We start from the raw sequence: 72,089 nt of genomic DNA on the forward strand, positions 1-72,089 counted from the left end.
AAAGGAGAACAGCAAACAGCATATTTCTGAACATGAAATGGAATGGTAGGAGATGAGGCTGGAGAAGAGACAAGGTATAAAGAGTATTATGTAGTTTGAAGTGTATTCAGTGGGCATTGTGGAGTAGGTTTGAAATGTTTTTAATCAGGGGGGGATTTGGTAAGATTTGCATTTTAGATAACTCACTAAAGGAGCAGTGTGGAAGATGATTTGGAAGAGAGGTAAGACCGAAGGCAATGAGCCCAATTAGAAAGTTGTTGAAATAGTTAAAAGAGAAGATGAGGGTTTAAACTAAGGCAAAATTGATGGCAGTGGAAGTATAAAGGAAATATGGATATGAGAAATATTTAGGTGATAGAATCAACAGGTTTATTAACTTAATTTGATGGGGTAGGGGGATAAAGAGTCTAAGGTGACTTTAACTTTCTGTTTTGGGAGACAAGGCAAAGGGTTTCACATGCTCTTTACTCACTATTGAATACAAAACAAGATCTAGATATTACCCACGATCCTTCCAACCTTCTTGAAGTGGAGCTAGCATTGCTTATTCAGGCTCTTGAAGAAAACCTCAGAGGAATTTTGCTTATGAGCAGAAATCTGAGCCCCTGGAAGAAGTAACTATGAACTGAATGTTCCAAGTGATAGATGACGTGTTTTATCCCCCTGCCCCGGTCCTTTTCCTTTATTTCCCATGGGCAGAAATCTGGATGACGTGAAGTTACAAATACCTTTTGCCTTATTCAGATTAAAAAAAAGACACAACCCTCCTTAATCTATGGACAGATTATGGATCTATGTCTATATTGATATCTATATCTGTGTATCTATCTAAGTATCTATCTATCTATCTATCTATCATCTATCTATCATCTATCTATCTATCATCCATCTATACTAGCAGAATTCCTAAACAAAGCCTGTTTAAACAAGGGATATAGAGATTCATTCATTTATTGAGGGCTTTCTATGTGGCAGAAACCACCCTAAGAACTCTGCGACACAGCAGTGAACAAAACAGACAAAAAGCCCTGTCCTCATGAAACTTCCATTCAAGCAATACAACTTACTCTTACTTGATATATATGTCTATTTTTCAGGAAAATATACAGTAGTCTTGACATAACTCATAAAATAGTCATATTCTACTCATTTCATTTGGTTCTGTGAAATGTGTGATGATAATAAGGTCTTCCTTTGCATATTTCTTTTTTTTTTAATCTTCCTTAACAAGAAAGAAGAACACATTAGTACACAAAGATGTTGAGTTTAGTTGTGGACAAAATAAATTTAAATTGTTTGGGGTCATCCAGATAAGGATGTTTAGTAGTCAGTTTAATCTACTGATCTACATATCAGGAGACAGGGCTGAACTAGAAACAGATTTGAAAGTCATCCATGTATAGTTAATAGAGTTTGGAGAGCAGAACAAAAGGAATAGGCCATGGACAGAACAATGGGAGAACATAAATATTGAAGAGGTAGGAAGAAAAAGAGGGATCTGTGAAAGCTACATAAATGTAAAATCTAAAGAGGAAGGAAGAGAGCAAGGAGAATGTGTGTCTGAAAGTCAAGTGAGCAGAGAATTTCAAGCAAATTGAAATAATCAACATTATTATATGTGGCAGTAAGATCCAATAAGAAAAGAGTTTAAAAGTGTCCATTAAAAAGAAAAATTTGTCAGTGAATGGCATTCTTAACAAATGAGATTTTAGTGGAGATGGGTAAGTAAAAATCCCTATTATGGTGATTGAAAGGTCAATGGGACAGAGGGGAGGGGGGTGGGGGAATGGGATAGACCGGTGATGGGTAGTAAGGAGGGCACGTATTGCATGGTGCACTGGGTGTTATACACAACTAATGAATCATCGAGCCTTACATCGGAAACTGGGGATGTACTGTATGGTGACTAACATAATATAATAAAAAATCATTTAAAAAAAAATAATAAAATAAAATAAAAAAAAAAAAAGAAAGGTCAATGGGAAATGAAAGAATAAAGGCCATAAATGTAGATAACCACTTTTGAGACCTCTGGGGGAAAAGGAAAGGTGATAACAGTCAACACTGCAAGGAAAGTAGAGGAGGAACTAGAGGAGGAAACTAGAGGAAACCCCAAGATAAAAGAAAGTATTTCTTTTAAGGATGGAAGAGACTTGTGTATGTTTATAGGCTGTGGGGAAGGAGTCAGTGGGGATGAGAGGTATAAAGTATTAAAGACAGAAAAGATAATAGATCATAATCTCTGAGAGGCTGTGTGAGACAAGGAACAGGAGCACAGATGAAAGATTTAGTTTTATACAATCTATGTGAGGGTGAAGGGATCAAAGTACAGTACAGGATCAGGTGCTGATTAAGAGTGAGAAGAACGCCTGATAGCTTCAATTTTTTTTTTAAAGGAAGGTAGGTGATGAAATAATCATTTAGGTGGTTTCGATGGGTGAGTGAAGAAGTCATAAATAATAGTGGAGAATGGTTAATATTTGGAGTAATAGTTGAGACTTGGAGAGAGATTGACCAAGAAAAAGTGAAAGGATTGTTAAATAGTCAGTTGAGAAACCAAATCTGTGTTAATAACATTGTGCATTAAAAGGCCAGAATAATAGGGATTGCATTGAATGTGTAGATTGCTATGGGTAGCATAGACGTTTTTACAATATTTGTTCTTCCAATCCATGAACACAGAATGTTCTCCATTTCTTTGTGTCTTCCTCAATTTCTTTCATAAATGTTTGGTAGTTTTAGAGTACAGATCCTTTACCTTCTTGGTTCGATTTATTCCTAGGTATGTTATGGTTTTTGGTACAATTGTAAATGGGATCTATTCCTTAATTTATCTTTCTCCAGTCACATTGTTAGTGTATAGAAATGCAACTGATTTCTGTGTATTGATTTTATATCGTGCCATGTTGCTGAATTGCTGTATGGGTTCTAGCAATTTTGAAATGGAGTCTTTTGTTTTTTCCACATAAAGTATCATGTCATCTGCAAAGAGTGAGAGTTTAACTTCTTTGCCTACTTGAATACCTTTTATTTGTTTTTGTTGTCTGATTGCTGAGGCTAGGACTTCTAGTACCATGTTGAACAAGAGTGGTAAGAGTGGGCATCACTGTGGTGTTCCTGACCTTAAGGGAAAACCTTTCCCCATTGAGAATGATATTCTCTGTGGGCTTTTCATAGATGGTTTTTATGATATTGAGGTATGTTGTCTCTATCCCTATACTGGAGAGTTTTAATCAAGAAAGGATGCTATTTTTGTCAAATGCATTTTCTGCATCAGTTGAGAGGATCATGTGGTTCTTGTCCTTTCTTTTATTAATGTGGTGTATCATGTTGATTGATTTGTGAATGTTGAAGCAACCTTCCATCCCAGGAATAAATCCCACTTGGTTGTGGTGAATAATCCTTTTATAGTACTGTTGGATCCTCTTGGCTAGTATCTTGGTGAGAATTTTGGCAACATGTTCATCAGGGATATTGGTCTGTAATTCTTTTTGATGAGGTCTTTGGTTTTGGGATCAAGGTAATGCTGGCTTCATAGAATGAGTTTGGAAGTTTTCCTTCCCTTTCTATTTTTTGAAGTAGCTTCAGAAGAATGGGTATTAGTACTTCTTTAATTGTTCAGTAGAATTGCCCTGTGAAGCCATCTGGCCCTGGACTCTTGTTTCTGGGAGATGTTTGATTTCTGCTTCAATTTTCTTGCTGGTTATGGGTCTGTTCATGTTTTCTCTTTCTTCCTGTTCCAGTTTTGGTAATTTATGAGTTTCAAGGAATTCATCCATTTCTTCCAGATTGCCTAATTTATTGACATATAGTTGCTTCTTAAAATTGTTTGTATTTCCTTGGTGTTGGTCATGATCTCTCTTCTTTCATTCATGATTTTATTCATTTGGGTCCTTTTTCTTTTCTTTTTGATAAGTATGGCTAGGGGTTTATCAATCTTGTTAATTATTTCAAATAAACCAGCTTCTACTTTCATTGATCTGTTCTACTGTTCTTTTGGTTTCTATTTCATTGATTTCTCCTCTAATCTTGATTATTTGTCTTCTCCTGCTTGGTTTAGGCTTTATTTCCTGTTCTTTCTCCAGCTTCTTTAGTTGTAAGGATAGCTTGTGTATTTGAGACTTTTCTAATTTTTTGAGGAAGACATGCATTGTTATGTACTTCCTTCTTCTGCTGCATCCCAAAGGTTTCGAACAGTTGTAGAGGGGAGGTGGGCGGGGGATGAGGTAACTGCATCATGGGCATTAAGAGCACATGATGTGATGAGGCCTGGGCCTTATATGCAATTAATGAATAAATGAACTCTACTTCTGAAGCTAATGATGTACTCTAAGTTAGCTAGTAGGTTTTCTTAAAAAAGTGCTGGAGTGATTTTCTTCAGCAGAGCCAGAGAACAAAGTGGGGAAGAAGTAGAGCATATAGACCCACAGAGTTCAAGTACCTGAAATTCCAGGAGCCATTTTGATTATGGACACCCTTTACATTATAGGTCAAGATGAAATCATCCAAGGAGCTTTCTCAGAAACTTTATCCAAAATCTATACACAATCCTCTATCTGCCCCCTCAAATACATCCCAAATACATCTGTCAACTTATGGTATTTCGTTTATGTTAATTATTTGTTATCTTGCCTTCTTGCAACCATTAGATTATAAGCTCTTTGGGGTTGGGGCTCTGTTTAATATTTGTGTTGGATCCCCAAACAAACCTTAGTATGTTGACTATTTTAGTTATTAGATATAGACATTTTCCAAACTCTGGCGTGGTATCTAGGGCATTTCACAATCTTTCACCAACCTACTTCTCTATACTCCATTGTGCCCTTATGCTTCTCAGCCCCTAAATAGATATAATATGTGTAAGTCCAGCTCTTCTACTTTCACTGAACATACCAGGGGCTTTCACATTTTCTGGACCTTTGAACAGATCTTTTTATTTGCTTGGAATGTTCTTTTCCCTTCTGGAAAACTCCTACTCATCTGTCAACACCCAGAGCAATGCCACCTCTTCTATGACTTTCTTATTTAAGAAAGACTTCCTTATGATCTACTAGGTGCCATCTAGTGTGTGAACAGAGTTCTGTTTTTGAAACAATTCACTGAATTGTAAAGGTAAATAAAGGTTACATAAAGAGAAAAACTATTTCTTCCTCTTCACTTAATGTGTCTCTTTGGGGGACATAGTGGGCATGGATCCTTTCTCTAATTCTCAGAATGCAGATCAATCTCTCCAGCAACTAGAAAGACATATTCTTCAGTTTTAGAATGTAGACATTTTTTCAAGGTCATGAGCCATATTCCCCTTTGAAATGTAAAGACACATCTACAGAGATAATGTGGGAGCCCATCTCCAGAGGTAACCATTTGACTTCCAGGAAGATTCAAGGTATCTTTGGGGAAATAAGAGATGTTTTGTTATTCTTTTGGAGGAAGTCAATTAACTAAACAGCCACTATGATTCTCAAGTGAACTTTGTATTTGCTTTACTCTATAAGTTGTGTGGAATCATAACCTGACTTTGCAGTTTCTTGAGGGTTACCTATATGTGTGCACTGTGTGGTCCTTACTCAATAATAAATATTTATTTCTTACCGTATTGATGTGGATAGGTCTCTCTTTGTTGACAGTTTTTACTTTGCTAACATAGTAGAGGCAGATACAATGACGCGTGCAAAGGAGCTCAGATTTTATATTGAAACCCAAGGAAAAATACTGAAGGTGTTTAAGTGCATCAATGACACAGTTCTGTATGTAGAAAAGGAAAAATTAAAGATGACTGGTAGGATTTTATGTATTTATTCCTCTGTTTCACTATAGAATGTAATGAGTTCGGTAAGTGAACAGAAAATACAGATTAAAACAAAAAAAAATACTGATTTAATGTCACTAAATACAGATTTTAGAAGCAAATTCTGTTAGAAGTCTGTCCCTGTGAGTTGTTGATGGTCCTTGGAAAAGGCTGAACACTAAGAAATTTTGTTTCTTTGAACTTGAAAGGAATGTCTGTATCTTATGTAAGGAAAGGTATGATATGTGTGAGAAGTCTATCCAAGCTTACTGCCGTATTCACAGTTGTAATACCTATTCCCTATATTGTGATCTTCCCTGCTGATTACAGTTTGTTGATTCTTTTCATCTGGTACTTCTATGATTAGTCTTAGAGTGATTCACTCTTTTTCACCTTTCCAATTGTTCTCTCTTTTTTTTAATTTAAATTCAATTAGAGAACATATAGTAGTACATCATTAGTTTCAGATGCAGTGTTCAATGATTCATCAGTTGCATCTAACACCCAGTGTTCATCACATCACATACTCTCCTTAATGCCCACCACCCAGTTACCCCATCCCCCTACCCACCTCCCCTTCTGCAACCCTCAGTTGGTTTCCCAGAGTCAAGAGTCTCTCATGGTTTGTCTGCTTCTCTGATTTCTTCCCATTCCCCTAGTTTTCCCTCCTTTCCCCTATGATCTTCTGCACTATTTCTTATATTCTACATATGAGTGTGGTAGGGATGCAAGCTTGTATAGCTACACTGGAAAACAGTATGGAGGTTCCTCAAGAAGTTAAAAAGAGAGCTACCCCACCACCTGGCAATTGCACTACTGGGTATTTACCCCCAAAGATACAGATGAAGTGAAACAAAGGGGCACCTGCACCCCAATGTTCATAGCAGCATTATCAACAATAGCCAAACTGTGGAAGGAGCTGAGATGTCCTTCAAAAGATGAATGGGTAAAGAAGATGTGATTTATATACACAATGGAATATTACTCAGCCATCAGAAAGGATGAATACCTACAATTTACATCGACATGGATGGAACTGAAGTGTATTATGTTAAGAGAGATAAGTCAATCAGAGAAAGACAATTATATGTTCTTCTCCTTTTTTGATATTTTCTGGCTGCCTGGTCCTCAAAATTTCATTTTAGTGTTATATTCCGTTTGAGCTCTTCATTAATGTTTTAATGTTAGTTCTAGGGCCTCTCAGACTCTACATATGGTAGAGTGATTTTTGCACTTCCTAAAATGTTTAAATCTTTTGTTAAATAAACATCTATTAGGGCCTATGATGTTTTTAAATATGTTCATGCATGGCATTAAGTTCAAAATTGGCGACATATTTTTTGTCATTATACATTACAGAAACTTGAAACCTAATTTCAAAAGATTGAGTAAAGAAGCCTCCAGAAAAAACATGCAATTTTTGTAGGCAATCACTATGTGCCAATTCTCAGTGTCATTATTTAAAAATTAGCATGTGTATTTTGGGAAGGATCACTGAACACTTAAATGTTCATTAATTGGAGGGTTTACATAGAATTCTTCCCCAGATGAATCTTGGGAAAATATATTGAAGAACTTTATAATCTAGATGTATCTCAAAAACTGCAGGGACTGGTCTGTGGCTAGATGCCCAAATGGGAGTGGAAAGGAAAGGGGCCAGAGCTAGAAAAATAGAGGCAAGATCTTAGGGAACCTTAAGTTCTAAGCTAGTGAGTTCATACTTTATCCTTTTTTATAAGCAAAAAAAAATCAACTTAAAAGTAGCTCTAATTTTTACTGAGTGCTTATTCTGGTGCCAGAGTAAGTTCTGTATGTTAAGTGCTTTACATGCGCTCTCTCATTTAATCCTCATAACTATTCTATACGTACTATAATATTCCCCATTTTACAGATGAGGAAACAGATTCAGAATGGTTAAGCATCCTGGCTCAATGAAGCAGCTAGTCAGTAGTGGGGCAGAAATTAAAAACTGGCTCTAACTCCAAAGCCCTTCCCTAAACCGGAGGGAAGTGAGAGATTTATGTTTACAAAGATCACTCTGATGAAGTATGAGAATGGATTGTAGCAAGACAAGTGTAAAGGCAGGGAGACCAGAGAGTATGCTGTTGCAGTAGTACAGAACTGTTAGGCCCTATTAAGGGGTTGCCCCTTAACTACCAGAATTATGCAGATGGATGACCTGGTCAGAGAAGTTTATTTAGAAAATTCCTCTGGAAGCCCTTGTTAAGAATGAATCGGTGAAGGCAAGACTAAAGAATAAATTGGGAGGTGGTTGGACTGTCCGAGATGCCTGTCGAGGGGTCGGGAGATTGTATCCTAAATCCTCCAGCCTCTTCCATTTGCAGCGCAAACTGCACCTCTCCCACTTCACCCCTGCCTTGACGCTGCTCCATCCAGGATCTAGGAAGTGGGCTTTTGCGCACTTTTGTAGGTCGTATCCTGAGCTCCTACAGAGGCGCCAGCGGTGGCGGCGGTCGCCGGCGGGGGTGGGGCGCATGCGCGCGGTTGCTAGGCAACGGCAGTCCAGGCGCCGCGGCTCCAACGGCGCTGGGGTTGTGTGTGTAGGCAGCGGCGCCAGAGGAGGAGGAGCACGAGGATGCAGCTGCGACCGCGGCCCCGAGAGGGAGCCGCCGGTGTGCTCTGTGGCCGCGGGGGCTGAGGGACGGGAATCAGGCCCGGGGGTCGGGTCGCTGAGGGGGCCGGGGGTGGCGGTCCCGCCCGAGCTCAGGCCTAGTACCCCAGGAAGGTACGGGCCGCTGGGCGAGGGCCTCCCCCCAAGTGCCTCCCCTCGCCCCTCCACGTCGATGGTGGTGAAGTTGGCGGCGCCAGGGAGCGCAAGGCACCAGATTGCCTCCTTTGCACCCAGCTCCTCCTGGGGCGCATCTCTGGCACCGGCTCACGGACACCTGCGCCGCCGTCTCCTCTCGCCCGCTGAGCCCACCCCTGGCGGCGGGCGGGGGAGGGGCTCCCCCTGCAGGGGCTGTGTCCAGCAGGGCGACGACGGGGACCGTAGGAGAGTAGGGGTGAGTAGTGGCACCGCACTCGCCTGGTGCTGGGGCTCCTTTCTGTCCTCCGGGGCCCCGGGAGGCGACCAACGCGCTGCTTTCTCCTGCAGAAGCTTCTAACGCCTCTCCTACATCTGCTCGCGGCTCTCTATGTCCTTCGAGGTAGTTTTCCTTCTAAAAACCACCACTCTCTGATCTCAACCCCGGCATCCAGGAATGAGGGGCTTAAGGCCTGGCTTTGCTTCTTAGATGCCATATGCTGATAATTCCACGTACAATCACGGAGCCTGGTCCCTGATTCCGGGACAGACTTTCCCATACCGTTCTCATCCCTTTTCTGTCGCCTTCGCTCTGGAACGGTTCAGTCTGACCATAAGCTTCTCAAGAGCCATTTCTCAGACTGTTGTCTCTCCATGCCTCAAAGGTTGAAGGGGCAGATGGCCTGGCCTCTTTTCAGTTTTCTTGATACTCGTGTGCTGAGAGCTTCTGAAAGTCGCGTGCCTGGCTTCTGACTCCTGACATGTAAGGGTTAGGAAGTCAGTACTTACATTAAGTAATAGTAATAAAACAAACTACTCCACTTGACTTCCAAAGAGGCATCAAACTTGAAGAGAAGTAGACAGTGACTGATAACAGGTGAAACAGGTTTTATGAACTAACTACTCTTCATCCAGAATGACATAACTTCTTTTTTAGTAGATATGATGAAACCTAAAATGTCCCTAATAAAAGCAAGGGTGTGTATGATCTATCTGTTCTTCCTGGGATATCCTGCAATTGAGAATAGTTGCTTCCAAAAAACATGGCCATGAGAGACCTGAAGTGATGTTTTGGACAGGATGATTAGATGAGGATCTAAAGTTGTAAGGTACTTTTTGAAAATTAGCAATATTATCTTTCAGTAGTGAAGTTGTTTCTTTAAAAGCAAATGGTTGAAAAAAATCACAGTTTGCAGTTGACCCTTTCCAAAAGTGGACTGAATTCAGATTAACGAATAATTTTGATTGTAAGGTACTTTCATGTACAATGAAAGATGAGTTCCTTCTTTTATTTGGCTCTCTTCCCTCCCTACTAGTTTTTAAGCTATTTCATGTTTCTTTTATTAGAAAAAGAGGAAAGAAGTAAAAACGTGCTGTATTAAAAAGGCTAAATTTAATTTTGAGTAAATGCTTTTAAGCTAAAGATTTTTAAAAAGGATATATATGCTATTTGTGATTAGATAACTTATCTAGTGAATCAGTCAAGACTTGATAGTTTTGGGTAAAATGCAGCTTTCATGTTGTTTGAGGTTCTCTTGGATATAGTTTAGAACATGGTTTAATTCTAGTATCACTGCAAAATAATCTCAGACCTCAGCGAGTATTTTATGTTGTTGGTGGTGGTCATCGTGTTGGTGGTAGTGGCGAACTGGCAAATTGACATGCTTCTGGTTGCTAGATTCCAAAGTTAGGAATGTTTTTGTTTTGGAGAAGCTCTTGATCAATTCAAGTCTGAACTATTTGAAATAAAATGTACCATGTGGATACTCCCTGTTCATCTTCACATACTTTTAGAACCAGGCAGTAATTTGGATCCCATTTAGAATTTGATTTTAGTGAATATGGTTATAAAGGTGCCACATACTCAAGAGCATTTACTTAGAGAGTCATAACCACATTTTTTAAGATAGTATTAATACAAATACAATAAAGCACTTGACCAGTGAACTCTGGAATGAATTTGGTGTTTTTTTAATTAATTGATTTTCAACAAGCTTTTATTGTCTAGCTTCACTGAGTGCCCATTACTATACTGGTTACTGTGGAAAATAGAAGAGAAACAGGCCCCAAGAATTAAATTGCTTATCCACTGGAGACATCATGGTCAATAATTAGAACATAAAGTAGTACAGAATAAGAGCTAAAATAATTATAGGGTAAAAGAAGAGCTTTGGAGCTGTTGTTTGTCTGAGAAGGCTTTATAGAGAAAGTCAGATTTGATTTGATTCTTTTTAGAATTACAGATTTTGTTGGAAGGTGGGGGAGTTCAGCATAGCATGAACTGAGACACTTGATTTTCTAATCTTTGTGAATATTACTCTCCTGGATAAACTTAAAGGGCACTGTCAGTAGTGGGCACAGTTTTTATGATAAATTATATCCTAAATCAATAAATTAATATCAAGTAATTTTTCACATGTTCATACTATAGAAGCCAGATCTAAAATAATCATTCTATTTCTTGGGGCAAGTGAAAATGTTTTTTGTTTTTTAATAATAATTTTTATTTTGTTATGTTAGTCACCATACAGTATATCCTTAGTTTTTGATGTAATGTTCCATGATTCATTATTTGCATGTAACACGTATAACACCCAGTGCACCATGCAATATGGGCCCTCCTTAATACCCATCACTGACCTATCCCAATCCCCTACCCCCTCCCTCTGAAGCCCTCAGTTTGTTTCCCAGAGTCCACAGTTGGAGCAGGGAGCCCAATGCGGGGCTCGATCCCAGGACTCTGGGATCACGCCCTGAGCCGAAGGCAGATGCTTAATGACTGAGCCACCCAGGCGCCCCAAAGTTCACATATTTTTATCACCTGTACACTTTCACTATCTCTTAAAACAGTTATAATCTAAGTATTTTGTACAGGACTGATCTGATTAGTACAACTTTAGATTATTAATATTCTCCAAAGACTATTTCTTTTCTTTTTTTTTTAAGATTTTATTTATTTATTTGACAGAGATGGAGACAGCCAGCGAGAGAGGGAACACAAGCAGGGGGAGTGGGAGAGGAAGAAGCAGGCTCATAGCGGAGGAGCCTGATGTGGGGCTCCATCCCATAACGCCGGGACCATGCCCTGAGCCGAAGGCAGACGCTTAATCGCTGTGCCACCCAGGCGCCCCATCCAAAGACTATTTCTTGATAAAGTAAATTAGGAAATTCTTTAAGCAACATTAATTTTGGTCCATTAAATATATGATAGCTTATTTTTTAGCATTGCTAATTAATACTGATATTTTTATTATTTTTTAAAAACAAAGGAAGGTATGCCAGAGTCCTATAAATTGATGTCTGTCAAAGTTCTAATATAATGCTATTAATAGTGCTTGTGTTAATAATTGTCAACTAACATCAGTGTTTAAACTGCAGTTACAAACCACTGTAAAACTTATTTTATTGCTTTTCTAACAACTTCTGCTGTGTTGAGAACTAGTAACATGACTCATAGTCTTCTTCGTTTTAGTCAACCATTGTAGGTTGATGTTTGTATATAGAAAAATAACAATAAGAAAATGTGCTATGATTGTGCTCCCCAACAGAAATGCAAAGAATTCTCAAAATGAATTCACAGATTTACTCTAAGGAACAATATACCCAAACTTGACATTTTTTGAGGCTTCTGTACACCATCGTATACTTTTCATTTTGTATCTTTGCTGCCAACAATAGTCTTCTCTGATTATAGTTATTACTAATAAATGTTAATTCACAGTGGCTGATGATTTTGACAAATATACTTGTTTTTAGCATTGTCTACTTAGGTTGTCAGCTATTAGCTAAATAAACAAATTATTAGTTAGAGAACAGAATAGTCCACATATACATAGTCAATGAATATTGGATCACTGGAAATTAACTAGTTAACAGATAGCAAAACATATTCAGAAGGTGTTGGGTTTAGTCTCCTTTGCTAAGCAAGTATTGCACATTTCTGTTCTTAGCTGATTATGCTCGTATCAATAGGGAACATCTTTGGAAAGACAACTGGTAAATTTAAATGATGGGGAAACCGCTGAGAAAATTAAGATTACTTTGTATGTCCAGTTCCGTGTACTCTGGTGATTTAAGGCAGGTAAACATCTTGCGTAAACTGCTAAATCTCAGTGGTGGCTGCATGTGAAATAGCTAAGGGATTGTCAGTTTCCCTTACTGTGTAATAGGAAACTGTCAATATTTTTACCATATTACTGAATCTGGAGGTAGAGCAGCATTATACTGAGTGCCAAAGATACATCCAAAAGTTACAATTTTCTTTAAATATGCAGTTTCAACAGTGTTATTATCATCTTAAGTATGATATTTATTATGTCATTGGGTTGAAAATTTTCCCAGATGAGCACATCCCTAGATTTTATTATGGAAGCTTATGGGAAAAATGGCTTTTACCCAATAGTTCTTTTTGGATTATATTTCCCTGGACCATAACCTTGTCCACAAAGTGGAAAATACTAACAACCACTTTAATGAAGGAAGAAAAGTGGAGAGTAGAATTCTTTCTTAAAGAATGGTACCTACAAACAAAATAAAACAAATCTTTCTCATGTAAGTTCTAAAGTAATATTCATAAAAACTGCCTTATACATAATTATTGTTCTCTTAATATCATATCTTATATTAAAATTGTTAACTGTCTTTAGACTGTTGGCACCCAAAAGTTCCCCTGTGGTCTGATTCATTCCTATTTTCCTGATGACAAATACACCTCAGGTATTTGATGGTATGAAATACAAGCTTTTTATAGCAGCTTTTAAAATGCAATAAAGGGGGGGTAAACAGAAGGGGGAATGAACCATGAGAGACTGTGGACTCTGGGAAACAAACTGAGGGCTTCAGAAGGGAGGGGGGTGGGGGATTGGGATAGGCTGGTGATGGGTATTAAGGAGGGCACATATTGTATGGTGCACTGGGTGTTATATGCAAATAATGAATCATGGAACATTACATTGAAAACTGGGGATGTACTGTACGGTGACTAACATAACAAAATAAAAATTATAAAAAAATAAAATGCAATAAATATTAAATGAAAACCTGAAGTTGAAAATTGACGTGATTCATAATGAGAAAAATGGGTGTTTTTAAACATTCTTGATTAAAACTCTTGCACACTAAGTATTAGTAACTCCATAACCTTTAAAATTATATAGATCATTATGTTCACTTTCTGTTACCTCATTTCCACTTTTCCTAACAAATGTGGGTATTGGTTTGTTCTCACTGGCACTTCTTTTTTTTTTTTTTAAGATTTTATTTATTTATTTGACAGAGATAGAGACAGCCAGCGAGAGAGGGAACACAAGCAGGGGGAGTGGGAGAGGAAGAAGCAGGGTCATAGCGGAAGAGCCTGATGTGGGGCTCGATTCCATAATGCCAGGATCATGCCCTGAGCTGAAGGCAGACGCTTAACCGCTGTGCCACCCAGGCGCCCCTCTCACTGGCACTTCTGAACTACTTCTGTGACCCCTGAGTGAATTTCACAAAATACATTTATATTTTTAAAAAGTTATTTAGGGAAGATTTTCTGTCATAGTCTAAAAAGCTGAATCCATATCAGATAAACTGCTTTTGAAACTGGGTGATTTGACTGGAAGCAATAAGGAGACAACTAATCCAAACTCTTTTAAAATGCTGTGTCTAACTTAGTAGACTTAGAATCTAGTAATTAAAAAATAATCAGTTTTTCTTTCAAATTGAAAACCAGTTGATATATGACGTGTGACGTAAGTAGTAAGTTTTATTCCACAGATCACACATAAGCCATTCTTACTACTTATTAGCTTCTCCTTGACCTTTGCTGGGCATTTGATTGTTCTTGTTGAGTTTAATTTCTAAACGTGCACACATATCCTTATATTCCTTTTCTCTTCTTTTGTACCTTCAAGGCTATCAGTATTGACTTGGTTGTTTTTGCTTATTATTAATAGATTTAATTATCATGGATTGTATTGATTTTGTTGCCAAGTTAGTTCAGATACCTATGATTCCACAGAAGAAGAAAAAAGTAGGGGTATAAGAAAAATGGGTGTTAGATTTTACATGTTTAAAATTTTTCTTAATGTGCAACAACATTAGTAGAATATGTATAAAGTGGTTGAAGTTGTGAATTTTAGAATATTTATGTACCGCAGTTTTTATTACTTCCTTGTACATGTAGTGACCAGAATGAGGCTAACAAAGTATTACTCTTAAGGATCTTGTTTTAATAAATATGTGAGAATGATATGTAGTTAGTATATCTGTGAATTATATGTAAAGAAATATTTCTAAGGTATTTAAAGATGATTGGGAGCATTATTTTTCTCTACTATCTTGTTTATACTATTAATTTGCTTAGCAAACTCTTTGTTCATAAATAATGCTAAGGTCAATTTAATCTCAGCCCCTGTCTGATTATCTCAAATTCTGAATCAGTGGGGTCCAAATGATAATACAACAAAGTTTCCTTAATTCAGGCTCCACTAGCTAAAATTTGTTATAGCCTGGATATACCAATTATGCTAAAAAATATATTCCGTAGAGTGCCAAACCCATGCTGGTGATGGATTGCACTCCACAGAAGAAGCAGCCAGAGCCATACCAGAGGTTAGGAAATGTCAGAGCTTATTTACTGGCTATGAAAGTGTCGTCAGGTGAACTGGGGAGACCCCAGGTCCTGAGGTCATCCCAAAGATGTCGCCAAAGGTACTTGGTCTCATCAAGAGAAAGAATCCAAGGGCAGACACAACCTAGGTGACAATCGACACTTGTGGGAAAGTTTATTAGAACAAAAATACACTCTCAAGATGTGAGAGTTGGCAAGAGAGGTGGGAGAGAGAGAGAGAGAGAGAGAGAGAGAGAGAGAGAACTGCAACCTGGGGTTTCGGTGTCTATCTTTTATTGACAGTTGTAAACTAGGGGTGGAATATTCATTACTTAGGAGGGGATTTCTTGGAAGCAGGGTTTTCAGCCGGTTTTTATTTGGTCAGGAGTGTAGGGTCTACTTTGTCGGCCATCTTGGGCCTGTCTTGTTTGATCCAGCTTCTTGTGGCTTAATTTTGGAGTGCTGCCAGAACAGTCCTCTGACTTTCCCCATAGCTGGCCATGGCTTCCTCTTTGCTAGCCTCCAGGCCTTCTGTTAGAACCTAACTAGCCTTCTCTAACAAAAGCACTGATAGTAAATTATAATAACTGCTAAGAGGAAAGAAGGTAGACACCACTAGGTTTTGTGTATTTTAAAATGTCTTCTAAGTACTGCATTGAGCATATGAGGATTAGATTATTAATTGAATTGGGCTATTAACAAGAAAAGGGATTTGAACATCAGTTAATAATGTAAGCAAAATTGGGACGATAGTTATGATGAACTGCTCTCAGATGATTTAAAAACTGTAAAAGCAATATTATTTGCACGTAAATTCTGCATTTAAATTCTTCTTATCATTTAGTCAGCATAAGAAAATGAAAGAAGTGTGCATTGAAAGTTACACTGAGTAGTCTTCTTTTATAAGATTTTTATTTATTTGACAGGGAGAGAGAAAGAGAGAGAGAGAGAATGAGTGCACAAGCAGGGGGAGCGGCAGGCAGAGGGAGAGGGAGAAGCAGGCTCCCTTCTGAGCAAGGAGACCCACTCAGGGCTCAAACCAAGACCCTGAGATCATGACCTGGGCTAAAGGCAGACGCTTAACCAACTGAGCCACCTAGGTGCCCCTACACTGAGTAATCTTGATAGACTTGATTTGTTAATGGTGTTCCAACAGCTCTGAAAGTAGGACCTCCTTTTCTCTAGTTTTTTAAAAAGATTTTATTTATTTATTTGAGAGTGGGAGAAAGAGCATGGGGGAGAGGGGCAGAAGGAGGGGGAGAAGCAGAGTCCCCTCTGAGCAGGGAGCCTGATGCAGGGCTTGATGCAGGGCTTGATCCCAGAACCCTGGGATTATGACCTAAACCGAAGGCAGATGCTTAACCGATGGAGCCACCCAGGCACCCCTCCTTTTCTCTAGTTTTGAGTTAGTAATCATATAACACATGCATGCATATTGATACAGCTTTGTTTTATTTATGTGACGATGCAAAAAGTTCTAAAAACCAACATTACTGACATCGTGGAATGAAATTCTTCTAACAAGAAACCAGGATAAATGTCAAAGTTAACCAGGGCAGAGCACAACTACATGTAATAATAGAGCTGTTGGAGGCTTATTATTTACTATTGATGTTCTTTTGGGAAGGGAATAAAACTAGTTCTTTTTGTTTCATTCCTATTGTAGTAGTGATAATTCTTCTCTACTGTGTAACTCATTGGTCTTCACCGATAGATCCTAGATCTTAGGAGTAAGAGCAAAGGAAGCAATAACACAAAGGTCATTAGATCAACTAGAATAAAAATTTAGCTCTCTGGAATTCTTAACTAATCAGACTGAGCCATATTCACCTCCTTTGCCCCCTTACCTAAACTCTCACCTCTAATCTGTTCTCTATCATTATAATTATGTTATTTCATGACTGTTGTGTTATGTTCCTCTTTATCCCTAGTGATTTTCTTTGCTCTGAAGTGTACTTTATGGGGAAGTGATTAAAAAAACAAACAACGACAACAAAAAACTATGTTTCAGTGGTGTATCTTTTCCCCATCCATTTACTTTTTAAAAAAAAATATTTTATTTATTTAACAGAGAGAGACATCCAGTGAGAGAGGGAACACAAGCAGGGGGAGTGGGAGAGGAAGAAGCAGGCTCCCAGCGGAGAAGCCTGATGTGAGGTTTGATTTCAGAACGCCGGGATCGTGCCCTGAGCCAAAGGCAGATGCTTAACGACTGCGTCACCCAGAGCCCCTCCCCCCATCCATTTACTTTTAGTCTACACATATCTTTATGTTTGAAGTGAATTTCTTGTAGACACCATATACTGGACCATATTGTTTTTATCCACCATGCCAATATCTGTCTTCAAATTGGTGCATTTGGACTATTTACATATTAAAATAGTTATTGCTATATTAGGGCTATGTCTTCCAATTTTTTATTGTGGTAAAAACATATAATATGTGAGATCTACTCTTTTAACAAAAATTTAAGTATGAAGTAGAGTGTTGTTCTACAGGAGATCTCTAGAATTTTATCATATTGTATGACAAACTCTATATCCATTGAACAATAATTCCGCATTTCTCCATCCCCCCAGCCTTTGGCAAATACCATTGTACTTTCTGCTTCTATGAGTCTTACTACTTTAGATGCCCCATATAAGTGAAATTCAATATTTGTCTTTCTGTTACTGACTTCTTTCACTTAATGCAATGTCCTCAAGATATACCTGCCATAGCTTGTAACAGCAGTTCCTTCTTTTTTAAGGCTGAATAATATTCAATTGCATGTGTCTACCACATTTTATCTCCTTATCTGTCAATGGACATTTAGGTTGTATCCACCCTTTGTCTGTTGTAAATAATATGCAATGAACATGGGAGTGCAAATATTTCTTGGAGATCCTATTTTCAATATTTTTGGATGCATACCCAGAAGTGGGATTGTCGGATCATATGGTAGATTTTTTTTCTTTTTCTTTAGGGATCTAATACTCCTTTTTTATTTAAATTCCAGTTACTTAACATACAGTGTAGTATTAATTTCAGGTCTAGAATTTGATAAGTCAGCACTACCTACAACACCTGGTGCTCACCACAAGTGCTGTCCTTAATTGCCATCACCTATTTAACCCATCCTCCTACCCACTTCCCCTCCAGTAACCCTGTTTTTTCCCTATATTTAAGAGTCTGTTTCCTGGTTTGCCTCTATCCCCCACTATGTTCATCTGTTTTGTTTCTTAAATTCCACATATGAGTGAAATCATATGGTATTTGTTTTTCTCTGACTGACTTATTTCGCTTAGCATAATACTCTATAGCTCCATCCATGTCATTGCACATAGCAAGATTTCATTATTTTTTTTATGGCCGAGTAATATTCCATTATATATATGTACACACCACATCTTTATCCATTCATCAGTTGATGAACATTTGGGCTCTTTCCATAATTTGGCTATTGCTGATAATGCTACTATAAACATTGGGGTGCAGGTACCCCTTCAAATATGTATTTTTGTATCCTTTAGATAAATACCTAGTAGTGCAATTGCTGAATTGTAGGGTAGTTCTATTTTAAACTCTTGGAGGAACCTCCATACTGTTTTCCAGAGTGGCTGCATTCTCACCAGTTTGCATTCTCACCAACAGTGTAAGAGTGTTCCTGTTTCTCCACATTCTTGCCAACACCCGTTTTTTCTTCTGTTGTTAGTTTTAGCCATTCTGACATATGTGAGGTGATATCTCATTGTAGTTTTGTTTTGTATTTCCCTGATGATGAGAGATGTTAAGCACCTTTTATGTATCTGTTGGCTATCTGTATGTCTTTATTTGGGAAAAAAAAGTCCATTCATATTTTATTATTATGATATATTAGTCACCACACAGTACATGGAAAAAAATGTCTATTCATGTTTTCTGCCCATTTTTAACTGGATTATTTATGTTTTAGGGTCATATGATTGTTTTTAAAAGAGATTTGTGGAACTTCCATGCAATTTTCTATACCAGCTGCACCATTTTTACATTCCCACCAACATGGCACAAGCGTTCTGGTTTTTGTTGTTGTTGTTTGTTTGTTTTTGTTTTTTAGATTTATTTATTTATTTTAGGTGGGGCAGAGGGAGAGGGAGAGAGAGAGAAAGAGAAACAGATGCTCCCTGAGACTGATGCAGGGCTTGATCTCCTGACCCTGAGATCATGACCTGAGCTGAAATCAAGAGTTGGACCCTTAACTGACTGAGCCATCCAGGCGCCCCAAAGGTTCTAATTTCTAAACATTCTTAACAATAATTTTCTGGTTTTTGTTTTGTTTTGTTTTTTTAGGTAATGACCATCCTAACTGGTGTAAAGTACTATCGCTTTGTGGTTTTGGTTTGCATTTCCATGATAATTAGCGATGTTAACTATCTTTTAATATACCTGTTGGCCATTTCTGTGTCTTCCTTGGAAAAATGTTTATTCATCATTTCCTTGTTTTTTAAATTGGTTTATTTTTGTTTTCAGTTTTACTATTGCTTTGTAGGAGGTCTTTAATATTTTAGAAATGAGCCCCTTATCAGAAATATAGTTTGCAAATATTTTTTCTCATTACATAGGTTGTTTTTTCACTCTCAATTTGTATTTCTGTAAAGATGCATTTTAGTTTTATATACTCCCATTTGTCTGTTTTTGCTTTTGTTACCTGCATTTTTGGTGTCATATCAAATAAATAATTACTAATACCAATATTTTGAAGTGCTTTTGTTATGTTTTCTTCTAGGAGCTATATGGTTTCAGGTCTTACATTTATGTCTTTAATGCACTTTGATTTGATTTTTGTGGATGTGTAAGATAACAGTCCAATTTCATTCCTTTGCATGTAGATATTCATATTTCCAACACCATTTATTGAAGAGACTGTCCTTTCCCCATTGCATATTATTAACACTGTGTTGAGTATCAGTTGACTGTATATGTGTGGGTGGTTTATTTCTGGGCTCCCTAGTCTTTTCCATAGGAATATATGTCTGTCTTTATGCTAACACTACACTGTATCTTTGTAATATGTTTTGAAAACAGAAAGTGTGAAGGCACCAGCTTTGTTTGTTTGTTTGTTTTTTGCTCAACGTTGTTGTTGTTGCTGTTGTTATTTGGGGTACTTTCTGGTTCTGTTTGAAATTTTAGGATTGTGCATGGCGTGTGTGTATAATCTTTAGGATTTTCTACATATTAGATCATGTCACTTGTGAGCAGAGATGATTTATTTCACTTCTGTCTAAATTTGGATGACTTTTAAGTTTCTTTTACTTGCCTAATTGCTCTAGCTAGAAATTAAAGATGACATAAGTAATTGGAAAGACATACCATGTTTATGGGTTGGAAAACTTGATATTGTTCAAATGCCCATGCTACCAAAAGCAAGCTACAGATTCAGTGCAATCCCTATCAAAATTTCAATGGCATTTTTTACAGAAACGAAAAATCCTAAAATTCAGTACTATGTTGAATAGAAGTGGTGTGAGTTGTAATCCTTGCCTTGCTCCTGATCTTGGAGGAAGATAGGTTTGATTTTCATTATCAAGTATGGTGTTAACTGTGGGCTTTTCATATATGGCCTTTATTATGTTGAGGTAATTTCTTTCCATTCTTAATTTGTTGAGTGCTAGTTATCATAAAGTGGTGTTAAAATGTGTTAAATGCTTTTTCTACATCAATTGAGATAATCATGTAATTTTTCCCTTTGTTCTGTTAATGTGGTTGTATCATATGGATTGATTTTTGTCTGTTGAACTATCTTCGAATCTGGGGATAAATCCCACCTTTTCATGGTGTGTGATCCTTTTAAGGTACTATTGAGTTTGGTTTACTAGTACTTTGTTCAGGAATTTTGAATCTGTATTCATTGGGGATATTAGCCTGTAATTTTCTTTTTTCTAGTAGTTTTTTTTTCTGGCTAAGGAGATTAAATGAGTAATCAAAAATGTTCCAACAACAACAACAACAACAACAAAAGCTCAAAACCAGATGGTTTCATGGATGAATTCTACCAAACATGAAAGAACTAGAACTAATCTTTTTCAAATTTTTCCAAAAAAATCAGAGGAGTAAACACTTCCAAACTCATTTTATGAGGCCAGCATTACCCTGATACCAAAGCCAGATACAGGTCTGTTTAGTTTTTGATTCCTTATTCAGATTTTGGTAAGTTGTATGTTTCTAGGAATTTATCCATTTCTTCCAGATTATGCAATTTGTTGGTGTGTAATTATTTTATAATCCTTTATGTGACAACAGTTGTAATATCTCCTCTTGCATTTCTTTCTTTCTTTTTTCTTTTTTTATTTGAGTCTTCAATTTTCCTTGGTGGTTTTTGAATTTTGTTTTCATTTCAAAAGAATCAACTCTTGACTTTTTTTTCTATTTTCTATTTCATTTATTACTGTTTATTTCCTTCCGCTAACTATGCATATGATTTTTTCTTTTTCTAGTTCCTTGAGATGTAAAGTGAAGAAAGATTTGAAATCTTTCTTCTTTTTAAATGTGAATGTATACCCCTATACAGTTATCTCTTAGTACTGCTTTTGCTACATCTTACATGTTTTGATATGTTGGGTTTTAATTTTTGTCTCAAGATATTTTCTTTTCTCCTTCTTCATTCTTATAATAATCTTTATTAAATTTTATTATTGAAATAAAATTAATACATAACATTGTGTAAGTTTCAGGTGTACAACATAATGATTTGATATATTTATATGTTGCAATATGATTACTACCATAGAGTTAGCTAACATCTGTATTATGTTACAAAATTATCATTTTTTTGGTGGTGGGCACAATTAAGAACGAATCTATTAGCAACTTTGAAGTTTATAATACAGTGCCATTGACTGTAATTGTTATGCTGTGCATTAGCTTCGCCAGGATTTATCTATCTACTAGTTTCCAGTTTTTACCCTTAAACAGTTTGTTCCCAATCCTTCCACTCTGCCAGCCTCTGGTAACCTTATTTTACTCATTTTCCTTGAGTTAGGCTTTTTTAGATTCCAAATATACGTGATACCATACAGTATTTGTCTTTCTGCTTAACATATCTCAGCATAATGTCCTCAAGGTTCATTCATGTTGTCACGAATGGTAGGCTTTCCTTCTTTCTCATGGCTGTCTAATATTCATATGTATTTTTTTTATCTGTTAATCTGTTGACAGACACTTAGATTGTTTCTATATCTTGGCTAGTGTGAATAATATTGCAAAAACATAAGAGGTTATATATCTTCTCAGACTCCCATTTTCATATTCTTTGGATGTATACCCAATAGTGGAATTACTGATAAATCTATTTTTATTTTTTGGAAGAACCTCTGTACTATTTTCCATAGTGGCTGAACCAATTTACCTTCCCATCTATAATGTAAAAGCGTTCCTTTTTCTCCACATCCTCACCAACACTTTTTATCTCTTGTCTTCTTTTTTTAAGATTATTTATTTGAGAGAGAGAGAGAGAGAGAGAATGAGCTGGGGGAGGGGAAGAGGGAGAGGGAGAAGCATACTCTCCACTGAGCAGGGAGCTTGACACAGGGCTCAATCCCAGGACCCCGGGATCATGACCTGAGCCAAAGGCAGACGCTTACCTGACTGAGCCACCCAGGTGCCCCTATTTCTTGTTTTCTTGGTGGTAGCCATTCCATCAAATGTGAGGTGATGTCCTGTGTTGGTTTTGATTTGCATCTCTCTGATGATTAGTGATATTAAGCATCTTTTCATAAACCTGTAGGCCATCTGGATGTCTTTTTTGGAAAAATATCTATTTAGCTTCTCTGACCATTTCTAAATTGAATTATTTGTTTTTCTGTTATGAGTTGTACTTTATATATTTTGGCTGTTACTCCTTGTCTCATATATGGTTTGCAAATATTTTCTCCAATCGCATAAGCTGCCTTTTCTTTCTTTTTTTTTTCATTGCTACTTTTGCTATACAGCTTTTTAGTTTGATATAGTCCCACTTTTATATTTGTTGCTTGTGTTTTTGGTGCACACCAAAAATCATTGCCCAGTCCAGTCTTCAGGAGTTTTTCTCCTACATTTTCTCGTAGGAGTTTTATAGGATCAGGTCTATGTTTAAGTTTTTAATCCATTTAAAGTTAACTTCTTTATTGAAGGATAATTAGCATACAGTATTATATTAGTTTCAGGTACAATATAACACTTCAACAGTTCTATGCATTTCTCAGTAGTCATCATAATAAGTGTACTCTTAACTCCCTTCACCTATTTGACCCATTCCCCTAGCCACCCCCCCTCTGCAAACTACCAGTTTGTTCTATGTATTTAAGAGTCTGGGTTTTTTTTTTTTTTGTCTCTTTTTTTTCTTTGCTTGTTTATTTGTTTTGTTTCTTATATTCCACATATGAGTGAAATCTTGTGGTATTTGTCTTTTTCTGACTGACATATTTCACACAGCATTATACCCTCTAGGTCCACCATGTTGTTGCAAATGGCAAGATCTCATTTTCTTATGGCTAGGCAATATTCCATTGCATATGTATATGACATCTTTATTCATTTATGGATGGACCTTTGGGTTGCTTCTGTATCTTGGTTATTGTAAATAATGTTGTAATAAACATAGGGTTGCATGTACCTTTTTATTTATTTTTATTATTATTTTTTAAAGACTTTATTTATTCAGTTGACAGAGATAGAGACAGCCAGCGAGAGAGGGAACACAAGCAGGGGGAGTGGGAGAGGAAGAAGCAGACTTCCAGTGGAGGAGCCTGATGTGGGGTTCGATCCCAGGACTCCGGGATCACGCCCTGAGCCGAAGGCAGATGCTTAACGACTGAGCCACCCAGGCGCCCCTGCATGTACCTTTTTAAATTAGTCTTTTTATTTTCTTTTGGTAAATAGCCAGTAGGGGAATTAATTGATCATATGATAATTTTATTTATAATTTTTTGGGGGAACATTCATACTGTTTTTCCACAGTGGCTTCACCAATTTGCATTACCACCAAGTGTGTATGAGGGTTCTTTTTTCTCTAAATCCTCACCAATACTTGTTATTTCTTGTGTTTTTGATTTTAAACATCCTGGCAGACGTAAGGTGGTAATCTCATTATGATTTTGATTTGCTTTTAACTGATTATTAGTGATTTAACAATCCTTTCATGTGTTTATTGGCCATCTCTGTGTCCTCTTTGGAAAAATGTCTACTCAGAGTTTCTGCTCATTTTTTAATTGGATTTTTCCCCTTGGTGTTTGCTTGTGTAAGTTCTTTATGTATTTTAGATATTAACCCATTATTGGATATATCATTGCAAATATCATCTTCCATTTAGTAGGTTGTTTTCTGGTTTGCTGATGATATCCTTAGCTGTGCAAAAGCTTTTTATTTTGGTATAGTACCCAAAGTTTAATTTTGCTTTATTTTCCTTGCCAGATGAGACATATCTAGAAAAATGTTTCAATGGCCAAAGTCAAAGAGATTACTGCTTATGTTTTCTTCTAGGATTTTTATGTTTTCAGGTCTCACATTTAGGTGTTTAATAAATTTTGATTTATATTTGTGTATGATATAAGAAAGAGGTCTAGTTTCATTTATTTGAATGTAGCTGTCCAGTTTTCCCAAGACCATTTGTTGAGTAAGGCTGTCTTTTTAGCATGGTATATTCTTCCCTCTCATAGATTAATTAACTGTATAAGAATAAGTTTATTTCTGGACTCTCTTTTTTTCCATTGATCTCTGTGTCTATTTTTGTGCTCCTATCATACCATTTTGATTACTACAGCTTTGTTGTATATCTTGAAATCTGGGATTGTGATATATCCAACATTGTTCTTTTGTACCAAGCTTTCATTGGCTATTCAGCATCTTTTGTGGTTCTGTTCCAATTGTAGTATTATTTGTTGTAGTTTTATGAACAATGTTGTTGGTATTTTGATAAGGATTACATCAAATCTGTAGATTGATTTGGTAGTATGGCCATTTTAACAACATTAATTCTTATAATACATGATCATGAGCTATCTTTCCATTTGTTTGTGTTTTCAATTTCTTTCTTCAGTGTTTTATAGTTTTCAGAGTACAGGTCTTTCACCTACTTAGTTATGTTTATCCTTGGGTATTTTATTATTTTTTAGAGTAGTTGTAAATAGGACTGTTTTCTTAATTTCTCTTTCTGCTATTTCATTAGTAGTGTATGGAAATGAACAGATTTCTGGGTATTAATGTTGTATCATGCCATTTTACTGAGTTCATTGATCAGTTCTAGCAATTTTTTGGTGGAGTCTTTCAGGTTTTCTATATATAGTATCATGTCATCTATAACTGGTGAGTTTTATTTCTTCCTTACTGATTTGGATGCCTTTTATTTATTTTTGTCTGATTGCTATGGCCAAGACATACAGTGCCATGTTGAATACAAGTGGTGAGAGTGGACATCCTTGTCGTGTTCCTGACTGTAGAAGAAAAGCTCTCAGTTTTTCTCTGTTTAAGTTGATATTAGCTGTGGGCTTTTCATGTATGGCCTTTATTATGTTGAAGTATGTTCTCTCTAAACCTATTTTGTTGAGGGCTTTTATCATGAATGGATGTTGTAGTTTGTCAAATGCTTTTTCTGTGTCTACTGAAATGATCATATGGCTTTTATCCTTTCTCTAATGAGGTAGTGTATCATACTGATTGATTTGTAAATATGGGACCACCCTTGCAACACAGGAATAAATCCCACTTGATTGTCATAAATGTTTTTTTAATGTATTGTTGGATTCTGTTTGCTAGTATTTTGTTGAGGATTTTTGCATCTATTTTCATCAGGGATATTGGTCTGTAGCTCTCTTTTGTAATAGTGTCTTTATCTGGTTTTGGTATTAGGACAATCCTGGCCTCATAGAATGAACATGTAAGTTCCTTCCTTTTCTATTTTTTTGGAAGAGTTTTAGAGGCATAGGTATTAATTCTTTAAATCTTTGATAGAATTCACTTGTGAAGCCATCTGGCCCTAGACTTTTTGTTTGTTGGGATTTTTTTTGATTACTGACTCAATTTCTTTGCTAGTTATCAGTGTGTTCAAAATCTCTATTTCTTCCTGATTCAATTTTGGTAATGTATATGTTTCTAGGAGTTTATCCATTTCTTCTAGGTTGTACAATTTGTTGGTGTATAGTTTTTCACAATATTCTCTTATAACCCTTTACATTTCTGTGGCATTGGTCGTTATTTCCTGTCTTTCGTTTCTCATTTTATTTGAGTCTTTTCTTTTTCTTGATGAGTCTGGCTATAAATTTTTCCACTTTGTTTATCTTTTTAAAGAGCCAACTCCTCATTTCATTCTTCTGTTATTTTTCTTTGTCTCTATTTCATTTATTTCTGCTCTTATCTTTATTTCTTTCCTTCTGCTGGCTTTGCATTTTGTTTGATCTTCTTTTTCTAGCCCCTTCAGGTGTAAGGTTAGGTTGTTCATTGAAGATTTTTCTTGCTTCTTGACGTAGGCCTGTACTGCTATAATCTTCCTTCTTAGGACAGCTTTTCCTTCATCCCAAACATTTTGGATCATTGTGTTTTCATTTTCATTTGTCTTTATGTGTGTGTTTTTTTTAAAAATTTCCTCTTTGTTTCTTGGTAAACGCCTTCATTCTTTAGTAGCATGTTATTTATACTCCCGTGTATTTTTGTCTTTCTGGATTTTGTTTTGTGACTGATTTTTAGTTTCATATTGTGATTGGAAAAGATACATGATAGATTTTCAGTATTTTTTTTAATTTATTGAGACTTGCTTTGTGTCCTAACATGTAATCTATTCTGGAGAATATGCCATGCACTCTTGAAAAGAATGTGTATTCTGTTGCTTGGGGATAGAATGTTCTGAACTTTTCTGTTAGGTCTATCTGTCCAATGTGCCATTCAAAGCCACTTTTTCCTTCTTGATTTTCTGTCTGGATGATCTATCCATTGATATAAGTGAGGTGTTAAAGTCCCATAGTGATTATATTTCTGTCAATTTCTTCCTACATATCTGCAAATAGTTGCTTTATGTATCCAGGTGGTCCCATGATCAGTTCATATTTACAATTGTTATGTCCTCTTATTGTATTGTTCCCTTTATCATTATATAGCGGTTTTTTGTGACTCTTGTTACAGTCTTTGTGTTAAAGTATATTTTGTACAGGAGGAGGAAAAAAGATGGCAGAGGAGTAGGGGACCTTTCTTTCAGCTGGTCCCCTGAATTGAGCTGGATATCTACCAGATCATCCTGAAACACCCACGAAATCAGCCTGAGATGAAGCTAGATACATCTGGATCTCTACAAATGAACATCTCCAGCACTGAATATTGAGGTACAAAACGGGGAGCCATGAATCTGCGCACAGATATTGGAAGATAAATGGAAGGGGAGGGAGCCACAACACTGGGGTGCCTGGAAGCAGTAGCCACCTGCACGGGGGAGCGGGCTGGATTTGGGGACCGGTAGGTGCTGAGAAACCAGACTGAAACCGAGAGCTCGGGACCATGCGCACAACCAGACTGAAAAGTGGAACTCCAAAATGTGCACGTGACCTGACTGAAAACCAGAGCTCCGGAGCATGAGCAAACCACACTGAAACAGGGAGCTCGGGAGTGTGCGTGGGAACTGGGGGTGGCTGGTGGTGTTAGAAGCACAGAGGACAGAGATGTGCTGGCCCTGGGAACGAGGGCTGGGAGAGTGGCTGTGGGGTGCACAACCCGGACGCTGTGCGGTTTTTAGCAGCACCGACAGAAACAGAGTTAGAGTGGCCACTGACAAAAACTGTTCTCAGTGGAGAGCAGACTGCAATCTCTCTGTTCTAAGACAGATGCTTGGATATGGCCACTACGGCTCTGACTCTCAGAAGAGTCACAGAAAACTGCCAGGGAAAGCTGCCAGAGAACAAAAGCCTGGAAATACCGGTTCGCAGTGTGCCCATCCCCACCCCCTCTCACAGGAGACCGGGCAACTCTACCCAAACAGGGTTGCCTGAGTATCAGTGTTGCAGGCCCCTCCCGCAGAAGGAAGGCTGAAAAATCAAGAAGCCCACATCCCTAAGGTCCCTATAAAACAAGTGCACATTACTTGGGTACTGGTCAATAATTTGGGCTCTGTACATCCCCACAATCTCTCGTCATCAGAATGACAAGGAGGAGAAATCCCTCCCCAACAAAGAAAAGATACAGAGTCTGTGGCCTCTGCCAGGGAACTAAAGGATATGGATATAAACAAATTGTCAGAAATGGAGTTCAGAGTAACAATGGTGAAGATGATGTGTAGGCCTGAAAAAATATTAACGAAAATGTTAACAAGAATATAGACTCTCTAAGGGTGGAAATGAGAGCGAATCTGGCAGAAATTAAAAATGCTATGAATCAAATGTAGTCTCAACTGAATGCTCTGATGGCCAGGGTAAATGAGGCAGAAGAACGAATTAGTGAGTTGGAAGATGGGATGATAGAAAAGAAGGAAAAAAAGGGAACTTGGCTCAAAAAAAATCCAATCTCAAGAATGTAGATTATGGAAGATTACTGACTCAATGAAACATTCAATGTCGGAATCATTGGCATCCCCGAGGGGGTGGAGAAAGAGGTCTAGAAGAGATATTTGAACTAATTGTAGCTGAGAACTTCCTTAATCTAGCAAAGAAAAAAAGCATTCATGTCCAAGAGGCAAAGAGGACCCTTCCCAAGATCAATGAAAACAGACCAACTCCATATCACATAATAGTACAACTCGCAAATATTAGATCGAAGGATACAAACTTGAAAGTGGCCAGGGGGAAGAGAATCCTCACCTATAGAGGGAGGAACATCAGAATAACGTCAGACGTGTCTACAGAGACCTGGCAAGCCAGAAAAGGCTGGCAAGAGATATTCAGAGCTCTAAGTGAGAAGAACATGCAGCCAAGGATCCTTTATCCAGCAAGGCTTTCGTTCAGAATTGATGGAGAGACAAGGACCTTCCAAGACCGGCAGAAACTGAAAGAATATGTGACCACCAAGCCACCTTACAAGAAATATTAAGGGGGGTTGTATAAACGTAAAAAAGACCCCAAGAGTGATACAGAACAGAAATTTACAATCTATAGAAACAAAGACTTCACAGGCAACATGATATCAATAAAATCATATCTCTCAATAATCACTCTCAATGTGAATGGTCTAAATGCTCCCCTAAAACACCACAGGGTTGCAGATTGGATAAAAAAGACATGACCCATCCTTTTGCTGTCTACAAGAGACTCATTTTGACACTAAAGATACATCCAGACTGAAAGTGAAGGGATGGAAAACCATTTTTCATGCCAGTGGACCTCAAAAGAAAGCTGGGCTGGCAATTCTCAATCAGACAGATTAGAATTTAAACTTAAGACTGTTGTTAGAGATACAGAAGGACACTATATTATTCTTAAAAGATGTACCCAACATGTGGATATGACAATTACAAATATGTACGCCCCCAACAGGGGAGCAGCTAGATACACAAGCCAACTCTAAACCAGAATAAAGAGACATATAGATAATAATACATTAATGGTAGGGGACCTCAACACTATGCTCTCAGCAATAGCAGATCACCTAAGTGGAAAATCAACAAAGAAACAAGACCTTTGAATGATATACTGGACCAGATGGACCTCATAGATATATATAGAACACTACACCCCAGAACAACAGAATACTCATTCTTTTCGAACTCACATGGAACTTTCTCCAGAATAAACCATATACTGGGTCACAAAACAGGTCTCAACCGATACCAAAAGACTGAGATTATTCCCTGCATATTCTCAGACCACAATGCTTTGAAACTGGAACTCAATCACAAGGAAAAATTTGGAAGAAACTCAAACACTTGGAAAATAAGGACCATCGTGCTTAAGAATTATTGGGTAATCCAGGGAATTAAGGATGAGCTTAAGCAGTTTATGGAAACCAATGAAAATGAAAACACATTAGTCCAAAACCTATGGGACACTGCAAAGGCAGTCCTAAGGATAAAATACATAGCCTTCCAAGCCTCAGTTAAGAAGAATAAACAATCTAAAATGCAAGTTTTTTTTTAATCAACAAAACTAGAAGCTGGTTCTTTGAAAGAATAAATAAGATCGTTAAGTCACTGGCCAGACTTATTCAAAGAATAGAGAAAGGGCACAAATTAATAAAATTATGAATGAAAGGGGAGAGATCAAGACTAACATCAAGGAAATAGAAACAATCTTTAGAAACTATTATCAACAAGTATATGCCAATAAATTAAACAATCTGGATGAGATGGATGCCTTCCTGGAAACCTATAAACTTCCATGTCTGAAACAGGAAGAAATTGATTATCTAAACAGACTGATTAATTATGAGGAGATTGAAGCAGTGATCAAAAACCTCCCAAAAAACAAGAGTCCAGGACCTGATGGATTCCCTGGGTAATTCTACCAAACATTCAAAGAAGAAATAATACCTGTTCTCCTGAAGCTGTTTCAAAAAATAGAAACAGAAAGAAAACTACCGAACTCATTCTATGAGGCCAGTATTACCATGATCCCCAAACCAGGCAAACACCCCATCAAAAAGGAGAATTACAGACCAATATCCCTGATGATTATGGACACCAAAATTCTCAACAAGATCCTAGCTAATAGGATCCAACAGTACATAAAAAGGATTTTCCATCACCACCATCCCTGGGATGCAAGGGTGGTTCAACATTTGCAAATCAATCAGTGTGATTGATCACATCAGCAAGAAAAGAGTCAAGAACCATATAAACCTTTCAATTGATGCAGAAAAAGCATTTGACAACACACAGCATCCTTTATTAATTAAAACACTTTGGAGTGTATGGATAGAGGTTACGTTCCTCAATTTCATTAAAAATCATGTATGAAAAGCCTACAGCGAATATCATTGTCAATGGGGAAAAGCTGAAAGCCTTTTCCTTAAGATCAGGAACACGACAGGGATGCCCACTCTCGCCATTATTATTCAACATAGTACTAGAAGTCCTTGCAACAGCAATCTGACAACAAAAAGGGATAAAAGATATCCAAATCGGCAAAGAAGAAGTCAAAATGTCTCTCTTCGCAGATGACATGATACTCTATATGGAAAACCCAGAAGAATCCACCCCCAAACTATTAGAAGTTATAGAGCAATTCAGTAATGTGGCGGGATACAAAATCAATGCTCAGAAATCAGTTGCATTTCTATACACGAACAATGAGACTGAAGAAGGGGAATGAAGCATGAGAGACTATGGACTCTGAGAAACAAACTGAGGGCTTCAGGGCACGTATTGCATGGTGCACTGGGTGTTATACACAACTAATGAATCATCGAACTTTACATCAAAAACCAGGGATGTACTGTATGGTGACTAACATAATATAATAAAAAACATTAAAAAAAGAATAACATAAAGAAAGAGAAATTAGGGAATCCATTCCATTTACAATAGCACCAAAAACTGTAAGATATCTCAGAATTTACTTAACCAGAGAGATAAAGGATCTATATTCTAGAAACTACATATCACTGTTGAAAGACATGGAAGAAGACATAAAAAGATGGAATAACATTCCATGCTCATATATTGGAAGAATAAACATAGTTAAAATGTCTATGCTACCCAGAGCAATCTGCACTTTCAATGCCATCCTGATCAAAATACCAATGACATTTTTCAAAGAACTGGAACAAACAGCCCTTAAATTTGTGTGGAATCAGAAAAGGCCCAAAATTGCCAAGGAATTGTTGAAAAGGAAAAACAAAGCTGGGGGCATCACGTTGCCGGATTTCAAGCTATACTAGAAAGTTGTGATCACAAAGACAGCATGGTACATGCACAAAAACAGACACATAGACCAATGGAACACAATAGAGAACCCAGAAATGGACCCTCAGCTCTTTGAGCAACTAATCTTTGACAAAGCAGGAAAAAAACATACAGTGGAAAAAAGACAGTCTCTTCAATAAATTCTGCTGGGAAAATTATACAGTTATATGCAGAAGAATGAAACTTGACCACTCTCTCCCACCATACACAAAGATAAACTCCAAATGGATGAAAGACCTCGATGTGAGACAGGAATCCATCAAAATCCTAGAGGAGAACATAGGCAGCAACCTCTTTGACATCAGCCACAGCAACTTCTTTCATGACATATCTCCAAAGGCAAGAGAAACAAAAGAAAAAATGAACTTAATGAACTTGTGGTACTTCATCAAGATAAAAAGCTTCTGCACAGCCAAGGAAACAGTCAAAATAATTAAGAGGCAGCCCATGGAATTGGAGAAGGTATTTGCAAATGATACTACAGATAAAAGACTGGTATCCAAGATTTATGAAAAACTTCTCAAACTCAGTACGCATGAAACAAATAATCAAATAAAAAAATGGGCAGAAGATATGAACAGACAGTTTTCCAATGAAGACATACAAATGGCTAACAGACACGTGAAAAAATATTTAATAACATCATTAGCCATCAGGGAAATTCAAATCAAAACCACATTGAGATACCACTTTACACCAGTTGGAATGGCAATAATGGACAAGGCAAGAAACAACAAATGTTGGAGATGATGTGGAGAATGTGGAACCCTCTTACTCTGTTGGTGGGAATGCAAGTTGGTACAGTCACTTTGGAAAATAGTGTGGAGGTCCCTCAAAAATTTCAAAATAGAGCTACCCTATGATCTAGCAATTGCACTACTGGGTATTTACCCCAAAGATACAGACGTAGTGAAGAGAAGGGCCATATGCACCCCAATGTTCATAGCAGCATTGTCCACAATGGCTAAACTCTGGAAGGAGCAGAGATGCCCTTTAATAGACGAATGGATAAAGAAGATGTTGTCCATATATGCAATGGAATATTACTCAGCCATCAGAAATAACGATTACCCAACATTTATAGCAACATGAACGGGACTGGAGGAGATTATGCTCAGTGAAATAAGTCAAGCAGAGAATGATAATTATCATATGGTTTCACTCATTAATGGAACATAAGAAATAGCAGGGAAATCGGTAGGAGAAGGAAGGGAAGAATGAACGGGGTGTAAACAGAAGGGGGAATGAAGCACGAGAGACTTTGGACTCTGGGAAACAAACTGAGGGCTTCAGAGGGGAGGGGGCTGGGGGAATGGGATAGGCTGGTGATGGGTATTAAGGAGGGCACATATTGCACTGAGCACTGGGTGTTATACGCAAACAATGAATCATGGATCTGTACATCAATAACTAATGATGTACTATATGGTGACTAAGAGAACATAATTAAAAAGAAAAGGTATATTTTTTCCAGTGCAAGTATTGTTACCCCTCCTTTCTTTTCACTGACATTTGCATGGTAGAAGTTTTTTTGTCCCTTCCCTTTCAATCTGTGTTTTTCTTTAGCTCTGAAGTGAGTCTCTTCTAGGCTGCGTATACATGGTTCTTGTTTTTATCTATTCTGTCATTTGAGTGCAGCATTTACTCTATTTACATTTAAAGGAATTACTGATAAGCATGTTCTCATTGTTATTTTGTTATTTGATTTCTGGTATATTTTGTAGTTCTTCTCTGTTTCTTTTTCTTCTGTTGCTCTTTTCCCTTTTGTTTGATGGCTTTTGTTAGTGTCATGCTTGGATTCTTTTCTCTTTTTTTAAAAATATAACATGTGTTATTGATTTGTGGTTACCATTATGGTCATTTTTAATTGCTTATGCATATAGCAGTCTATATTAAATTGATGGGTTTGAACACATTCTAAAAGCACGAACTTTTTATTCCTTCCTCCCATGATTTATGTATATTGTGTCATACTTTACATTCTGCTTTGTGAATTCCTTGACTGATATTCCTATTTCTTTTCTTAAAAAGTTTTTATTTATTTATTTGACAGAGAGAGAGAGAGCGCCTAAGCAAGGGGAGCAGCAGAGGAAGAAGGAGAAGCAGGCTCTCTGCTGAGCAGGGAGCCCAATGTGGGGTTCAGTCCCAAGACCCTGGGATCATGACCATAGCCAAAGGCAGACACTTTACTGACTGAGCCACCCAGGCACCCTGATATTTATAGTTCTAATTTATTTTACAGTTTTTGCACTTTAATCTACATACTGCTTTTATAACTGATTTATTTACTACTTTTATTATATGTTTGCATTAACCTGTCAAATGTTTTCCTTTCATAATTTTCTTTCTCTTAATTATGGAGTTTTCTTTGAACTCAAAGTATTCTCTGTAACATTTCTTGTAAGGCTGGCTTAGTGTTGATGAACTCCTTTTTTTAAAATAATATTTTTTTATTATATTATGTTAGTCACCATACAGTACATCCCTAGTTTTTGATGTAAAGTTCCATGATTCATTACTTGTGTATAACACCCAGTGCACCATGCAAAACGTTAATTTTTGTTTGTGTGGGAGAATTTTTATCTCTCCATTTATTCTGAATGATAACCTGGTAAGTAGACTACCCTTGGCTGAAGGCTTTTTTCTCTTTCGTTATGTTGATTATATCATTCCACTCCTTTCTCTTCAGCAAAAGTTCTGCTAAAGAAAATTAGCTAACAACCTCATGGGGTATCTTTTGTATGTAACAGTTTTCTTTCATCTTGTTGCTTTTAAAATTATTTCTTTATCACTCCTTTTTGCCATTTTAATTAGTGTCTTTTTTCAGCTTTTTGTTTTTTAATTTGTTTATTCATTTATTTATTTTTATGTTCATTTAACCAACATATAGTACATGATTAGTTTTTGATGTAGTGTTCAATGATTCATTAGTTGTGTATAAAACCCAGTGCTCATCACCACATGTGCCCTCCTTAATACCCATCACCCAGTTACCCCGTCTCCCCACCCCCTCCCTTCTGTAACCCTTAGTTGTTTCCTGTTTTCCTGGAGAGTCCAGAGTCTCTCATGGTTTGTCTCCCTCTCTGATTTCTTCCCATTCATCTTTTTCCTCCCTTTCCCCATGGTCCTCTGTGTTATTCCTTATGTTCCACATATGAATGAAACCATATGATAATTGTCTTTCTCTGCTTGATGTAGACCTTCTTGGGTTCATTTTGTTGGGGCTTTCTGTGCTTCTTGTATCTATGTGTCTGTATCCTTCCTCAGACAAGGCAAATTTTCAGCTATTATTTATTCAAATAAATATTCTGCCCCTTTCTCTCTCTTTTTCTGGGATCCCTATAATGTTAATATTATTATGGTTCATGATGTCACTGAGGTCCCTTAACCTGTTCTCATTCTTTATTATTCTTTTATTTTCCCTTTTGCCATTCATCTTGGTTGCTTTCCTTTACTCTGCATCCTAGGTAGTTGTTCCACTCTCCCGCCTCTTCTAATCCGCTATTGATTCCCTCTAGTATTTTTTTTATTTCAGTAATTATGTCTTTCATCTCTGACTGGCTCTGTTTTATATTTTCTACCTCTTTCTTGAAGGTCTCACTGAGATCCTCTTATCTTTCTTCAAGTCCAGTGGGTATACTTATGAATATAACTTTGAATTTTTCTTCAGACATATTACTTACCTCCATTTCACTTAATTCTTTTGTTATTTTTTTTAAATTTAGATTCAATTAGCCAGCATATACTACATCATTAGATACCGATGTAGTGTTCAATAATTCATCAATTGCATGTAACATCTAGTGCTTGTCACCTCACGTGCCCTTCTTAATGCCAATCACCCAATTACCCAATCCCTCCACTCACCTCCCCTTCAGCAATCCTCAGTTTGTTGCCTGTAATTAGGAGTCTTTCATGGTTTTTCTCCCTCTCTGATGATTTCCCATTCCGTTTTCCCTCCCTTCACCCATGATCCTCTGTGCTGTTTCTTATATTCCACATATGAGTGAAACCATATGATATTTGTCTTTCTCTGTTTGACTTATTTCACTTAGCATAATACCATACCCTCCAGTTCCATCCACGCTGATATATCTTTGGGGTAAATACCTAGTAGTTCAATTGCTGAGTCATAGGGTGGCTCTATTTTTAGCTACTTGAGGAACCTCCATACTGTTTTCCAGAGTGGATGTACCAGCCTGCATTCCCACGAACAGTGTAAAAGTGTTTCTCTTTCTCCACATCCTTAGCAACATTTGATGTTCCCTGTCTTGTTAATTTTAGCCATTCTGACTGATCTGAGGTGGTATCTCATTGGAGTTTTGATTTGTATTTCCCTGATGACAAGTGATGTGGGGCATTTTTTCATATGTCTGTTGCCATTTGTATGTCTTCCTTAGAAAAATGAGTGTTCATGTCTTCTGTCAATTTCTTGACTGGATTCATTGTTTTTTTAGTGTTGAGTTTTATATGTTCTTTATAGATTTTGGATACTAGCCTTTTATCTGGTATGTCATCTGCAAATACCTTCTCCCATTACATAAGCTGCCTTTTAGTTTTGTTGACTATTCCCTTTGCTGTGCAGAAACTTAACATGTTGGAGTCCCCAATAGTTCATTTTTCCTTTTGTTTCCTTTGCCTTTGGAAACATGTCTAACAAGAAGTTGCTGAGGCTGAGGTCAAAGAGGTTGCTGTCTGTTTTCTTCTAGGATTTTGATGGATTCCTGTCTCACATTTAGGTCTTTCATCCATTTTGAGTTTATCTTTGTGTATGGTGAAAGAAAATGGTACATTTTCATTCTGCATGTGGTCATCCAATTTTCCCAGCACCATTTGTTGAAGAGACTGTCCTTCTTCCATTGGATATTCTTTCCTGCTTTGTCAAAGATTAGTTGAACATAGAGCTGAGGCTCTATTTCTGGGTTCTCTATTCTGTTTCATTGAACTTTGTGGCTGTTTTTGTGCCAGTACCATACTGTCTTGATGATTAGTTTTCTAGTTTATCTTAAAGTTACACATTGTGATGCCACCAGCTTTGGTTTTCTTTTTCAACATTCCTCTGGCTATTTGGGGTCATTTCTGGTTCCACACAAATTTTAGGATTATTTGTTCCAGCTCTGTGAAAAATGTTGATGGTATTTTGATAAGGATTGCATTGAATATGCCAATTGCTCTGGGTAGCATAGACATTTTTACAATATTTATTCTTCCAGTCTATGGGCATGAAATGCTTTTCCATCTCTTTGTGTCTTCCTCAATTTCATTCATAAGTGTTCTGTAGTTTTTGGAGTACAGATCCTTTACCTTTTGGGTTTGGTTTATTTCTAGGTATCTTGTGGTTTTTGGTCCAGTTATAAGTGGGATTGATTCCTTAATTTCTCTTTCTTTCAGTGTTTGTGTATGGAAATGCATCTGACTTCTGTGCATTGATTTTATATTGTGCCACAATGCTAAATTGCTTTATGAGTTCTAGCAATTTTGGGGTAGAGTATTTGGGTTTTCCACATAGAGTATCATGTCTGCTACAAAGAATGAGGAATTGATTTCTTCTTTGACTATTTTATTTTATTCTGTTTTGTTTTATTTTTTAAATTTTATTTATTTATTTGAGGGAGAGAGTGTGTGTGAGCAAGAGAGAGCACAAGCCAGTGGAAAGGCAGAGGGAGAAGCAGACTCCCCACTGAGCAGGGAGCCCAATACAGGACTAGATCCCAGGACACCGGGATCATGACCTGAACCGAAGGCAAACGGTCAATCATCTGAGCCACCCAGGCGCCCCTTCTTTGCATAGTTTAATGCTTTTTATTTCTTTTTGTTGTCTGATTGCTGAGGCTGGGACTTCTAGTACTATGTTGAACAACAGTGGTGAGAGTGGGCATTGCTGTCATGTTCCTGAACTTAGGGGAAAAGGACTCAGTTTTTCCCCATGGAGAATGATATTTGCTGTGGGAGTTTCATAGATGGCTTTGATGATATTGGTGTGTTGCCTCTCTCCTTACACTGTGGAGAGTTTTAATCAAGAAAGGATGCTGTTTTTGTCAAATGTGTTTTTTGCATTAGTTGAGGAGATCATATAGTTCTTGTCCTTTCTTTTATTAATGAGATGCATACCCTTGATAGATTTGTGAATGTTGAACAACCCTTGCATCCCAGGAATAAATCCCACTTGGTCAAAGTGAATAATCCTTTTAATGTATTGTTGCTTGGCTAGTATCTTGGTGAGAATTTTGGCATCCAAGTTCATCAGGGATATTGGTCTGTAATTCTTTTTGATGGGGTCTTTGGTTTGGGGATCAAGGTAATGCTGGCCTCATAGGATGAGCTTGGAAGTTTTCCTTCTATTTCCATTTTTGAAAAAGCATCAGAAGAATAGGGATTAGTACTTCTTTAAATGTTTGGTAGAATTCCCCTGTGAAGCCATCTGGCTCTGGACTCTTGTTTCTGGGAGATGGTTGATTTCTGCTTCAATTTTCTTGCTGGTTATGGGTCTGTTCATGTTTTCTCTTCCTTTGTGTTTCAGTTTTGGTAGTTTATAAATTTCCAGGACTGCATCCATTTCTTCCAGATTGTCCAATTTGTTGGTATATAGCTGCTCACAATATGTTCTTAAGCTTGTTTGTATTTCCTTTGTGGTGTTCATGATCTCTCCTCTTTCACTCATGATTTTATTAATTTGGGTCATTTCTATTTTCTTTTTGATAAGTCTGGCTAGGAGTTTATCGATCTTATTAATTCTTTCATTGAACCAGCTTCTACTTTCATTGATCTGTTCTGTTCTTTTGGTTTCTATTTCATTGATTTCTGCTCTAATCTTGATTATTTGTCTTCTTCTGCTTGGTTTACACTTTATTTGCTATTCTTTATCTAATTCCTTTAGCTTGTGTACTTGAGATTTTTCTGATTTTTTGAGAGAGGCTTGTATTGTGATATACTCCACTCTTAGGACCACCTTTGATGCATTCCAAAAGTTTTAAACAGTTGTGTTTTCATTTTCATTTGTTTCCATCAAGTTTTTAAATTCTTCTTTAATTTCCTGATTGATCCATTCATTCTTTAGTTGGATGCTCTTTAACCTCCAAGTGTTTGAGTTCCTTCCAAATTTCCTCCTGTGATTGAGTTCAAGTTTCAAAGCATCGTGGTCTGAAAATATGCAGGGAATTATCCCAATCTTTTGCTATTGGTTGAGACCTGATTTGTGACTCAGTATGTGAACTGTTCTAGAGAATGATCCATGTGCACTCAAGAAGAGTGTGTATTCTGTTGCTTTAGGATGGAATGCTCTGTATATATCTGTGAAGTCGATGTGGTCCAGTGTGTCGTTCAAAGCCCTTTTTTCCTTGTTTATCTTTTGCTTAGATGGTCTGTCCATTGCTGTGAGTGGGATGTTGAAGTCCCCTACTATTATTGTATTATTATCAATGTGTTTCTTTAATTTAGTTATTAATTGGTTGATATAATCTGCTGCTCCTCAATTAGGTGCTTAAATATTTATAATTGTTAGGTCTCCTTGTTGGAAAGATTCTTTAACTATGGTATAGTGCCCCTCTTCATCCCTTAGTACAGCCTTTGGTTTAAAATCTAATTTGTCTATAATGAAGATTGCTACCCCAGCTTTCTTTTGATGTCCACTAGCATGATAAATGGTTCTCTGCCCTGTCACTTTCAATCTGGAGGTGCTTTAGGTCTAAAATGAGTCTCTTGTAGACAGCTTATGGATGGGTCTTGCTTTTTATGTAATCTGATACCCTATGTCTTTGATTGGAGTGTTTAGCTCATTTACATTCAGAGTAACTATTCAGAGTTATGAATTTAGTGCCATTGTATTACCTGTAAAGTCCCTGTGTCTGTAGTTTCTCTCTCTCTCTTTCTTTTCTTTTCTGGTCTGTGTTAATCTTGGGCTCTCTCTTCACTTACAGGATCCCCTTTAATATTCCTTGCAGGGCTAGTTTAGTGATCACAAATTCTTTTAACTTCTGTTTGTTCTGGAAGGTCTTTAACTCTCCAATTCTGAATGATAGCCTCGCTGGATAATGTAGTCTTGGTAGCATGTTTTTCTTATTTAGTGTCCTGAATATATCATGTCAGCCCTTTCTGGCCTGCCAGGTCTCTGTGGATGGGTCTGCTACCAGTATAATGTTTCTACCCCTGTAAGTATAGGAGCTCTTGCCTCGAGCTGCTTTCAGGATTTTCTCCTTATGTCTGAAATTTGCAAGCTTCCATATTATATGTTGGGGTGTTAATCTATATTTATTGATTTTGAGGGTGTATCTCTCTAACTCCTGGACTTGAAGGTAGTTTCCTTTCCAACGTTAGGGAAGTTCTCAGCTATGATTTGCTCATATATACCTTCTGGCCCTTTCTCTTTCTTCTTCCTCTGGGACCCCAATAATTCTAATATTGTTTCACTTTAAGGTTTTAGTGATTTTTTGAAGCCTCCCCTCATGGCCCATTAGGTTTTCCTCTGTTTTCCTCAGCTTCCTTCCTTTCCATCATCTTGTCTTCTATGTCACTGACTCTCTTCTGCCTCATTTACCTTAGGTGTTAGAGCATCCATTTTAGGTGGCATCTCAGTTAAAGCATTTTTAATTGTATCCTGAGTAGATCTCATTTCTGCACTATGAGATTCTCTAGTTTCTTTTATGCTTTTTTCAAGCCCAGCTAGTAACTTTATAATTGTTATCCTGAATTCCAGCTCTGAGATATTACTTATATTCATATTGATTAGATCTGTTGCAGAAAGTGTTACCTCTGATCCTTTTTTTGTGAATTCCTCCTTCTAGTCATTTTGCCCAGAGAAGAATGGGTGAGCCAGTGAGCAGAAAAAAAATATCAACCATGACCTAAGAAAATACACACTAGACAAATCCAAAGATATCAGAAGCCAAAAAAGAAAAAAAAAAAGGAAATAGGAGAGAATATAATCTCCCAGGTAGACAAAACAAGATGATCCACTTGGTCTTAGGTGTATGTTGTTATGTTTGTTAGAAGACACTAGATCTCAAAATTGTAAAGAAAACAAAACATATATATGTATGTGTGTGTGTGTGTGTGTGTGTGTGTGTATGAATATAATGAAAGGAATTCAAAAATGAGGAATATATCTATAAAATGTAAATGTAAAACTGAAATTTAAAAAGAACTTAAGGAGGGCATGTGATTTGATGAGAAGTGGGTGTTACAACTAGTGAATGAATGAACCTACATCAGAAACTAAAAGGAATAAATTTAAAAAATAAAAATAAAAAACCCTGAAAAACAAAAAGTTGATAAACTAGGTGTAAATGAAAAAAAGAAATGAAAAATTTTAAACTGAAAGATAAAAGAATCATGAGAAAAAACCTCGAATTCTATGTACTATTTTTCCCTAATAATGGAGTTTTGCAGTTCTGTGTGCTCTGTAAACTTGGCCTGATCTTCCAGCTGGTCTTCTGGGGAGGGGCCTGCTTCACTGATTCTCAGGTGTCTTTGCCTGGATGGAGTTACACCACCCCTTGCCAGGAGGCCGGGCTCAGTGTAAGCTTCTTTGGGTTGTTCTATGTGGGCTTAGTTCCCTGAAGTCTTTCCATGCTGCTTTAGGTGATGAAAATAAAAATGGCCACACCTGGATCTCCTGCCCTGGAGCTGAAAGATCATGGCGCCTTTCTACAGTAAAACCTCAAGAGAAAACTGTTTTCACTTTTGTGTGCTCCAAACTCTGCAGACTCCTGCAGTGCACACCCGTGCCAATCCTCCTGGAGGAGGGAGGAGGGTCACCGCCTTTCTGCCCTTTGCAGAGACCCTGGTTGATTAGTCATCAACTGATCGTGCCTCAGTTGGTATTTCATGGCAATCCTAGCTGAGAGCCCACTCCTGGGCTTGGCGACTGTATCCAGTTTCCCTGCTCCAATGCTTGGGAATTCTGCCAGCTCAGGCACCCCCTTTCTTTGTGTGACCCCAGGGATCCTGAGACCACACTGTCCCATCTAGGATTCTGCCCCACTTTGCCACCTGAGCACCTTTCAGGCAGGGATGTCTGTCATAGGAGCAGATTTCTAAAAGTTTCTCTTTTGCACTCTGGCATTATATCACTTTTCAGTAGCTTGCTTATGGACAGTCCTTTCCCCCCACCCCATTTGTCTTCCCATATATCCCCTCAGATTCACTTCTCCGCACCTCCTACCTTGCAAAATTGGTTGCTTTTCTACCTGTAGAATTCCAGCAATTCTTTTCTTATGTCTTAGGTTGAATTCATAGGTGATCAGAATGATTTGATACTTATCTAGTTAAATTCAAGGGACCTGATGAATTGAGGTCCCCTACTCTTCCACCATCTGGCCTCCCACCACTATGTTTTTTTTTTTCTCCTCTTTCATTTGGGATGTATTCCTCTGCATCCTCATTTTGTTTAACACTTAGTTTGTTTCTGTGTATTAGAAAAGTCAGCCACATTTCCTGATATTGAAATTAGTGGCCTTATGAAGAAAAGGTCACCTTGCGCCTTGCCATGCAATATCCCTGTTCACCAGAAGGAGTTGCTCCAGGTTATGTTTCCTATGTGGGATAATGTACCCTATTGTTGTAGCTGAGCTGTGGTTGCCTTCAGTCCAGTCAGTTGCAATGGTACATTTTGCCTATTGCGGGTATACCCGGTAGGGTTTTTTTCTTATGTTATTAAGGGGCCTGCCTGGGGCCAATGTTGGCTTATAGTTGTGTGGTGTCAGCAGTCAGACCACATGCTTGCCCTCAATCTGTCTTCCTTGGCTACAGTAGCATTACCCTGCAACATATTCTCCCTGCTCTTTCCCCAGAGGCTTTCCTTGAGTGAGGGGCTGGCAGTCAATCCCTTTGCCTGCCCCCAGTTCATTTGCTGGAGCTGCAGTCACACTGAATTTCAGGGCTCTCTTCCTGTGTTGTACCTGATATGTTTTTGTTGGTGAGCAGTTCTAGCAGTCAGACTAGATTACTGTCCCCAGTTTATCTCTTGGAGCTGCGTATCACTGATTGGCAGGGCACTCTTTCTATGCTGCCAGCTGTAAGGTTCACCTGCTGAGACTTTGGGTGTCATGGTAGCCAGTGGCAGAAGTCTCTTTGGAATAATGTCTTCTGAGTGGGGTGGTTTGGATGGGAAGGGATCTACAGAAGAACATGGGTGTAGGGTGCTCAGTATTAGCCCAATATGTGGAGAGTTCTGCTTTCCTAAATTGTCCTTTTATCTAATTGTTGGAACGAGGGGGAGTAATGGAGCCTGAGAGCTCTTTTGTTCTTGCCAAAGTCTTTCCAGCACATGTTCTGAGATTAGTAAATAAATATTCACATATATCCCAGGCACTTTTTAAACTGCTGCTTCTATGTTGTATCTAGCCTGGGTTGTTTGTTATGCTGTTTCTTTAAGGACAGGGACTCGGTTTCCTTTCACCCTATGGCTCTCTTGTGAAAACTCACAAATGTTATGCCCCACTCATTTGCAAAGCCAAATGTTATGGGACTCATCTTCCTAGTGCAGGTCCCCCATGCTTGGATGCCTGGTGAGGTCTGATCCTCTCACTTCTCCATGCTTGTGATATCCCTCCCTTTTATGGTTAGTCTTGCTGCAGGTATGGTTCCCAACCTTGTATCTGTCCCTCCTACCCTTTTTGATGTGGCCTCCTCTCTAAGACTAACTGTGGAATGTCTGTTCTGCCAGTCTTTGGGTTGTCTTCTGAGTTAGTTGCACTGATGCACCTATTATCTTGGTGCGTTCATGGGATGAGGTGAAGATCCTCTTACTTCACCATCTTCCCAGTCTCTCCCTTGACTGATTTTTGTAGATATAATTTATTTTCTCCTTTTCATTTTTAGCCTCCAATCTGACTTTATAAGTGGTTAATTTACTCATTTTACTGTATGTTAGCTTTTACCTATGAATTTTTTCCCTTTCCTAATTTTCTTCTAGATATGACCTTTCTTTCCACTCAAAAAAGAAATTCCCTTTAACATTTCTTATAAGGCTGGTTTAATAGTGATCAACTTCTTTACCTTGTGTTTGGGAAACTATCTCTTCTTCTGTTTTGAAAGATAACCTTGCTGGGTAGAGTTCTTGGTTGCAGTTTTTTTTTTTCCTTTCAATACTTTGGGTTATATCATGCCACTCTGTTCTGACCCACTAAGTTTCTCCTGAAAAATCAGCTGATACCCTAATGGGGTTTCTTTTCATTTAACTGTTTTCTTTTGTCTTGCTTCTTTTTGAATCTCTCTCCCCAGTGCCAGGGATGCCTGATGTTTGATCTGATCCTCTCATTTCTTTGTGTTTATGGTGTTCCTCCCATTTGTGGTTAGTCTCTCTGGGGGTTTGGTTCCCAACCTCATCTCTGTCCCTCCTTTCCTTTTTGATGTGGCCTCTTCTCAACAATTAACTGTGGAAAGTCTGTTCTGCCAGTCTTCAGGTTGTTTTCAGAGTTAGTTGTATAGATGTTATCTTGGTGTGTCTGTGGGTCAAGGTAAGCTCAGGATTCTCCTATTCCAACATTGATCCTGAACCTCTCTCTCTCTCTGTCTCTTTCTCTCTTTCTCTCTTTGATGCATCTACCCAAAGGTCTATTAATTTATCTTTTCCAAGAACTAGTTGATAGTTTTTATTGATTTTTCTATTGTTTTTATTCTCTATGTCATTTTTTTCCATTTTGATCTTCATTATTCCCCTCCTTATATTAACTATGGGATGTGTTTATTCTTCTGTTTCTAGTACCTTTTTGTGTAAGGTTAGATTGTTTATTTGAGATTTTACTTGTTTCTAGAGGTGGGCCTATATTGCTATGAACTTCCCTCTTAGAACTGTTTTTCAGCACCCTGTAGATTTGGGAATGCTGCAATTCCATTTTTATTTGTCTCAAGGTATTTTTAAATTTCTTTTTTGATTTCTGTGATGACACTTTGGTTGTTTAACGTCATGTTGTTTAGTCTTCACATGTTTGTGTTTTTTGTAGTTGATAACTAGTTTTATAATGTTGTAGTAGAAAAAGATGCTTGATATGATTTCAATCTTTTAAAATTTATTGATTTGTTTTGTGGTCTAACATGTGATCTGTTCCAGCGAATATTCCATTTGCACTTGAGAAGAAAGTGAATTTTGTTGTTTTTGGATGAAGTGTTCTATATATAAACATTGAGTCCATGTGGTCTAATGTGTCATTTAAGGCTAACATTTCCTTGTTGATTTTCTATGGGAATGATCTAACCAGTTATGTAAATGGGGTATAAAGGTCTCCTGCTAGGATCATATAGTTGTCCATCTCTTCTTTTATGTCTCTTAACATAAGCTTTATTTATTAGGTGCTTGTATGTTAGAGGTATAAGCATTTACAAATGTTATGTCCTTTTGTTGGCTCAAACTCTTTATTACTATATATTGCTCTTCTTTGTGTTTTATTAGTCTGTGTTTTAAAGTTTTTTTTTTTTAATATTGCTACCCTGGCTTTCTTTTTATTTCCCTTTGTATGCAATATCTTTTTTCCATCCCTTCTCTTTCAGTCTGTGTGCAGTTTTAGGTCTGAAGTAAGTCTGCTGTAGGCAGCATATAGAAGGGTCTTTATGTTTTAATTCATTCATTCACCCTATGCCTTTTGGTAGAGGAATTTATTACATTTATATTTAAAGTAATTATTGATACATATGTACTTAATGCCATTTTGTTAATTGTTTTCTGGTTGTTTCTGTAGTTCTTTTCCTTTCCTTTCTTCTTTTCCTGCTCTTTTCCCTTGTGGGTTCCTGACTTTCTGTAGTGTTATAGTAAGATTTCTTTCACTTTTTGTGTATGTTTATTTATTACAGGTTTTTGATTTGTGGGTACTATGAGGCTCATATATAGCAACCTATATATGTAGCAGTCTGTTTTAAGTTAACAGTCACTTAAGTTTGAAATCATTCTAAAAGCACTACATTTGTATTCCCTCCTCACATGTCATGTTTTTGATGTCATATTTTATATATTTTTATTTTGTGTATCCCTTTTAGAAAAGATTTTATTTATTCATTTGAGAGAGAGAGAGAGAGAGAGCACACAAGCAGGGGGGAGAGGCAGAAGAAGAGGGAGAAGCAGAGTCCCTGCTGAACAGGGAGCCTGATGTGGGGCTGGATCCCAGGACACCAGGATCATGATTGAGCTGAAGGCAGACACTCAACCTACTGAGCCACCCAGTCATCCTATTTTGTGTATCCCTTAACTAATTATTGTAGTTACAGTTGATTTTAGTACTTTAGTTTTTTAAACTTTCATAGTAGCTTTATAAGTGGTTGATGCAGTACTTTCATTATAATAAAATAATAATTGCCTTTACAATTGAGGCTTTTCTTCCATATATTATCTTATTTAATTATGGTCTTACTTTTCCACTTAAAGAAGTCCCTTTGACATTTATTTTAAGGTTGGTTTCCTGGTGATGGACTCCTTTAGCTTTTGCTTGACTGGGAAGCTTTATCTCTGCAATTTTGAATGATAACCTTGCCAGCTGGATTATTCTTGGTTATTAGTATTTTCTTTCAGCACTTTGAATATATCATGGTACCCCCCCTATGGGCTACAAAGTTTCTGCTGAACTATTACTTGACAGTGTTGTGATGATTCCCTCATACATAACTAGCTGTTTTTCTTTTGCTGCTTCTTTTTCACTATTATTATTTTATTTTATTGTTAATTTTTTAAATTTACATTTAGGTAGTTAACATATGGTACAATATTAGTTTCTGGAATAGAATTCAGTAATTCATCACTTATATACAACATCCAGTGTTCATCACAAGTGCCTTCCTTAATACCCATCACCCATCTAGCCGATCCCCCACCCTCCTCCCTCCATCAACCCTCAGTTTGTTCTCTATGGTTAAGAGTCTCTTATGGCTTGTTTCTCTCTCTGTGTGTTTTTCTTTCCCCCCTTCCCATGTGTTCATCTGTTTTCTTTCTTAAATTCCATATATGGTTGAGATTATATGGTATTTATCTTTCGCTGACTGACTTATTTCACTTGGCATAATACACTCTAACTCCATCCATGTCATTGCAGATAACAAGATTTCATTCTTTTTTATGGCTGAGTAATATTCTATTGTATATATATGTTCCACATTTTCTTTATCTAATCATCAGCCAATGGACATTTGGGTTCTCTCCATAGTTTGGCTACTGTTGAGAGTGCTGCTATAAACATTGGGGTGCATGTGCCCCTTCGAATCTGTATTTTTGTATCCTTTGGGTTGTAGTTGCTGGATTGTAAGGTAATTTTATTTTTAACAGTTTGAGGAACCTCCATACTGTTCTCCAGAGTGGCTGCACCAGTTTCCATTCCCATCAAAAGGCAAGAGGGTTCCCCTTTGTCCACATCTTCACCAACACCTGTTCTTTCTCATGTTGTTTATTTTAGCTATGCAGTCAGGTGTGAGCTGGTATTTCATTGTGGTTTTGATTTGTATTTCTCTGATGTTGAGTGATGTTTAGCATCTTTTCATGTGTCTGTTAGCCATCTGGATGTCTTCTTTTAAAAAGTGCCTATTCATGTCTTCTGCCCATTTCTTATCGAGTTATTTGTTTTCTCTTGCTGCTTTTAAGATTCTCTATGTTTAACTTTTTAAAAATTTTTATATTTCTATTATAATGTGTCTTGATGTAGATCTTTTTGGGTTCATCTTGTATGGTACTTTTTGTGCTTTCTGGACCTGGATGTCTGTTTAGGACGGTTTTTAGCCATTATCTCTTCACATAATTTTTCTGTACTTTATCTCTCTTTTGTCCTAGTGCAACCTTATAATGTGAATGTTAATATGCTTGATGCTGTTCCTGAGGTCTCTTAAATTATCCTCTTTTCTCTTTTAAAAGACTATTTATTTGAGAGAGAGAGAGCGAGAGAGAGCACACAAGAGAGAGCGAGAGAGAGCACAAGCAGGGGGGAGGGGCAAAGGGAGAGGGAGAAGAAGACTCCCCGCTGAGCAGGGAGCCTGACATGGCACTTGATCCCAGGACTCTGGGATCATGACCTGAGTTGAAGGCAGATGCTTAACTGACTGAGCCACCCAGGCCCCCTTTTTTCTTTATTCTTTTTGTTGTTCAGATTGGTTGATTTCCACTTCCTTGGGTTTCTTTTCACTCATTCATTCCTTTGTATCATCTAATCTGCTTTTGATTCCCTCTAGTATATTTTTCAGTTCACTTATTGCATTCTTCTCCTGATTGGTACTTTCTTATATTTTGTCTTTTTTTGAAGTTCTCACTGTGTTCCCTCATCTCCTGAGTTTGTTGTCCATCTTTTTTACTATTATTTGAATTCTTTGTCAGGCAGGTTACTTGTCTCTGATTTATTAAGGTCCTTTTCTGAGGTTTTGCTTTTTCATTTGGAATGCATTTCTCTGTATCCTTAATTTTTTCCTCTCTGTTTCTATATGTTAGGCCAATCAGCCACCTCTCCCAGTTTTGAAGGAGTGGCCTTGTGTAGGAATTGTCCCATGATGCCCATAAGTGTAATACACTCTGTTCACCAGAGCCAGGTGCTTAAGTGGCATCTCCTGTTGAGCTTTGTTCGCCTACTTGTGCAACAATTGTTGTGGCATGGTGGTGGGCAGGGCTCTTTCCCCACACCTACCCATATGGCTTGGGATCCATGACTGTAGCTGCAAATGCATAGGTGTGTGGGTTCTGCCTGTAGCCCGGCTGGTTTGGGCTGTGATAATGGGCAAAGCTATCTCCTGGCCCAATTTGCTGGCACACCATGGAAGCCTCTGGGGCTACATGAGTGGTGAGGTTAACCTCTAACACCCCAGCTTGTTGGAGTGCTATGGTTGCTGTTGTGGCTATGATATTGGACAGGATTCCACCTCTCCAGCTGTCTTGGACAATGCAAGTCCTCCAGTGGTTGGGGCTCTCCCTCTAGCCCTGGTGGCTGGGGCTGTGGTGGCAGGTGGGTGGGATCTTACCCTATACCATCTGGCTATATTGCCATTCCTGCAGCTATGACCTTGGTGGTGCAGGGGGCTCTCAGCATGCATGCTTAGCAGTATTAACAGGTTACAGTGAGAGTCCCAAGACATTGTTCACTAGCATTGGCATTAGCAAGATAGAATGTAATTACACAAATTGTGTGCAGAACTGTTTCTCACTCCCCAGAGAGTGTCTCAGCAGTTTCTTGCCTGTTCAGCATACACTGCTAGACTAGTAAGTGGTATCCTTCGCTTGTGTTCTAGGAACTTTCCCAAATGGTGTTTTATTGCTGGGTCTCAAGGTGAATGATACTGCATGTGAGCCCTTTAAGAGCAGGTTCTCCTTCAAAAGCTTTTGCACAGCAAAGGAAACAATGAACTAAACTAAAAGACAACTTACAGAATGCGAGAAGATATTTGCAAATAACATATCAGATAAAAGGCTAGTATCCAAAAGCTAGTATCCAAAAGTATCCAAAAACTCATCAAGCTCAACACCCAAAAAACATAATCCAGTCAAGAAATGGGCAGAAGACATGAACAGATATTTCTCCAAAGAAGACATTCAAATGGCTAACAGACATGTGAAAAAACATTCTGCATCACTCGGCATCAGGGAAATACAAATCAAAACCACAGTGAGATACCACCTCACACCAGGCAGAATGACTAAAATTAACAACTCAGGAAACAACTGATGTTGGTGAGGATGCAGAGAAAGGGGAACCCTCTAACACTGTTGGTGGGAATGCAAACTGGTACAGCCACTCTGGAAAACAGTATGCAGGCTCCACAAAAGTTAAAAATAGAACTACACTCTGACCCAGCAATTGCACTGCTACCTATTTATCCAAAGGACAGAAAGAGAGGGACACATGCACCCCAATGTTTAGAGTAGCAATGTTCACAATTGCCAAAATATGGAAAGATCCCAGATGTCCATTGACAGATAAATGGATAAAAAAGTGATGGTATATACATAAATATACAATGCAACATTACTCAGCCACCAAAAAGAATGAGACCTTGCCATTTGCAATGATGTAGATGGAACTAGAGTGTATTATGCTAAGTGAAGTAAGTCAGAGAAAAACAAGTACCATTTTATTTCACACATATGTGGAATTTAAGAAACCAAACCAGTGAACAAAAGGGAAGGGAAGTAAAACGAAAATAAGACAAAAACTGAGAGAGGGGAAAACCGTAAGAGTCTCTTAACTATAGGGAATAAAGTGGCAGTTGCTGGAGGGGAAGTGGGTGGGGTGATGGGGTAATTGGGTAATGGGCATTAAGGAGGTCAGTTGATGTAATGAACACTGGGTGTTATATGAAACTGGTGAATCACTAAATTCTACTCCTGAAGCTAATAATACACTATATGTTTACTAAATTGAACTTAAATTTTCCAACTGCAAAACCCATTGAAGAAGCAGAATTTGAATGCAAGTCTATATAGTTCAAAAACCGTTATCTTTTCCACTATACCAATGTTCCTCAGAGTATGGTTTAAGGACCTTGAGGGGTCCATGAGACCCTTCTAGGGGGTCCATGAGGTCAAGGTTATTTTCAAAATAATGCTATGATGTTTTTTATTTATTTATTTGACACAGAGAGACAGCGAGAGAGGGAACACAACAAGGGGAGTGTGAGAGGGAGAAGCAGGCTTCTCACTGAGCAGGGAGCCCGATGCAGGGCTCAATCCCAGGACTCTGGGATCATGACCCGAGCCAAAGGCAGACGCTTAACGGCTGAGCCACCCAGGCACCCCATGCTATGATTTTATTTTGCTTTTTTCTTGCTATGTTGATATTCCCACTGATGGTCTAAAAGCAATGGCATTTCAGCACAAATAAATCAAGGAAGTCGTACCAAATTGTACTAGTGGCTACTGTATTCTTTACCACTACACACTACAAGAAAAACCACTTTCACTTAAGAGTTTCTTTGGTGAGGGGCACCTGGATGGCTTAGTTGGTTGAGCATCTGACTCTTGGTTTTGGCTCAGGTGATACTGAGCCCTGTGTTGGGCTTTGTGCTCAGTGCAAGTCTGCTTGAGTTTCTCTGTCCTTCTCCCTCTGCTCTCTACCCCCAACATTCTCTCTCTCTCAAAAGAAAAGAATTTCTTTGATGAAAAAATAATTTAAAAATAACTTTTTAGAATCTTGACGCTGAGTACATGTCAGTTAATACTCTTTGACAAAAGAAGTGTACATAAAGCACATTTGCTGCATAAAGAAGTTTGATGGTTGCCTTTAGGAAAAGCACTTGTATGGTTGAGCTTTGAGTCAAACTAGCAGTTTTTCTCATGGAATACCATTTTTGCCTGAAGGACAACAGGCAAAAAGAGAAATCTATGGTTATTCCAACTTAGACATTCTGTAGACATTTTCTCAATAATGGATGAAATGAATCTGTTATTTCAAGGCAAACAATTGGAAGTATTTGTTACAAATGATAAAATTTGGACTTTCAAGTGAAAATTAGAATTTTGAAAAAAAGGTGTTCTTCACCATGAGCTTGAGAGCTTTACAATATTTGAAGACTTTCTGATTAGATCATTGGTGACATTAAATGAAGTAATCAAAAAAATCTATAATGATATGGCCAACATTTGGAAGACCTGCATAACTCAGTGATTCAGTATCAAAGACTAAAACTTGATGTTAGAAAATCATGCATGGGTAAAAACATAGAAAAATTTCTAAGTTCAAGATAGGCACTTCTAGTTTCTGGTCTGTTGTCCAAGGAGCTTGAAGCCATCACTCCACATCCTAACAACAAGTAAAAACTTAAACTGAAAATCCATGAACTTTCCTAGATTCATCAGAGAATTGAGGGCTTAGGGCAAATTGCTACCTCCCCAATTGGAGAGACAGTGAGACAGATACAGATATCATAGCACACCAAAGCAGAGACCCTCAAGCTGAAGCCTCTGTGTGCATCAATACTAGAATGGGGGAAGCCTCTGTGTGTATAAGTACTAGAATGGGAAAACCTAAACTGTAATTGACAAGTAGCTGGGGGCTCAGTGTGGACAAGCGTGAGAGTTAAAAACTCCAGGGAGACCCAGTCTTAAGGAGGTAAGTGGATATACCTACACTTTAATGAGCTTCAGCTCTAGGAGCTCTACCAGGTTCACACAGTGAAGATTGCAGAAAAATCCCCTCATCCTTATAGTAGTGGGAGGGGTAAAGTAGCCATTTTGAAATATGCCAGAACATTCTGTTCTTAGCCTATTCTCAAGAGAAACTAATTTACTAAAGCCTAATGTATTGGGGTTTTACCAGAGCCTAAGTTATCTGAAGGAAGAGAAATGCTCAATTCTAGATCCCTCCTACCATCCTGTCCAAGTTAATAGGAGGTTAAAACTGAGAAACATTGTCAAGTTTATAGTCCAGGGACACAGGCTCACAAAAAGACTGAGACCAAATCGTACGATTATAGAACACGTATCTTCCCCCGCCCCCATATTTACACTACATTACTAAATGCCTACTTACCACAGTTTCTTTTCTCCAGTACACCATGTCCAGCTGTCAACAAAAAATGATAAGGCATACTAAAGGCAAAAAACCCACACCATTTGAAGAGACTAAGCAAGCATCAGAACCAAAGTCGGATATGGCAGGAATACTGGAATTATTAGAGCAACAATTTAAAATAACTATTATGATTATTATGATTAATATGCTAAATGATCCAATGGTAAAAGTGGATGACATGCAAGAATAGATGGGTGATGTAAGCAGAAAGAAGGAAATTCTAAAAAGAATAACAAAGAGATGTTTTAGATAAAAACCACTGTAACAGAAATGAATGCCTTTGATGGGTCTATTAGTAGACTACATACAATTGAACAATTAATCTCTGAACTTCTGGATATGTTGATAGAAACTTCCAAAACTGAAAAAGCAAAGAGAAAACCCAGAATATTTAAAAACTATTGGACAACTACAAAATGTGTATCATATACATGATGGTAATACCAGAAAGAGAAGAAAGAAAAGAACAGAAGAAATATTTAAAGCAACAATAACTGAGAATTTCCCCCAAATTAACATTAGATACCAAACCACAGATACAGGAATCTCAGAGAACATCAATCAGGTTTCATTATAAGGTACATTAAATTAAATTTTAAAACCCTTACCCTTAGGCATATCATACTCAAATTGCAGGAAAAAAAAGACAATCCAGAGGAAAGGAACAAAGGTTCTTCTAGTCAGAAGATATACAAGTGAGAAGAGTCAATTAAAATATTTAAAGTTTTGAGAGGAAAGAAAACCCCACCAACCTAGAATTCTGTACACTACAAAATTATTCTTTGAACGTAATAAAGATTTTCTCAGAAAACCAGAAGTTGAGGGACTTTGTTGTCATTAACTCTGCCTTGTAAGATAGGGTGAAAGTTCTTCAGAGAGAAGAAAAATGATATAGGTCAGAAACTCAGATCTACATAAAGATAATGAGATCACTGGAGAAGGAACAAATGAAGGTAAAATAAAATCTTTTATTTTTCTTATATTCAATTGATCTAACAGATAACTGTTCAAAATAACAATATCAATGATATATTCGATGATTATACCTTATGTTTAAGCAAAGTGAATAACAGCAATGATATGAGGGATGAAAGGGAGGAATAAGGGATACTTTGTTATTATAAGGCATTTTACTACCTGTTATGCCATATAATGTTATTTGAAGGGGACTTGGATTAATTATAAATATACAGTACAAACTGTAGGACAACCACTAATGTTAAAAAAAGTATAATTTATGTGCTAAGAAAGGATAGAAAATAGAATCATGTGAAGACATATATAGGTTAAATGGAAAGAAAATGATAAAGATATGCTATGTTAACACTAATCAAAAGAAAGCTAGAGTAGCTGTATTAATTTCAGACAGAGAAGACTTCAGAATAAGGAAAAATATCATAGATAAAGAGGATAATGATAAAGGGATCAGTTCTCTAAGAAGCCATAAGAATCCTTAATGTGTATGTGCATAACAACAGAGCCTCAAAATACATGAGGCAAAGTGCAATAATCAATTGTATATGTCTTCCAGGGGTAAAGAAAGAACGAGGCACGTATAATCTAATTCAACTCTTGGAGGACCTCAAAAGGGAATTTTCAAGTTATTTTTTTTTACAACCTGGCCTTTCAATTGTCATACAATTATTTACCTTTCTAAATAATAATAAAAAAATAACCTTCCAAAAAGAAAGGCAGTTCATGTAGTTAATATTTCACATTGCAATCAACCTTTAAGAAACTATCATTTGTTGAATTTTGGCATAAATCAAAGGATACCCAGAGCTATCTGAAAGGGTTAGTAAAATACTACACCTTTTTTCAATTACATATCTGTGAAACTGGAATCTTCTTCATAAACTTCAACCTGAATAACATTTTGTAGCAGATCTGAATGCAGAAACAGATAAGAGAATTTAACTGCTTTCTATTTAGCCACACATTAAAGAGAGTTGCAAAAGTTTTAAATATGCCACATTCCTTGTTATTTTGTTTTATAAAAGATAGTAATTTTTAAAAGGTAGTTTTTTTTAAATAAAAACATTATATTAGCATGTAATGCAATCATTATTTTAAATGTATTAAAATATTAAAAATTAAGTCCATATTAGGGTTATGTTAATATTGCAAGAATCACATAAACACTCTGAAGTGTTTTAATCAGGAAAGGATGCTGTATTTTGTCAAATGCTTTTTCTGCATCTATTGAAAGGGTCATATGGTTCTTGCCTCTTTTCTTGTTGATATGATCTATCACACTGATCAATTTGTGAATGTTGAACCACCCTTGCATCCCAGGGATGAATCCCAGTTGGTCATGATGAATAATCCTTTTAATGTACTGTTGGATCTTGTTAAGAATTCTGGCGTCCATATTCATCAGGGATATCGGTCTGTAATTCTCCTTTTTGATGGGGTATTTGCCTGGTTTGGGGATCAAGGTAATACTGGCCTCATAGAATGAGTTTGGTAGTTTTCCTTCTGTTTCTATTTTTTGAAACAGCTTCAGGAGAATAGGTATTATTCCTTCTTTGAATGTTTGGTAGAATTCCCTGGGGAATCTGTCAGGCTCTGGATTCTTGTTTTTAGGGAGGTTTTTGATCACTGCTTCAGTCTCTTCATAATTAATTGGTCTGTTTAAAAAATCAATTTCTTCCTGTTTCAGTCTTGGTAGTTTATAGATTTCCAGAAAGGCATCCATTTCTTCCAGGTTGTTTAATTTATTGGCATAAAGCTGTTGAAAAAAGTTTCTAATGATCCTTCCTATTTCATTGGTGTTGGTTGTCACCTCTCTCTTTTCATTCATAATTTTATTAATTAGGGTCCTTTCTCTATTCTTTTGAATAAGTCTGTCCAGTGGCTTATCGATCATATTTATTCTTTTGAAAACCAGCTTGTAGGTCTGTTGATCTGCTCCACTGTGCTCCTGGTTTCTAATTCATTGATTTCTGCTCTAATCTCGATCAACCGCTTTCTCGTGCGTTAGGCCTGTTCCTCTGTTGCTGTCCCAGCTTCTTGAGCTGAGAATATAAAAACTGCATTTTAGATTTTTCTATTCTTTTGAGTGAGGCTTGGATGGCTATGTATCTCCCCCTTAGGACTGCCTTTGCAGTGTCCCATAGGTTTTGGACCGTTGTGTTTTCATTCTCGTTGGTCTCCATAAATTGTTTAAATTGATTTTTGATTTCGTGGTTTATCGAATCATTCTTGAGCAGGATGGTTCTTAGTCTCCAAGTGTTTGTGTTTCTTCCAAATTTTTCCTTGTGGTTCAGTTCCAATTTCAAAGCATTGTGGTCTGAGAATACGCAGGGGATAATTTCAGTCTTTCGGTATCAGTTGAGACCTGTTTTGTGACCAAGAACATGGTCTATTCTTGAGAATGTTCCATGGGCATTAGAATAGAATGAGTATTCTTTGGTTCTGGGGTGTAGTGTTCTATATATATCTATCAGGTCCAAGTCGTCTAGTATGGCATTCAAAGCTCTTGTTTCTTTGTTGATTTTCTGCTTATTTGATCTATCTATTGCTGATAGTGGAGTGTTTAGGTCCCCTACTATTAACGTATTTTTATCTATATGTCTCTTTATTCTGGTTAAGAGTTGGCTTGTGTATCTTGCTGCTTCCTTGTTGGGGGCATATATAATTGCCCTATCCACTTGTTGGATACATCCCTTAAGAATAATATAGTGCCCTTCTGTATCTCTAACTATAGTTTAGTTTATTTTTTTAAGGATTTTATTTATTTATTTGACAGAGAGAGACAGCCAGCCAGCGAGAGAGGGAACACAAGCAGGAGGAGTGGGAGATGAAGAAGCAGGCTCCTAGCAGAGAAGCCCGATGTGGGGCTTGATCCCAGATCGCCGGGATCATGCCCTGAGCCGAAGGCAGATGCCCAACGACTGCACCACCCAGGCGCCCCAGCCTTTAGTTTAAAATCCAATCTGTCTGATATGAGAATTGCTACCCCAGCTTTCTTTTGAAGTCCATTGGCATGAAAGATGGTATTCCATCCCTTTGCTTTCAGTCTGGATGTATCTTTAGGTTCAAAATGAGTCTCTTGTAGACAGCAGATGGATGGGTCATGTCGTTTTATCCAATTTGCAACCCTGTGGTGTTTTATGGGAGCATTTAGGACATTCACGTTGAGAGTGATTATTGAGAGATATGATTTTAATGATGCATGTTGCCTGTAAAGTCTTTGTTTCTATAGATTGTGACTTCCTATTCTGTGTCACTCTTGGGGCCTTTTGATTTTTATAAAACCTCCCTTAATATCTCCTGTAGGGCTGGTTTCTTGGTTACGAAATTGGTCAGTGACTGGTGATTCTGGAAAATCTTTATCTCTCCATCAATTCTGAATGACAGCCTTGCTGGATAAAGGATCCTCAGCTGCATGTTTTTCTCTGAAAGAGCTTTACAAATGCCCCCCCCCCTTCTCTCATTCCAGGTCTGTGTAGACAGGTCTGACGTAATTCTGATACCTTTGCCTTGGTACTTGAGAAATTTCTTTGCCTTGGCCGCTTTCAATACTGTATCCTTGGATCTAATATTTGCGAAATGCACTATGACGTGACGTGGCATAGCTTTGTCGTGGTTGAGCTTGGGAGGGGTCCTCTCTGCCTCTTGGACACTAATGCTTGTTTCCTTTGCTAGATTAGGGAAGTTTTCTGCTACAATTTGTTCAAATATCTCTTCTAGATCTCTGTTTTTCTCCACCCCCTCGGGGATGCTGATGATTCTGACATTGGAACGTTTCATTGAGTCAGTAATCTTCCATAACCTACATTCTTGAGATTGGATTTTTTTGAGCCAAGTTTCTATTTTCGCTTTCTCTTCTACTAACCCATCCTCCAATTTGTCAATACGTTCTTCTGCCTCATTCACCCTGGCCGTCAGAGCATCTAGTTTTGACTGCATTTGATTCATAGAATTTTTAATTTCTGCCAGTTTCGCTCTCATTTCCACCCTTAGAGATTCTATATTCTCGTTAATATTTTCGTTAATTTTTTCACGTCTACACATCATCTTGACCATTGTTACTCTGAATTCCATTTCTGATAATTTGGTTATATCCATATCCATTAGTTCTGTGGCAGAGGCCACAGACGCATTGTCTTTTCTTTGCTGGGGGGGATATCTCCTTCTCGTCATTCTGATGAGGAGAGGTTGCGGGGTTGTCCAGAGCCCAAATTATTGATGGAGACCCAGGCCGTGTGCCCTTGCTTTATAGGGATCTTAGGGAATGGGCTTCTTGATTTTCCAGCCTGCCTTCTGGGGGAGGGGCCTGCCACGCTGATACTCAGGCAACCCTGTTTGGGTAGAGCCTCTCTGTCCCCTGCAAGGGGGGATGGCAATCGGCACACTGTGAGCCGTATTTCCAGGCTTTTGTTCTCTGGCGGCTTACCCTGGTGGTTTGGTGTGCCTCTTTTGAGAGTCAGAGCAGCAGTAGCTAAATCCCAGCCTCTGTCTCAGAACAGGGGGATGGATCCCAGACCATTCTCCACTGGGCCCCTCTGGCCACTTTAACTGTTTCTGTTGGTGCTGCTAAACCCTGCAGCATCCCGGGATGTGCGCCCCACAGCCGGCGTCCCAGCACTCACTTCCAGGGGCCGTATGTCTCTGTCCTTTGTGTTTCTAACATCGCCAGCCACCCGCTGCCCCCGCACGCTCCGGAGCTCCGTTTCAGTGTGGTTCGTGCACTCTGGAGCTCCGGTTTTCAGACTGGTCACGCACGTTCTCCGGCTCATGTTCTCAGTCTCCTCTCTCACAGGTGCTGGTCATCGAGTCAGCCCGCTCCCCAGTGCAGGTGGTTACCGCTTCCCGGGGCCCGAACACAGTGGCTCCCTCCCCCTTCCGTTTATTTTCCGGTATCTGTGCGCAGCTTTATGGCTCCGCAGTTCGTACCTCAATACTCAGCTCTGGAGTTGTTCATTTGTAGAGATCCAGATGTATTTTCCTGCATCTCAGTTTGATTCCATGGATGTTCAGCATGGTCTGGTACCTATCCAGCTCGACTCAGGACCAGCTGAAAACAGGGACTCCTACTCCTCTGCCATCTTAACTCCTCCCCTCGACCTATATTGCTTTATACTTCCCTCTTAGGACTGCCTTTGCTGCATCCCAAAGGTTTTAAAGTATTGTGTTTTCATTTTCATTTGCTTCCATGTATTTTTAAAAAAATTCTTCTTTAATTCTCTGGTTGACCTATTCATTGTTTAGTAGGATGTTCCTTAACCTCCATGTATTTTTTGTCCTTCCAAAATTTTTCTTATGGTTGACTTCAAGTTCATAGCAGTGTGGTCTGCAAATATGCTTGGTATGATCTCAGTCTTTTTGTACCAGTTATGTACTGATTTGTAACTCAGTACATGATCTATTCTGGAGAATGTTCGATGCATACCCCCCCCAAAATATGTATTCTGCTTTAGGATGAGATGCTCTGAATATATCTGTTTAGTCCATCTGGTCCTGTTTGTCAAAATCCTTGTTTCCTTGTTGATATTCTGCTTAGATGTCTGTCCATTGCTGTGAGTGCTGCTTTTATTGTATTAGTATCAATGAATTTCTTTAATTTGGTTATTAATTGATTTATATATTTGGCTGCTCCCAAATTAGGAGCATAAATATTTATAATTGTTATATCTTCTTTTTGGTTATACCCCTTTATTATGGTATATGATATCCTTCTTCATCTCTTTTTACGTTTTTTGGTTTAAAATCTAGATGTCCTATTATAGGGATGGGTACTTCAGCTTTTTTTTAAATGTCCATTAGCATGATAAAGATTTCTCCACCCTTTCACTTTCAATCTGGAGGTGTCTTTGGGTCTAAAATCAGTCCCTGTAAGCAGCATATCAATGGGTCTGTTTTTAAAAATCCATTCTGATACCCTATGTATTTTGATTGGAGCATTTAGTCCATTTACATTCAGAATAATTATTGAAAGATATGGAAGGAACTAGAGGGTATTATGCTAAGCGAAATAGGTTAGTTAGAGGAAGACAAATACTGTATGATGTCACTCCCATGTGGAATTTAAAGAAACAAAAGAGATGAACATGGGGAGGGAAGGGAAAATAAAATAAATGAAAGCAGAGACAGAGGCAAACCATAAGAGACTCCTAAATGTAAGAAACAAACTGAGGGTTGCTGGAGGGGAAGCAGATGGGACACTGGGTAATTAGGTGATGGGCATTAAGGAGGGAACTTGATGTAATGAGCACTGGGTGTTATATGCAATTAATTAATCACCAAATTCTACTCCTGTAGCTAATAAAAAATAAGAATTTAATGCAATTGAATTACCTGTAAAGTCTCTGTTCCTGTAGATTATCTCTGTTCCCTTCTAGACTTTGTTAGTTTTTTATCTCTTTCCACTCAAAGGGTCCCCTTTAATATTTGTTGCAGGGCTGGTGTAGTGTTCAGGAACCCCTTTAGTTCTGTTTGTCTTGGAAACTATCTCTCCTCCTATTATGAATGATAGCCTTGCTGGATAAAGTATTCTTGGCTGCATGTTTTTCCCATTTAGCACATTGAGTATATCGTGCCAGTCCTTTCTGGCCTGCCAGGTCTCTGTGGATAGGTCTGATGTCAGCCTTATATGCCTATCTTACAAGATATAAGCCTTCTGTGCCTATCTTACAAGGCACAAGATTGGTTAAGGACTTCTTTTTTTTTTTTAAGATTTTATTTATTTGACAGACAGCCAGTGAGAGAAGGAACACAGGAGGAGTGTGAGAGGAAGAAGTAGGCTCCCAGCAGAGGAGCCTGATGTGGGGCTCGATCCCAGAATGTCGGGATCATGCCCTGAGCCAAAGGCAGACGCTTAACTACTGCACCACCCAGGTGCCCCAAGACTTCTTCTTCTGAGCTGCTTTCAGCATTCTCTCTTTATCTTTGTACTTTGCAAGTTTCACTATAATATGTAACGGTGTTGACCTTTTATTTGTTGTTGTTGTTGTTATTTTGACTGGAATTCTCTGTGCCTCTTGGGCTTGAATGCCTGTTTCCTTCCCCAAATTAGGGAAGTTCTCAGCTATAATTTGTTGAAATAAAGCTTCTGTCCACTTCTCATGTTCTTTTTCTTTTGGGACACCTATGATATAAATATTTCACTTTATGCCATCACTGTGTTCCCTATGTCTATTTTCATGATCTAATAGTTTATTTCCCTCCTCTTTTCAGCTTCATCATTTTCTTTAATTTTATCTTCTATAACACCCATCTTCTCTTCAGCTTCTTCAGTCCTAGTAGTGATTATATCCAGTCTTTTATCATCTCAGTTTTAACATTTTTTTAAATCAGCCTGATTAAGTCTTTTATCTCTGCAGGAAGTATTTCTCTGCTGTCTTCTATGCTTTTTTCAAGTCCAGCTAGTAGTCTTATAGCTGTTTATCTAAATTCTTATTCAGATATATTGGTTATATCTGCTTTGAGCAAGTCCCTGGCTGTGATATCTTCCTGACCTTTATTTTGGGGAGAATTCCTCTATCTTGTCATTTTGGCTAACTTTGTATCTTTTGCATGTTATGAAAGCTTGTTATGTTTTCCTACATCTTAGAGTAATGTTAAATTAAAAGGAGGTCATACACTGTCCAGGGCCGAGAACTTCATGATGTGTTTCTGGTGTATGTTGTGTGCACTCTGTTTTTGAATTTTGGCTGTCCCCCCCCCCAACCAATGGCCCATCCTCTGCAGAGTTCCTCCTTGCTCGTGGTGTGGAGAGTTTGGACCTTTATCTAGGTGTGCTTTGACTTGTTTGTTGAAAATAACCTATAAAAAAAAGAATGAAAGAAAGAAAAAGAAAACAAAATAGAAAACCTGATCCAGGAAGAGAAAAAGAAAAGGAATGAAAAAAAATAAAATAAAAAACTATAAGCCTGATTCCAAAGAAAAAGAAAAAAAATGAAGAAAATGAAAAGAAAAATAAAGATTCCTGATCAAAAAAAAAAGAAAGAAAAGAAAAGAAATAAAAACAAACAAGCAAACAAAAAGCTATAATTGTGATTGAAAAGAAAAAAAAGAAAGAGAGAAAAATAAGAGGAAGAAACACAGCCTTGGCTTTTTTTTTTTTTAACGATTTTTTATTATATTATGTTAGTCACCATACAGTATTCCCCGGTTTCTGATGTAAGGCTCGATGATTCATTAGTTGCATATAACACCCAGTGCACCATGCAATACGTGCCCTCCTTACTACCCATCACCGGCCTATCCCATTCCCCCACCCCCCTCCCCTCTGTGGCCCTCAGTTTGTTTCTCATAGTCCATAGTCTCTCATGTTTCATTCCCCCTTCTGATTACCCCCCCTTTCTTTATCCCTTTCTTCCCCTACCGATCATTCTAGTTCTTATGTTCCATAGATGAGAGAAATCATATGATAGTTGTCTTTCTCTGCTTGACTTATTTCACTTAGCATTATCTCCTCCAGTGCCGTCCATGTTGCAGCAAATGTTGAGAACTCGTTCTTTCTGATAGCTGAGTAATATTCCATTGTATATATGGACCACTACTTCTTAATCCAGTCATCTGTTGAAGGGCATCTCGGCTCCTTCCACGATTTAGCTATTGTGGACATTGCTGCTATGAACGTTGGTGTGCATATGGCCCTTCTCTTTACTACGTCTGTATCTTTGGGGTAAACACCCAGTAGTGCAATGGCTGGATCATAGGGTAGCTCAATTTTTAACTTTTTAAGGGACCTCCACACTGTTTTCCAGAGTGGCTGTACCAACTTGCATTCCCACCAACAATGTAGGAGGGATCCCCTTTCTCCACATCCTCTCCAACAATTGTTGTTTCTTGCCTTGTCTATTTTTGCCATTCTAACTGGCGTAAGGTGGTATCTCAGTGTGGTTTTGATTTGAATTTCCTTGATGGCTAATGATTTTGAACATTTTTTCATGTGTCTGTTAGCCATTTGTAGGTCTTCATTGGAAAAGTGTCTGTTCATATCTTCTGCCCATTTTTTGATTTGTTTATTTGTTTCTCGTGTATTGAGTTTGAGAAGTTCTTTGTAGATCTTGGATCTGTAGTGTCATTTGCAAATATATTCTCCCATTCCGTGGGCTGCCTCTTAGTTTTTTCGACTGTTTCCTTGGCTGTGCAGAAGTTTTTATCTTGATGAAGTCCCATAACACATTTTATCTTTTGTTTCTCTTGCCTTTGGGGATGTGTCATGACAAAGGTTGCTTCGGCCGATGTCATAGAGGTTGCTGCTTATGTTCTCCTCTAGAATTTTGATGGATTCCTGTCTCACATCGAGGTCTTTCATCCATTTGCAGTTTATTTTTGTGTATGGTGTGAGAGAGTGGTCAAGTTTCATTCTTTTGCATGTAGCTGTCCAGTTTTCCCAGCACCATTTATTGAAGAGACTGTCTTTTTTCCACCGGATGTTTTTTCCTGCTTTATCAAAGATTAGTTGCCCAAAGAGCTGAAGGTCCATTTCTGGGCTCTCTATTCTGTTCCATTGGTCTATGTGTCTGTTTTTGTGCCAGTACCATGCTGTCTTTGTGATCACAGCTTTGTAGTACAGCTCGAAATCCGGCATTGTGATGCCCCCAGCTTTGTTTTTCCTTTTCAACAGTTCCTTGGAGATTTGGGGTCTTTTCTGGTTCCATACAAATTTAAGGACTATTTGTTCCAGTTCTTTGAAAAATGTCCTCGGTATTTTGATCGGGATAGCATTGAAAGTGTAGATTGCTCTGGGTAGCATGGATCCATGGATCTTCTGATCCATGAGCATGGAATATTTTTCCAATTTTTGTCTTCCTCAATGTGTGATTTATAGTTTCTAGATTATAGGTCCTTTATGTCTCTGGTTAAGTTAATTCTGAGGTAACGTATGGTTTTTGGTGCTATTGTAAATGGTATGGATTCCCTAATTTCTCTTTCTTCGGTCTCGTTATTTGTGTATAGAAATGCAACTGATTTCTGAGCATTGATTTTGTATCCCACCACGTTACTGAACTGCTCTATAACTTCTAATAGTTTGGGAGTGGCTTCTTTTGGGTTTTCCATATAGAGTATCATGTCATCTGCGAAGAGAGACATTTTGACTTCTTCTTTGCTGATTTGAATACTTTTTATCCCTTTTTGATATCTGATTGCTGTTGCAAGGACTTCTAGTACTATGTTGAATAATAGTGGCAAGAGTGGGCATCCTTGTCGAGTTCCTGATCTTAGGGAAAGGCTTCCAGCTTTTCCCCATTGAAAATAATATTTGCAGTAGGCTTTTCATAGATGGCTTTTATGAGATTGAGAAATGTACCTTCTATTCCTACACTCTGAAAGGTTTTAATCAGGAAAGCTGAAGACAGGCGCTCAATGACTGCGCCACCCAGGCGCCCCGGGTTGTGGGCTTCTTGATTTTTCAGCCTGCCTTCTGTGTTCTGGGGCGGGGCCTGCCACGCGGATACTCAGGCAACTCTGTTTGGGTAGTCTCCGTGTCCCCTGCGAGGGGTGATGGGGACGGGCATGCTGTGACCTGGTATTTCCAGGCTTTTGCTCTCTGGCGGCTTTCCCTGGTGGTCTGCTGTGCCTCTTCTGAGAGTCAGAGCAGTAGTGGCCGAATTTCAGCCTCTGTCACAGAACAGAGGGATTGCGGCCCGTTCTCCACTGATGTTCTGGCCACTTTAACTCCGTTACTGTTGGTGCTGCTCAACCCTGCAGCATCCCGGGATGTGTGCCCCACACCCGGTGTCCCAGCCCTCACTTCCAGGGCTGGCGCTTCTCTGTCCTTTGTGTTTCTAACACCGCCAGTTGCCAGCCGCCAGCCGCCCCCATGCGCTCCCGGATCTCTGGGTCTTAGTCTATTTACAGTGAGCACACCGGGATTCCAGAGTTCCGTGAGAAGCCTGGTGGCGCGCGCTCCTGGCTCAGGGTCTCAGTCTGCTGTTTCGTGGGTGCCATCCGCGAGTCCGCCCGCTCCCCCGTGCAGGTGGCCCTCCAGCTGCCAGCCGCCCCGCGCGCTCTGGGAGCTCCTGGTCTCAGTCTGGATCCAGTGAGCACACCAGGATTCTGGAGTTCCGCGAGATGCCTGGTGGCGTGCGCTCCCGGCTCACCAGTCTCAGTCTGTTCTCTCGCGGGTGCCGTCCGCGAGTCCGCCCGTTCCCCCGAAAACACAGCCTTGTCTTATTTGGACCAGAACTGAATGGGATTCTCTGAGGGTCTGTATGATCAGTGGACTTGGTGCATGCTGTATGTGTTGCTTTTCTGAGGGAGAGGCCTGCTGTACTGGCTCAGGGTCAGTCCTGCCCCATTGAAAAAAAGGACTTGCCAAGCACAGAGTGGCCGGGTTTGATGCATGCACCTTCCACCTCCACTGGGGCCCGCTCTGTTGCTCTCTTGATTTCTTATTGTGTTGTTGAGGGGCGGGGGTGTAAATGACGACACCCCACCAGGGATGTACTGTATGGTGACTAACATAATATAATTAAAAAAAACATTAAAATAAAAAAAAATGACAACACTCCACTCTCTCATCCATGGACAGTGGATCTCATACTCCCTGCTGTTCCAGAAGCCCTCACCAAAAAGGGAGGGCCATCAGTTCCCTGGCGCCCAGCTCTCCTGTGTTTATCTCTGCTGTGGTGGGATTCAAAACTCCAAATCTTAAAGTAGCTGGTACCACTCAGATCTGCCTCCTCCTCTGGGTTAGAGGCTTACTGCTCTCTGACTAGTGCTCTTTGTCCCACAAAAACAGTCCCCCGCTTGCTGGGTGTGCAGATTCTATGCTTTGGCAACACAGTAAGCTGGGACCAGGTTATTCAGCTTCTACAAGTGCCTTTGTTTACTGCTGCTGAAAGGTCATTTGCTGGTGCCTGCAAGTTCTTTTTTCCTTGGAGAGGATATATACCCTCTTCCAAATGTACTCCAGGAAGGGGAATGATCTCTCCCAGTGTGACCCCTGAGATCACTACACCACTTTGTGTGCCCTCCTGGGCCAGAGCCTTCCTTTTCTCCAGCTCCAGGAGTGCATGCTACGGCAATTCTATGAAAGTCGTGCACTTCCAAAAGCTCAGAGTTTGAGGTACACTCACTGTTTGTAAAAAACCTGCACCACTCAGTTCCCCCATCTCCCCAGTCTGTGGTCTGGAGAGGTTTTCTTCTTGTGTGAACCCAACGCTGCAATCTCTCAATCTCCCCCCTTTCCTCTTCCTGCCAAAATGGTTCCCTCCTCTCTGCACCAAACCAACTTTTTCTCCTCTGTTTCACTTTCATGCACCTTGCACCTGCCACGTTGTCTCTCTCCAACTGTAGAAATCCTTCAAATCCTCAGATCGATTTCCTGGGTGTTCCAAGTGATCTGACCTCAATACAGCTGTGTTCAAGAGACTAGGAAAACCCCAGGTGCCCCTACTTCTCTGCCATTTTAACTCTTCCAGGATCTTGTAGCTCTTATCCTTCCTTGTATTAATGTGCTATATCATGTTGACTGATTTCAGAATGCTGGACCACCTTTGAAACCCAGGAAGGAATCCCGCTTGATTGTGGTGAATGATTTTTTTTAGATGTACTATTGGATTCAGTTTGCTAATATTTTATTGAGAATTTTGCATCCATGTTCATCAGGGATATTAACCTGTAATTCCCTCTTTTAGTGTTTTTTGTATCAGGGTAATGCTGGCCTCAAAGAATGAGTTTGGAAGTTTTCCTTCCATTTCTTTTCTTTTTTTTTTCCTTTTCTCTCTCTCTCTCTCTCTCTCTCTCTCTCTCTCTCTCTCTTTGGTAATAGTTTGAGAATACCTATTAACTCTTTAAATGTTTGTTAGAATTCACCTGTCATCTGCTCTTTGGTTTTTCAGGATATATATATTTTTTAAGATTTTATTTATTTGTCAGAGAGAGTGAGTGAAAGTGCACAAGTAGGGGAAGCTGCAGGAAGAGAGAGAAGCAGGCAGAAGAAGCAGGCTCCCTGCTGAGCAAGGAGCTCAATGCGGGACTTGATCCCAGGACCCAAGGATCGTGACCTGAGCCAAAGGCAGACACTTAACCTACTGAGCCACCCAGGCATCCCAGGAATATTTTTTCTTACTCATTGAATTTGTTTGCTGGTTATTGGTCTGTTGAAGTTTTCTCTTTCTTCCAGTTTCAGTTTGGTAGTTTATATATTTCTAGGAATCTGTTTCTTGCAGGTTGTCCAATTTGATGGCATAGAGTTTTTCATCGTATTCTCACAATGTTTGTGTTTCTGTGGTGTTGGCTATTATTTCTCATGTATCATTTGTGATTTTATTTATTTGGGTCCTTTCTCTTTTCTTTTTGATAAGTCTGGCTAGGGGTATATCAATTTCATTAATTTTGTCAATGAACCAGCTCCTGGTTTCTTTGATCTGTTCTATTGTTTCTTTAGTTTCTATATCATTTATTTCTGCTTGAAACTTTCTATAATTTCCCTAATTCTTCTGCCTTTAGGCTTCATTTGTTGTTCTTTTTCTAGCTTATTTACATGTAAGTTTAGGTTGTTTATTTGAGATTCTTGCTTCTTGAGGTAGGTATGTATTGCTATATATTTCCCTTTTAGGACTGTTTTTGCTGTATCCCCAAACTTTTGGACCATTGTGTGTTTATTTTCATTTGTTTCCATGTATTTTTTAGTTCTTTGATTTCTTTGTTGACCTCTTTATTGTTTTGTAGCATGTTGTTTAACCTCCTTGTATTTGGGTTTACAGATTTCTCCTTGTGGTTGATCTCTAGTTTCATTGTGTTATTGTCAGAAAGGAGCATGGTATGACTTCAGTATTCTTTTATTGATTAAGGCTTGTTTTATGATCTAATATGTGATCTATTCTGGAGAAAGTTCCATGTGCAATTGAAATGAATGCATATTTTGCTGTTTTAGGATGGAATCTGTGAACGTATCTGTTGTATTCATGTGGTCTAGTGTATAATTCCAAGCCATTGTTTACTTGTTGATTTTCTGTTTAGATGATCTGTCCATTGATGTAAGTGGGGTGTTAACGTCCCTTTCTATTACTGTAATACAATCAATGAGTTCCTTTATGTTTGTTAGTAATTATTTTATATATTTGGGTGCTCCCATGTTGGGTGCATAAATATTTATAATTGTTATACGTTCTTGTTGGATTGTCCCCTTTATGATTATATAGTGTACTTCTTTGTCCCTTGTTACAGTCTCTGTTTAAATGTTTACCTTGTCTGATATAAGTATTAGTACTCTGGCTTTTTTTTAAGATTTTATTTTTATTTTATTATTAGAGGGACAGAGAGTGAGAGAGAGCAAGTGTGAGCACGAACAAGGGGAGGGACAGAGGGACAAGCAGACCCTTGGCTGAGCCAGGAGCCTGATGAGGGGCTTGATCCCAGGACCTTGGGATCATGACCTGAGCTGAAGGCAGACAACTAAGTGAGCCACCCAGGTGCCCCTACTCTGGCTTTCTTTTGACATCCATTTGCATGGTAAATGTTTTCTCGTCCTCTCAGTTTCAATCTTCAGGTGTCTTTAGGTCTAAAATGAGGCTCTTGTAGGCAGCATATAAATGGTCTTGTTTTTTGTCTATTCTGATACCCTATGTCTTTTGATTGGATCATTTAGTTTGCACTCAGAGTAATTATTGATAGCTATGTATTTATGCCATTCTATTACTTATTCTGTCATTGTTTCTGGAGATTTCCTTTTTTTTCTGTTTGTCACTTTTTTCTCTCTCATTTGTACTGAAGGACTCCTCTTTAATATATCTTGCAGGGTGGTGTTGTGGTCACAAACTCCTTTGTTTGTTGTTGTTTTTGGTTGTTTTTGGTTTTGTTTTTGTCTGGGAAATTCTTTATCTCTCCTATTCTGAATGATAGCTTTGGTGGATAGTGTATTCTTTGTTGTTGGTTTCTCACATTTAGCCCTTTGAATATATCATGCCACTCCCTACTTCCTTGCTGTATTTCTGCTGAGAAATCTCCAGCTAGCCTTATGTGTTTTCCATTGTAAGATAAGTACTTCTTTTGTCTTGCTGGTTTTAAGATTTTTTTCTTTATCACGATATTTTGCAAATTTAACCATGATATGTCTTGGTGTTAGCCTGCTTTTGTTGATTTCAGTGGGAGTTCTCTGTGCTTCATTGTTCTGGATGTGTGTTTCCTTCCCCAGATTAGGGAAGTTTTCAGGTATTATTTCTTCAAGTAAATTTTCTGCCCCCTTTTCTCTCTCTTCTTCTGGGACTCCTATTACATTTGATGGAGTCACTGAGTTCCCTAAGTCTATTCTCATGTTGCATAATTTTTCTTTTTCTCTTTTATTCAGCTTCATTATTTTGTATCATTTTGTTTTCTAGGTCACTGATTCCTTCCTCTGCTTTTCAGCCTGCTGTTCATTGTATCAAGTGTGTTTCTTTCTTTTTTTTTTTTAAGATTTTATTTATTTGACAGAGAGAGACACAGTGAAAGAGGAAACACAAGCAGGGAGAGTGGGAGAGGAAGAAGCAGGCTTCCCACTGAGCAGGGAGCCCGATGCAGGGCTCGATCCCAGGACCCTGGGATCATGACCTGAGCCAAAGGCAGACGTTTAATGACTGAGCCACGCAGGCGCCCCTCAAGTGTGTTTCTAATCTCATTTAATACACTCTGTGATTGATTTTTTATTTTTATATTTATTTTTAAACATTTTATTTATTTATTTATTTATTTGAAACAGAGAGCACACAAGAGAGGGAAAGGGCAGAGGAGAGGGACAAGCAGACTATGCTGAGCACAGAGCCCGACACGGAGCACAATGCTGGGATCCTGGAATCATGACCTGAATCGAATGCGGATGCTTAACCAACTGAGCCATGCAGGCACCTGACTGATTATTTTTTAATTCTTCTATCTCTGTCATAAGCCTCTCCCTGATGTTTTTTAATCTTTTCTCATACCCAGTATCTTTATGACTGTTGCTTTAAAATCTCCATCAGGCATGTTACTTATATCTGTTTTGTTTAGATCTCTGTCTGTGGCCTTATCTTCTTCTTTCATTTGGGATAAATTCCTCCATCTTGGCATTTTGTCTAAGTCTCTGCTTTCCTCTGTGTGTAATGAAATCCAGTTATGTCTCCTGCTTCTGAAAGTCATGGCCTTTTGAAGAAGAGATCATGTAGTGTCCAGGACCTGGTTATTCAGGGAGTGTCTCTGGTGTGTGCTGTGTGTTTTCTGCTCTTGTTTAGCTGCTCGCTCCTTCAGGCCAGTCACGTGCAGAGGCTCTCCTTGCCTGCTCTGGGCAGTGTTTGTTCCCTGGCCTGAACATAGTGAGTTTTAACTAGGTGTGCTCTGGTCTGCTTCTGAAATGTAACCTGTTATCACCTCCACTGGAACTGAGGACCTGTAGAACGCTCTGGTTGGGAGACTTGGTGTAGGCAGTGTTTTGCACTGTTCTTCTGGGAGAGGGGCCTGCTTCACTGTGACTGAAGTAAGCTTGACTAAGAAGGGCAGTCCCACCAGAGTGTAAGGGTGTGAGACCTCGTGTATGCCCGTTAGTCATCCAGTATCAGCAATGTGCTGTTTCCCGCAGATGGCTGTTTTTATGCCAAGGAGTGAGGGAGTGAAATGGTGCCAGCCCACTCCTCTGTTCCTTGAGAGCTGTCTCTGTAAATGCTGCTTCTCAGAGACCTGCTCCAATAATAGTGAATCATTTCCCCACTGTGTGCCCCAGGCACTCTCAATATTGATGTTTCCACACTGTCTGCCCCTAGGTTGTTTGTCTGCTTTCTCTTCAGGAACAGCACAGTGCCCCCTGGCTCTATCCCAGGCAAGCCAGTTGACTTTTCCAACTCCAGGCTTTAAGCCCCACTGGTTGCAAGAGTCACAAAATTAATCCCTCTCATTTTCCAAACCAGCCATTGTGGGGAAATGTTCTCCCTGCACATTCCCCTGTGTGTTCTTCTCTCTCTTGTTCTTTTCCAAGACCACAGCTCCCTTCCCTCTGCAGCACCCACAGTCCATTTCCCCTAAACCACATCTCTGCACCTCTTACCTACTTTGATGTGACCTCTTGTCTCCCTTTTGTTGTGGAGTTTGTTCTCATTCTTTAGGTCTATTTCTTGTGTTTTTAGATCATTTGGCGTTATGTAGTTGTACTCATGGGACAAGGCAAGCTTAGGGTCCCCCTTGCTCTGCCACCATCTTCCTTTTAGTCAAGATATATCTGAAGACATACCTATTTTAATTAAACCAAAAAAACTTAAAGTACCTTTCATTTACTAAATATTTATCCTAGATCCCATGAATTGAAAACCATTTGGTTTAAGTTTTTATATTTTTGAGTGTTTTAAAATACTTGATTTGATAAGTGCCCATTATTCTTTAAGACAACTACATAGAGCCGTTTTACAAATTATTTTGGCAATACCATTTGGGGGTAGAAACATATAACACATTAACAACATACATACATGCATTCATTCGTACATATACAGAGAGATACAAACAGAGATCTTTTAGCTTTTGTATTAGAATTTATTCCTGAGGGAGATTTAATAATGCAGTACTCAGTAGTTTATAAAATAAATGTCAGATACAAACTATGCTCTGCAAGTTGAAACAAATCGAGGTTATCTTAGATGGCTAAGGCTTTTTATTAATATTTCTGGAGAAGACACTTAAGATTTTTTTATAATAATAATTTTTCATTATGTTATGTTAGTCACCATACAGTACATCCTTAGTTTTTGGTGTAATGTTCCATGATTCATTATTTGCGTTTGACACCCGGTGCTCCATGCAATATGTGCCCTCCTTAATACCCCTCACTGGCCTATCCCAGTTCCCCATCCCCCATCCCTCTGAAGCCCTCACTTGTTTCCCAGAGTCCATAGTGTCTCTTGGTTCATTCACCCTTCTGTTTACCCCCCTTCATTCTTCCCTTTCTTCTCCAACCGATCTTCCTGCTATTTCTTATGTTCCATAAATGAATGAAACCATATGATAATTGTCTTTGTCTGCTTGACTTATTTCACTTAGCATAGTCTCCTCCAGTCCAGTCCATGTTGCTGCAAATGTTGGGAAATCATTCTTTCTGATGGCTGACTGATATTCCATTGTTTATATGGACCACACCTTCTTTATCCATTTGTCTGTTTATGGGCATCTCGGCTCCTTCCACAATTTAGCTATTGTGGACAATGCTGCTATGAACATTGGGGTGCATATGGCCCTTCTCTTCACTACGTCTGTATCTTTGGGGTAAATACCCAGTAGTGCAATTGCTGGGTCATAGAGTAGCTCTATTTTGAACTTTTTGAGGGACCTCCACACTGTTTTCCACAGGGGCTCTACCAACTTGCATTCCCACCAACAGTGTAAGAGGGATCCCCTTTCTCCACATCTTCTCCAACATTTGTTGTTTCCTGCCTTGTCAATTTTTGCCATTCTAACTGGCATAAGGTGGTATCTCAATGTGGTTTTGATTTGAATTTCCCTGATGGCTAATGTTTTTTTTTCCAAATTCAATATATTTTATTCTATAGATTTAAAATCTTTCTTTAAAACTGTATTTTTACACAAACAAAATAATATTAGATACAACATTTCATAGAAAAATTATGGATCTGCTGTTGCTTCTTAAAAAGTATTTTTGAACACTTTTGTAGTTTTTCTTTTTTTTTTTTTTAAAGATTTTATTTATTTATTCGACAGAGATAGAGACAGCCAGCGAGAGAGGGAACAAAAGCAGGGGGAGTGGGAGAGGAAGAAGCAGGCTTATA

The sequence above is a fragment of the Ursus arctos genome, chromosome X (genome assembly GCF_023065955.2).
Source record: "Ursus arctos isolate Adak ecotype North America chromosome X, UrsArc2.0, whole genome shotgun sequence".
Classification (NCBI taxonomy): domain Eukaryota; kingdom Metazoa; phylum Chordata; class Mammalia; order Carnivora; family Ursidae; genus Ursus; species Ursus arctos.